This window comes from Parus major, chromosome 6 (genome assembly GCF_001522545.3).
Source record: "Parus major isolate Abel chromosome 6, Parus_major1.1, whole genome shotgun sequence".
Lineage (NCBI taxonomy): Eukaryota > Metazoa > Chordata > Aves > Passeriformes > Paridae > Parus > Parus major.
Genome location: NC_031775.1, coordinates 29,390,643 through 29,462,731, shown reverse-complemented (window position 1 = coordinate 29,462,731; position 72,089 = coordinate 29,390,643). Strand labels below are relative to the sequence as shown.

Here is a 72,089-nt window from a genome sequence, read left to right as displayed (position 1 = left end):
TTTTTAGTTTGGCTTAAATTTCATTGAAGTCTTTGGTATAGACACCAGATTTGGCTCTCAAATGCTAAACCTTTAAGTGAAATACTTTCAAAATAAGTTTTTGGGACAGAAAAAGATGACCAATACTCAGATAGTACAAAACCAAATAGAATTGCTTTCATAGGTAGAATCCTCTCTCTTTCCCCAGAGTGGTTTTAATTTGCTTTCTCTGTAGCACTAGTGCCTGGTCACTCAAATAACATCATCATTGAAAGCCAGATAATTAATAAGCCCAATCTCACTGGTTTTTCAAGGCCCTTTAACTTCCTGAATGATACATTTCCCACTAAGTCCTCTGCAGAAGGATGTTGCACTTCTGTTTCTTTGGAATTAGAGCAACAGTTCACATTTTCCCCAATTCCCATCTTCAGGAGAATACTGGCAGCATCTGCAGCCTCTCACCCTCCCACAAGCTCTGGCCTCCTCAGCAAATTCTTGCTGCTGTCTTGTCTTCAGGGAAAGCCTTGGATGTGCAGGCTTATCTCAGTGATTTAAACACAGCTACCTAAGGATGTGATGGATTTCCTTTGCTTGCAGCCTCCCAGCCAGGAGCTGATGGATATCTCAGGGACATGTTACAGCTCAAACAGAGAGGTGCCTGATGCAGGAATTACAGGGTCAGATCCCAGACCTGTGTTCTGTGGGAGGTCAGGCAAGGTGAGCTGGCACTTCAAACCACAGCATCTGCACTGTAAATCTCAGAGATGCCTGCAGAAGTATGACAGGCACAAGGAATTTAATGGGAAGGATTTAATTTTTCTTTTTGTCTGAGCTGTAACCCAAGGCTTTGCCTTTCCACCACATCATTTTGAAAGGAAATTAATTTCCCTGCTCACTAGTTTTACTGAAATTATTTAAAGCAATTTTTCAGCTACCACTTAGTTGAGCATAAAAACTTCCTTAATGCCAAAACTCTCTCATTTCAACACTTCCCTCCAAAAGGATTTCCACCTGAAACAAAATTAATTTTCTCCTTATTCAGCTTTAATTGTAACTCCAGGGAAGAGGATTACCCTCTCATTTTTCTTCATATTTCTTGTGCCATGCTTCTTATCTCCCAATATCTTCTGAGCACCAGGCAAGGACAGCCCTTGCCACGTTTAACTTCTGAATAAGATTCTGGGGAGGAACAGTAGGCACAGAGGAGGCTGGACCTCACTGTGGGGTCATTTCTGGGCTTGGGGAAGCTCAGAAAGAGAAGGAAACAACTCTAGAAAAACAAGCCTCCAGCTTTGTAACAAAACAAGCCAAGGAAGTGCCAGGCTATCATGACATGGAAACAGCTGAAAAACAGTCCCAGAACTGACACTTGCAGTATGGGGAAAAGAGGGCGTTCCAAACACAGTCCTGGGGGGAAACTGAGTCCTGTAACTCCAAACAGGAGTGGGACCAGGCTGGTTACCTGCAAAAACTCAGCCTGGAGAGCTGAGAGCTGAGCCAGCCTCGGTGGGGTGGCAGCAGCTGCCCAGGTTTCTGAGCACTGGGCCTTTATGAGCTGAGCACTTTAATGAGAATGTTTTCTTTAGTGTTTATTTTCACAGAGTCAGACTGATCTCACGTTCCAAGAATGAAACCCTGGCACAGAGTGGCATATCTGCCAGTTAATGTCAACAGTTGATGTGCAGAGAGCAAACAGGATCTCATGTTGTGGTAAAAGTTGAGTTACTATTTGCTTTAATTCTGTTTTCTTTGTGTCAGACATACTAAGAGTAAACAGTAAAAGAATTTCATTTTTGCTTGAAAGAAAAAAAAAAGAAAAAAAATACCCTAATAACTCTAATTCTACTAGTGGAAGAAAAATGTTATAACTACCTACTAATGAATAGCTTGAGATGTCCTCTGCAAAAGGCATTGTAATAAAAGACCCCAGTGATTTGCACAGTGCTGAACTGTTAAGGAGGGGAAGAACACACTTAACTGTGAATGAACAGAATGAAAATCCTCCCTGATTTAAACACAGGCAAGGGCAGATTAAGTTATCACAGCAAGCAGGTTCAGTGAGTGAATGTCACCAACAATAGAAAGCCTGCCCTGTGTGAGCAGCCCAGCTCATCCCGTGCTGATCACACGGATGATCACAGGAATTCACATTTCAAATTGTGATGTCCCAGCTTTGGGAAGAGCTGGGCAGTCTGTGCTGTGAGGAGGAGATGCTCAGAACCAGCAGGGTTCGTTCTGAGGCTCAAAATGCAGCGAGGAATGTCACCCAGCACTGGCACAGAAACACCTGTGGCACGTCCCAGCCTGGCAGGGAAATGGAACTGCTGACCTGACAGCCCTTTCCACCCCCAGCTTCGGGGGTTTTAGGAATTGTCACACCTAGGGGTGATATGGCTGTAAAACCCCAGCCATGCAGGAAAGCTGGCAGGGCAGATCTGTGGTTTTAGGCTTAGCTGGGTCTGAAAGACTGCAAGGAGGTAGAAGACTTCAGGATTGGTGTTGACAGTTGCTTTCAAATATACTCAAAGACAAAATCTAGTTACACAGACAGCAAACTCACCTGGAGTATGGGGGGTGTAGGACAGATGCAACTGAAAAACAAACAAACAATAAAGAAAAAAGGAAAATAAACCAAATTCCCTATAAACACCATGTGTATGGAGGACAGACTGACACAAAGGTGTTCAAAAGGTTGGCAAAGCCTTCTCTGTGTTGCAGGGGATCCCCAAAACAAGGCAAGGGAGCTCAGGCAGGCTCTGCACCCACTGCTGGCTCTCAATTCAGTGGAAATAATTGAACATGAGTTATCCACAGCACCTACCTGGCCACTGTGACCCTGACACTGGGGCAGAGCTCCCTCTTTAGTGCCTGTTTCTGCATGAGAAACCTTCTTTGATTCAAGCACAATAAGTCTAATAAAGTAATAAAAATATGTATAAAACAGAGAGACAGAACTGGTTTAATCTTCCCCTCCAAAATCCTGTAATAGGAGAAGGAAATGCTGGAAAGCAGGTTTTGAATTATACACCAAGTTTATGCACTATTATTACAGCCTGAACCTGTGACTGCCCTTCATCTCACTGCAGAATCATCAAGCAGGTTTGTTGTGCTGTATTTATTTATGGCATCTGTATTTGTTTTAGATGATGCTACAGACAAGGGCCAGTCAAATTGCAGCTCTGGAAAGCAGAGCTGCTTTAACTGGGATTTCAGAGCAGGTCCCTCTCCACCACGTTCTCCTGTTGGGAAAGGGTGTTCAGAGCTGACATGGCTTTCCCAGGTGTTTCCTACAGGGACAGAGTGTGGAGTGAGCAGTTAATCATGAGAGCACTCCAGTGTCCTGAGGTCCCTGGGTGAAAGCTGCTACAGACATTGAAAAAGTGTTTAATAACCAGAGCCCCACGTCCTGAGTGCAGTCTGGGGTCACAGGAGTTCACACACCTCTCAAGAGCTTCAGGCCAAAATGTAAGGAGAAGCTGCAGCTCCAGGGGCTGCACCTTGTGGAAAGCCCATGAAAAGTGTGTCCAGTCTGCCCTTTGAGTGACCCAGGCAAGGCTCTTGAGGTGCAAACACATCTCAGAAGGTGCCCAGGGAAACACCCTGCAGATCCCCACCTGCACCTCTATCAGATCCAGATTTTCATTCTGCACATACAAAGTTAGAGTTGCTCACAGTTCACAAAAATATGAGTTTTTATCACAATAAACTCACTCATAAATAATTATTCCTGAGAATACATGTAACAACCACCCTCATGAGAAATCAGACTAGAGGTTTCCAGCTCTCTGCAAATGCACTGGCAAATCAAAATGCCTTTTTCTGCCTCATTTGCATTGTGATCTCAGAATAAGAAACTGGACATATGAAAGCATTTTTCCACTGGAGGAGGAGTGAGGATGAAAAGCTTGTTTCTCTCTCTCCCTCTCAGTCTGAGGGGGGAACAGATTCAGCAGGTCCCTCTCAAATACAGGTTGGGTTTGGGATGGAAGGGACCTGAAAGCCCATCCAGTGCCAGCCCTGCTGTGTTCAGGGACACCTTCCACTATCCCAGGCTGCTCCAAACCCTGTCCAGCCTGGTCTTGGGCACTGCCAGAGACCCAGGGACAGCCTCAGCTTCTCTGGACACCCCATGCAGGACCTCAGGACCCTCACAGGGAGAAATTTCCTGTTAATATCTAATCTAAACTTCCTCTCTTTCAGCCTACACCTTCTTTCCAGTCCTGGTCTGCACCCACTGCTCTCTCCTGCAGGCTGGGGGCTCCCTGCTGCCCTAACCCCAACCCCAACTCTCCTCCTCCTCTTTTAAAGGCTGTTGAGTGTTACTTGCATGCATTTTTTGAAGTGCCCACCTGCTGCACACAGGTTTCACATCACTTTGGACAGAGCAGCAAACTCCTCCACACCACTCTGAGCCATGCCATGGCACTGGGCTTGCTGGGTTTTTTTCTATGTAAATCTATTAAGAGAAGTTAATCATTAGCTGGCTGGTTGTGAATTAAGACAGAACCCTTTCTTTGTCTCTCAGTGTTATTAAATGCCTTCTGCTTTGAAATGCCACATAAAAGTGATAGATGCCCTTTCTTTAAAAGCCAGGCTCCCAGTCAAGCTATGCTCGATATTAGCTCAGCCACAAAGAGCCCTCCTTGTTTAAATAAAGAAGCCTGAGGCAGATAAGGTTCAGTCAGGCTGGCTGCTGTGCCAGGACTGCCCTGATAAGGAGCTGCAGGGGCAGGGGAGAGTTCCCCGAGCACGATCCTGACAGGTGAGTTACGGCTGGACACCGGCACAGAAAATGATTGGGCTGAGGCCAGAGATGGAAATGGTCGAGTGAGTTTGTGATAAGGTGGTGGAAGGCTCCTGGCAGTTTGAAAGATGGTTTAGAGTGGAAGCTGCTGCTTAAAACAGCTTCAGAAAGAGCAAACTCCACCTGTGTACTCTGAGAAAGGGGGTGTGTGTGGAGCTTATCCTTCCAGCTGGGTTTATTCTTCCAGCTGGGTTTATCCTTCCAGTTGAGTTTAACCTTCTATTCAACATCTGTGTTCAGAGAACCCCAGGACTGTTTTCAGAAGCACTGCCATCTCCTCAAAACACACACACACACCGCCCTAAGCAAGAAATGAGTGAACAGGGAGGCAGAAAATCAGGGCAGAGCAAAAGAGAGAGCAAATCCCCTTCCCAAATCACTAGGAAAAAAAAAAAAGTTCCTCCCCAGAGGAATGATAAACTATATTTTTGCCTAACAGCTTTTACAAGGTGAAAGTGCTGCTCAGGAGAATAAATGCCTGCTTTGTGTGGCCCCCCTGGAACCAGGAGGCAGTCAAGTCTGGGCTCAGCTAATGTATAATCTATATTTACATGTCAAAATCCCCCTTTATTTAGGTTCTTGATTTACAGTCCCTAGTTTTCATAAAAGTCACTCATTCCCAGTGAAAGAATGCAGAGCAGATTTATAGGATCTGCATTATGCCTTAAATCTTAATAGCATTTTTAAAGCATTTTTATGACTCGTCATAAGTAATGTTTTCCCTCTCTTTTTTTTTCAAGGCATTACTGTGTAAAACCAAATACAAATCCTTACCTTAAAAGCAAGATCATTTTAACCAACCCTGCTGGTATCAACCCTGCTGCAATGCCAGACCTTCTCAGCAATGTCCTTATAAGCCTCTGTTTTCAGGCATTCATAGCTTGAATGCAAAATGTGCTTTTCCCTAAGGTTTGCCTGATAAGATCTCAACCTGCAAGCTCAGTGAATCTGTTTTCACCATCACAATCAAAATAAAATAAATCTCTGGAGGCTGCTGTGAGGTAGAGGAAGGTAAAGGGTCTGATTCTGTGCCTTCTGTCCCACACCAAGATGTTCTTTGCTTTGAATCAGATGTCAGCCCAGGTTCAGCCCAGCCTAGAGCAGAAATATCCCAAGTCCATTAATCACAGGCACAGACACAAAAATGCTGCCTGGGCTCATGTGTCTGCATCCATGGATGGGCCCAGCACTGCAGTGTTGGTTCTTAACCAGCTCTCTCAAGAACTCTCAACCTTTAGGTAGAAATTTAAATATTATCAAAGAAGTCAATAGCTCAGAGCTGTGTCCCAAAGTGGTTCTGTAGGGAATGAGTTTCTCAAGAGTTTATTTAGGAAACCAAGCACCAAGAGTTAATATGTTTTGGGGGAGACCTTGGAGTCCCTTTCAGTGCCCAAGGGGGCTCCAGGAGAGCTGGAGAGGGACTTTGGAGAAAGGATGGAGAGAGAGGACAAGGGGAGTTGGCTTTAAACTGAAACAGGAGAGGGATAGGTGGGACATTGGGCAGGAATTGTTCCCTGTGAGGGTGGGCAGGCCCTGGCAGAGGTGCCCAGAGCAGCTGTGGCTGTCCCTGGATCCCTGGCAGTGCCCAAGGCTGGGTTGGATGGGGCTGGATCACCAGGGACAGTTTGAGGTGTCCTGTCCTGGCAGGGATGGCACTGGATGGGCTTTGATGTCCCTCCCAACCCAAATCATTTTGGGATTCTGTGTCTTCACCTGACAGAACCAACAGTGATGGGGATCAAACAAGTGTCCCCAAAGCCTCATTGACCACAAGCCAAGGATTTCCTTAGAGAATATATTCTAACCTCTGGTTACTTAACATGAAAGTGTTCAAAGGAAATGGAAAATATCTGTTATACACTGGGTTATTGCAAGCTAGAATAAGTATACATCAAATACTAGCAATAGAGAAAGAAAAAGAAGTTTGGAACAGCAAATATTTCCAGTAAATTATAAATATACTTTAGGATATCTTGAGTTACATTTCAAAGAACTCAGAATATTCTCCCACTAAGTCAAGTATTTACTCTGGATCCAGTCTTGCAACCTCCAGTCATATGAGAGTCTCATCCACAGTAACTGCACAGACCATTCAGTTGGGTACACAGTTTTAAAGCCTGCTGTTATTCCCTTAAATGCCTTAAAATTAAAAATTTCCATTTACAATACCATTGGATATGAGAAACAGGTTTTAAAACAACAGTCTCCATTCCAAGCTGGTCAAAATTCACAGATAAAAATCAATCATAAATGCAGCTATTACCCTTGTAAATATTTAGATATTTCAACAGACTTTGAATGAAATTTTGTGCAAACAACAATTAAAATCAGTATGTAGCATGCATAGAAAAAACAATCAAATAAACCATCACATTGTGACAATTTATATTAAAAATACCTTCTCCTCAGGGAATTTATTAAATAGCCATGAAGTCTAACCTAATGACTGGTAGGTACTGAAAAGCTAATATTATTTTGGATACCTCCATACTACTTCCAAATCCCCCAAAGAGGTCAGCATCAAGAAGGAAATAAACCCCAAATTCCTACCTCCTACATTCCCACAGACAAATAAACATTGATATTTGTATACAATCAGTTAAGCATATTCTTAGAGAAGCATAAATAAAGAAAGAAAAAAAGAAAAAAACCCCTGAGGACTCATCAACAGAGCTGAAACTGCTTCCAGACATCCAGCATTAATAATACACACCTGCTTTAGCAGGTATCAACTTGAGATGTGATTATACAATATTCAGAGTTCTTGGCTTTGGTCAGCCATGCTGAAACTGCAGTGTGTGAAGAGTGGTGTTGGAACATCCTGTGTGCCAAACACTTGAGCTCTTTAGGCTGCTCTTCCAGACAATCATTTTGCTGCTTTTCAGCAATTTTCAGTGATTAAAGATGAAATCTGAGTGCAGTTTCTGTCCTTGGCTGCATCTTTGCAATGAAAAGGAAATAGGAAATATAGCAAATAGGAAACCTGTCCTGTGTTTCCCCATGCAGGGCAGGCAGTGGGGGCCACACCAGCCACAATTCCTGTCTGCTGTCTTTCTAAAAGTGCCAAGCCAAGATCTTTCCTAGAGATATGGAGCAGCTCCATCAGCACAGGATGGATAAATGGTCTCCCAAAGCAGAGCGGGCAAGTGACAAATTCTGTCCCCAAACCCCAAAGCTGTACATCCCTGCCTCTTCACAGAAAGAGAATTGTCTCAAAGTCCACCACTGGTCACATTTTCTCCTGATTTCCAGTGTCTAGAGTCAAGGACCTGATAGAAATCTCTCCCTGGTAAGGTCAGGCTGCCCAAGGGGCTGCGAGCCTCCATCCTTTGAGTTTTCCAAGACCAAACCACAGGAAGCCCTGCACATCCCAGTGGGGTCCCAGAGCTGACCCTCTCAGAGCAGAAGGCTGGACCAGAGCTCTCCTGGGGTCCCTTCCAACCTGCCCTGCCCTGGAGTGATGAGAAATCCTTCTCCCTCTGTCCCCTGTACTCCTTCTGCCCCCAAAATCATGCCTTCCCTAGGAATATTTTCATTTGTGCCTTAATATTTTCTTCAGGAAGTCTGCTGACACTGAATTAAAGTTCAGTTTGAGAGGGAATTATGTCTTTATGAACAGTCAGCTGTCTCACACTTTTACTGTTATTTTATTATTGTCACAATCCTTTTTCCCCCAAAGCAAGAGCTGCCAGCTCCATCTTCCAAATGACCATTATAATGAAACACTTGATTTTCAAATGTTCATTGAAGCAGGAAATATTTTACACCCCCTGAACTTTCCAGAAGATCAGGAGCACACTTTTTTTCTCTTAACAAAAGTTTCTAATGGCTCAGCTGTGTGATCTGTGTGGAGGAGCTCATGGCTGAGCAGGTTGGGATACCTGGATCCCGATTGAAAGGCAGCATCTCTTTAGATAAACTAGAGAAAGTCATTTATACAGGCAGTGAAAATGTAGTTTTCAGACATAAAACTAGAGTGTAAGAGACCATGAGATGCCAGTCACTCAACCTTCTGCCCTTGGACAATCAATCTGTGCTGCTCCCAGTAAAAGTGTACCCTGGTTTCTTTAAAAACAAAACTTCTCTGGTATAGATTACAAAATCTCCCTTAGAAATTTTTAATTCAAGAGGCAAGGACAATATAACAAGCTCTGGTGGCTTTGGCTGTTGTCATTATTTGAAATGTGTCTTATTTCTGTTCTATTTTCTGTTTTCTGCTTGTACAGTATGCAGTGGGAGCTTGGACACCAAGTGACCTTGTGCTAGGAGAGGTGATCACAGCGCTGCCTCTCTGCCTGTACACCTGGGGAAACAATTCCCTGCCAGCCTGGCAGCTGTTCCCTCCAGAGCTGAACCTCTTGACCACTCAGAGCTGAACACTCATTTGGCAGGAGACAATCAGCAGGGACAAGCAGGGGCAGGCAATGGGCCCCAGACACAGAGCGGCACAGAACCTGTCAGAGCACGAGTTCCTGCTGCTCCAGGACTGCGTTAGCTCACACATTCCTCTCTTGAAAGCTTCTTTTTATTAAGTGTACACCGTGGATTCCTCCGAGCTAGCACTCCCTTCTGGCTGCATCCCATCTGGAGTGGGAATAAACCACTTCAGAGAAGCTTTTCTGGGCATGATGAGAGAGGTATTGGCTAATGCCTCGTGCTCCCAACCTTCACCTGCTGGCCCAGGGCTGGCCCAGGGTCAGGGGACCCGGTGCCCCATTGCAGGAGCACAGCCTGGCTCTGCAAAGGTCTCCTGTGAGCTTCTGAGTCAGCAGAGGCACAGCAGGGCTGCGACCTGGCTCTCCAAGCCAGCTACAGAGAGTCAGGAGGGAGGGATTCCAGAGGGAACCATCACTGAGACAATGGGAATTCATCCTGCAAGAGCCTGGGGAAAAAAAAGGTGGTGGATGCAATGGCAAAGCAAATTTTGTTCAGAGATTTAACAGCTTGGTGGTCAGTATCCACTGGGGCCAGGGGCTCACAGGGACCTCCAGGCTGCTGAATTGCCTCTGACATCCTCATCCACCATCAGAGACACAACTCTTTTAGCTGCAAGGTCTCTTTTTGGAATCGGATGCTAAAGGAAACCTACAGGAAAGATGGAGGGGGATTTTTTACAGGAGTGTGTAGTGGCAGAACAAGGGGAAATGGCTTCAAACTGAAAGGCAGTAGGTTTAGATTAGATATTAAGAAAAAAATTCTTCCCTGTGAGGGTGGGCAGGCCCTGGCACAGGTGCCCAGAGGAGCTGTGGCTGCCCCATCCCTGGAAGTGCCCAAGGCCAGGTTGGATCAGGCTTGGAACAACCTAGATTTTAAATTTAGCTCAAAACACTGCCAGAGGAAAGTTATCAGAGCAACAATCCCCAATAAACTTGCTTCTATAAAGATCATCCAATTGTAGTATGTTCTACTCCACATTTCTTTTTGGTATGAATTCAATTCCACAAAGAGAGAAAAATGGAACTTTATAGAGGAATCCAGGTCCAGTTTAGAACAAGGTGTTTTACTAAATGCAGCCTTTGCATTTAATCAATATTAAAAGTCACTAACCTGTTGTGCATTTGTGCATGCCTGAATTAGTGAGGATGAACAGAATTTAACTGTCTGCATTTAAACAGAATTCTCAAAGGTTTGAGAGGGATTTTTAATCCCTGAACAGCCAATCTGACCCTGATTCAAAACCATATGCACCAAAAAACTCCTCAGGCCCCACTGACCCACACACCTGAAAGATTTTACCGGAAAATAATTTTGCTGCTTACGTTTTGGTGAATTTTGTGTGTTTTTTTAGCCAAAGTTGAGCCAGACAGCACTGGAAGGATCAGGACCAGCACAGTGGGCAGTGATTAAAGGTGTAAACTGAGGGAATGGCAGGGAAAGGAGCAGGGCTACATCCACTGTGCTCACACCACGTGGGAGCAGAAATTTGGGATCTGGGTGCTCCTGGCAGTGGAAGATGCTGTTGGGATCACCCTGCTCAGGGGCCAGAGCTGAACACAGAAAAATCCTCAGCTCCACCTCAGGATGGCCAATTCCTGGAGAGGAATATTGGGAATATTGGAGAGGCAGCACATGGGCTTTTAGCAGAAGTTGTAATTTTAAATGAGACTCTAAATCTGGGGAGGGTTTGTAAGAGCTGACCTGAAACAGAGGAGCAGACGTGGGATCGTGTGGCACCTTGGGAGACAGGCTGGCTTTTCCACCTCAGGAATTCATGTATATTAAATATGGACTTCATTTTTATCCTCTCCTACTGTCCAGAGATGTCAGAAATCGGTATAATTGCACAGACTGTCCAGACTCCCTGGGAATTATGTGTACTTTCGCTCTTTCTTTCTCATACAGAATCCATCTTTCCTCTGAATAATTACTGCCAGAGCTGAATCAGAGCCTGCCAGTGTTGCAGAAAAGAATCCAACCCTTTTCTACAAACTCTCAAAACAAATATGACTTCATTTTGCTGTTTTGTTTTTTTCCCTTAATTTTTTTACAGCCACTGTCATTTGATTCTCTTTGAATAACTTGAATGAGTTTAGGGAAGGCGTGGTACATGAGGAATCTTTGGGCAGACCCTCAGCTGGGGCACAATTGGCTTCAGAAAAGCACAGCTCAGTTACATCCTGAAGGTGCCTCACAGTGAATTTGAAAAGCTCTCTTGGAGATTATTCACCTCATGTGAATGCCACTGTTCCCACCAGCTATGTCGTTTTAAGGATTTCAGCTGTTAAGTCAGAGGGCAGACAATAGGATGGGACAGAGCCCAAGCAATTAACTCCACTCGGTTTTCTTACTGAATCCTCAACTGGACCCCCACAGGGAACCTGTAACATTTTAGTCAAAGGAAAAAGGGCAAAACTTTAAATAATTAAAAGTTTGGAAAATGAAATTAAACAGCAGCCTGTGATTTGCACACAGAAACTTTAAGAAAAACCCAATGAAACAAAAAAACAACCCAAAAGGGCATTAATTGAAACCTTTAATCCCAACAAAGTATTCATTCTGAGATAATTACCACCATAAAACCCTCTGACACTGACAAGAGAACTGTCTTCAAAAGTTACATACGTAAGCAGCTTGGAACTTGAGAGAGGAGCTGGCAAATCCTACAGAGATGTGAAAAGGAGGGAAGATTTTGGAGGGAACTGAGCCTTTCAGTGTTGTCATTCCTCTGTGAAAACATGTTTTCATCTATAAGAGACTGAAAGAGGAAGAGGCTGGAGAAGATTTGCCAGCAGAAAACCAGTTCCTCCTATAAATATGAAACCAGTGGGTAAAAAAAATAAAATAAAATTAGTAGCAACAAACTGGACTTTGAAAGGCATCTGGGACCAAATGTCAGCAGTACAAGGTGGTTAAAACTGAAATCACACAATTCCTTACTCATGAAGTGCTGCAATCTAAAAACCTCCTGCTGTGGTTCCCCTGCTCTTCCCAATTACAAACATTTCTGAGATGCACAAAATTAAGGTTGTCACTGTCCTCTGCTCCAGTCCTGCTCATTTTGGCACCTCCCCAAAGATGACAGCAGCTCTTGGAGCACAGCAGTGCTCAGTCCCTGCTCCATAAATTGGGTTTGGTTTGTATTCCTGGGAAATGACACCTGCTTTAAATAGAGACAAGGTTGGCTGATGCCTTCAATCACCTTCTCACCCTCTGAACTGGCTAAGAAGCTTTAGACTGACAGATAAATATTGTGGCAAAGATTCCAAAGTCTCTATTCCTCTCCAGGAATATTGTTAAAGTCCCCCCAAAGTGGTGTCCATCGGTGCTGCCTGTTGTGCCAAGAGCTGTCCTGGGAAAATGTTCCAGTCCATGCTCATGGGCCTTTCCTACTGATTAGTTATTCCTATATAAGTGCAGATAAAAATTGCTTTGACATGTTTTTCCTGTTTATCCTTATGGCAAAGGGATAAATTTATCAGCACCCACTTTGTTGATGTGCTTTTAAATGCTTTTAACAGTTGTATAGTTAAACATCTCTGTAACAAATGATTATTTGAAACAAAATAATTTGGGTATTTTTCCCTTTCTTCTCATCAAATGTGATTTTGTACTTTAGAAGTCACATCAATACTTGATATACAGAGGGGTAGTGCTCTAAAAGTTGCACTTAGTTTCTTTGAAACATATTCTTACTTTACTAAGGCAAAAAATCAGGCTTCTTGTTCCCATGGGCCTTCTGGCCCTTCCAGCAGTCATGGCATTTTTACTTACCTGGGAATAAATCTGCCAAAAGTCACCTCTAGAAGTTCTCACCCAGGGAGCAAGAAGCTATTAGAAATAGGTATTTTAAAAAGAAAAGGCAATGGAGTCTTTTAGAGCAGATATTCCTGATTGACGTGAGGTTAAATGACAAAACCCCAGACAGAGCCAGACCTGTGGTCACAGACCAGGGGCTCTGCAGCAGCCTGGCCAGCAATGGCCCAGCTTTGATACTGGGAGAGGGAAATTCATTTCCTTTATGAGAGGAGAGCTAAGCAAAAACTGCATTACTGAGCCCAGAATTGGTCTGGGAGGGAGCTCCCCTGGCATTGCATCCTCACATTTATGTGAGCAATGGATCCTCTGCTGGGGCACAGGTGCTGTGGGTCTGAGCTGGCTCTGGGCTAAATCTGCAAGTGAGGGAGTCAAGAACAGTCAGAACTCAGAACATCTCACCCCAAACTCCTGGGAGAACAAGCACAAGAGCTGAGCCAAAGCAGCTCCCAAGCCCATGGGATGTGGGGGTGCTTTTTGGGCAACCTGTGCCAGGGCCTCAGCCCCTGGAGGAGCTGTCAGGGTGAAGGGGAGGGTCCTGTCAGTGTCAGATCCAATGTTCTCCTTGTTTTCCTGCCATTTCTGACCATAAAGAACTGGGTGCAGCAAGGGAGAGGCTTTGGTGGCAGCACAGCAGGAAAGCTCCCCGTGCCTGGGACACACACACAGGGCTTGAACAAAACCATGTCCTTTGCAGAGCTGGGCCTCAACAGCTGCCACCACCCCGGACTCTTGTCACTAGTTACAGACATCTGATGCTCCTGCCAAAAAATGAAACCCACTGCTGTGTTTGTTTTCCAGCTGCAAATGCAGAGGTTGCTTCCTGCTGAGCTAAAACAGCCCCGGGCTCAGAATTATCTCAAGCAGAAATTTAAGCACCATGGCAGGTGCACATTGAAAGAGAAGTCACTCAGATTGGTATCCCCTCAGAGGGGATGCTGTGGAGATGGAGTTTTGTTCCTCATGCAAGAGTTCAAAGTCTTAATGACAATAATAAAAGATTATTCCAGAACATCTGTTGGCCACTACACCAGTGCCTCTGCCCGGTTGTGTTGCCAATACTTTTTAGTTTACTTAAATATACTAAAATCATAAAATTCACAGACAACAACTTGCTGCTGCCCACAAACACCCACACCAGCAGGTGCTGAGGGTTATACCTTTGAAACCCACCAGAAAGAACTTTCCCTGCCATAACTTTTCACTGATCCTTTCCTCTTCCTACACACAGACACAAAGGATGAGGTGCTGTGCTCTCTGCTGGCACCCAGGAATGCTGCCAGCAATTCACTGGGGATTGTTGGCACCAGCAGCCTCTGATCCCCAGGTTAATGCAGAAAGAGTTTTCCTTCTGCTGCTCCAGCTCAGGACACTCTTTAATTCCTGTGTGTGCATTAGATCTGCTCCCAGCACTTTCCAGGAGTGAATCTCCCCTCGGCTCTCAATAATTAGCACAAAAAGAAACTCAACCAGACTTGACCACAACCAAGTTCTGAAGCAAACCCCACCTTTCCAGCATTAGATGCAAAATAAAGCTTTTAATCACGGTTATTAATGCATTTTCAAGCATTTCCTTTTTGCCAAATCAGAACAGATTTCAAGTGAGGTGTGAGCTCGTGTTTAATGACAACTTGAGCTCCTACTTTTATAAGAAACCTGGAATCTCTCAATGCCCTGCTTTCCTTTCCTGTAGCTATTTACAGCTGATGCTGAAATCCATATCTGAGATGGCTCCTACTGCCTGGGAGCTGCCAGTCCTTCAGGACTGAAAATAAAAGGGAAAAATTTAAAAAACTCAGCCCCTTTGACTGGGGTGGTTTGGCTGCTCCCAACCCTCTCCATTCGCTGATCTCTGCTGCCCTCTCCTGCAGCAGCTGGAAACTCTCAGGATTTCAGTGAAATAACTCGATATTAAAGCTGCTGTAGGGGGGTATTAAAGCTCTGAGGGGATGGAGCAGGAGTTTTAGGAGTAGGGAAAATTTAAGCTGAAGAGGGAAAGCGCTCGTGGCAGCGTATTGAGCACAGCAAGGGGCAAAATAATGATAATTAACAATGATGCTAAAATTATAATAATGCTAATAGTGATAACAGTAATTATAATAATAATAGGAACCGTGGTAATAAATTAAATAATAATATTAGAAAATACATACAAGATTAATAAATCCAGCTTTTGACTTAATACCACCATGCCCACTAATCCAGATTGTCCCCAGGTGCCACATCCATTTGTTTTCTGAGCACTTTCTGGGATGGTGACTCCACCACTTCACTGAGGAGCCTGTTCCAGTGCTTAACCACTCTTTCAGTGAGGAAATCTTTCCTAATATCCAATCTAAACCTCCCCAGTCTCAGCCTGAGGCCGTTCCCTCTCCTCCTGTCCCTGTTCCCTGGCAGCAGATCCCAAATCCCCCCGGCTGTCCCCTCCTGCCAGGGACTTGTGCAGAGCCAGAAATTCCCCCTGAGCCTCCTTTGCTCCAGGCTGAGCCCCTTCCCATCTCCTTCATCCACTCTTGCTGGGACTTATGTCCCTGAATTAATTTAAGATGTTATCTCAAAGCACTGGAGTTTCACAGAAACACAAACATTTTGAAAGTTCATCAAACATGAAAATGTGGAGGAATGGGAAAAAGAAAAATGTGCTTTGCAAATAATCTCGTGGCTGAGGAATTTGCCTGCAAAGCAGTCAGAAAGGATAAACAGATGATTTCAGTTCAATTAGAAGAAAGTGCCTTGGCTTTTTGATGAGATGGTTGTGGCACAAAATAAGAATAAACTTGCTCCACACTGGTTTGGTCCTACTGGGAGAAAAGCAGCTACCAGAAAACATCACATCCAGGTGATGTCTGGTAAATTCCCTGCTCTCTTTCCATACTAGCCAGGCTGATTTTCCTTGCATTAATCTGCCTTTTAATCAAAGCCAGGCTGAACTCTGCAGTGGAAAAAGAGAGCAGATGCTGAGGTAAACCACAGAGTAGAACTGGAAGAAACAGTCAGAAAGAAAAGGCTCCTTGGCTTGATAAGGATTTAAGAACTATTTTTCTAAAGGGAAGGGAGAAAGAAAACGCTCCATTTTTTTTTCCAGCTTGGAAAAATGGCTATGCCTGCCTTTTTTTCCCAAATGTAGGAAGCATGGGCTGGTTTGCACAGTATTTTGCATGTGCCAGCTCCTATTTAGTTGTGCAACATAGAAAAAGCCAAAAATCAATGCTGACAATTTGAAAATCAATCTTCAGACCGTGGAAATGAAATTTTTGTGCTGTCAGCAATTAAGAAACAAGCCAACAAGTACCCCAAATCAATCAGCTGCTCTAGGGAGGGATTGTGTGCAAACAAGCAGAGACTGGGATCCAGTTTGACCATTACTGTAGGTACCAGTTAAAATTCCAGATGCAAGAAATTATTGAAACAGAGCACAATAGGAAATAAAAGTCACAGATATTTGAGGGGAGGGAGGGTTTGTGTTGGTTTCTTTGGTTGGTTGTTTTTTGTGTGTTTTGAGGTTTTTTTGGGGTTGTTTTTTGGGTTTTTGTTGTTTTTTGTTTGTGTGGGGGTTTGTGTTTGCTGGAATTTTTGTTGTTTTGGGCTTTGTTGTTGAGATCCCCAGCTGCCTTTCAAAGATTAAGGCCATTGCTTTAATAAATGTCCTCGTGTCCCCAGGGCAATTTTCTTCTGCAAAAAGAAAAGTGGTTGGTCACTAAACCACTGAGGAAGAAGTTCATTTAGGAATCAGGAAGATAAGACCAAAAGCTAGTCTTGAAAATATGGCATTTGCAGCAGCAATCTTGCTGGTTTTCCTGAGGACAAGCAAATACTGGAGCTGAAGCAACACAAAAAAATACACAGTAAATCCAGACAAGAGATACAGAGCTCTGGAGAAGCTCAAAACTTTCTGAAATATCAGGACATCACATAAAACACCAGATGAACTTTCCTCTTATATAAAGCATTACTAGAGACAGAAACCAAAAAGGTAAAAAGAGATGAGTGTATAAAAGTTCACAAACAATACTGGAAAAAAGTATTTCCAAAGGCTCACCAAATTACACCATTATTCACGAGCCTGTGGTTGGATTCCAAAAGCAGGAATAAAAAAAAAAAGGTTTACTCAGCAGGGCCATAAATATGAAACCAGTTTGAAAAAATGACCACACACAAAAAAAAAAAAGCAGAAAGATGACCTTTCTTTGCAACTGAAATTTGTTGCCTGTAGCTTTTTATTAGTTACAGCGAGTGAAATAAAAGCCAGACAAGTCTAATATAACTCTATTATCTCCTGCTACACCAGGGTGAAAAGCAATAACACTGCTTTTTTTAAAAACCACCTGTTGGCATCTGTTTTGCCCCATGTATAACAGTAACATTCAATAAAACTCTGGAAAGCAGCCACTGAAACAGAGTTTGCCAGGGGAACCTCCCCAACCTGCAGCCACCCTTTGCTAAATGAAGCAGCTGTGACAATGACATGGAAAACAAAAATTATCTTCAACCTGGGGATCTGATTTGCAGAAAGAAAACCTTTAAGTTGGGCCAAGAAAGTCACATTGGAGGAATATTGAACAGCCTTGCCTTCACCTCCTGCTGGATTTGGTCTGACAGGAACTTTGGCTTTCCCTGCAGCATCTGCTGATGTTCCCTCCCCACCATCCACAAATCCTCCTGCATTGGCAGGGAAGGACAGAACAGCAAAGTGGAGGGGGAAGTTTAAAGCTTTGAAAGGGGACCAACAGCTTCAATGAATAGCACAGAAACAAACTTAGTATCACCTAATTGTAACTGCTTCTCTATGATTTTCAAGACTGAAATAAACTTATCGCTTACCTTCTGTGACTGCATTTTAAATGTGCTGCTTCCCTCCTTTGGGGATCCACACTTTTCTTCCAAATTGTTACATCCAAGCCAGAAAGCCATTTTAAATCTCAAAACAAAAAGAAACAAAAACAAAAAAAAACCACAACACACTAATAGCAAGTTAAATACAAAGAAATTCTAGAATTTATATAAAAAAAAACTTTAACTAAAATCTAGATGTACTATTTCAGCTACATTTGCATGTTTCCTGGTTTTGTTCTGCCAGAGCAGATGGATTCAGATGGATGAGGTGCCAGCTGTAATCCCTCAAAGAGTGCCTATGACTTCCACCTGGATGTTAAATTTTACCCTTTCCACTATTTCCCCTTTCAGTTGGTCATCCCACACCCAATCATTACAACTTAATTTGTTCAGATGGGCTGAGAACAAGAGAGAACAGGGCAGAGTTCTCTGTTACAGGAGCTTGGGAGCCTTCTGATCATCAATTCTATAGAAAAAGCTGTGTTTATGCAACTCCAGCCTGTTTGTTACTGATAAAATTTGGAGGAAATCACTTAAATTGTCAGTTAAGTTGTGAGGATGCACTTTGGTAGGAGGGCTTAATTCATTACACATAATAAATATTAACAGAATAATTAAATACTAATCACACAATACTCATCAGAAACCAGGCATGTTTCAAGAGGTGGATTTTGTCTTTTGGTTAAAGGAGCAAAATATGAGAGGGAGGAAAGGAGATGGACAGCAAAATTTGACTGCATTTTCTGCCAAGCTCTGCCCATCCTTAGGGAAGGCACGATTCAGATCTGTAAAGAGTTTGTACTGTCCTTCCACAGAAAAGAAACTTCGAGTCAAAATCCACCAGACTGCTTCTAAAAAATTAATTTCAGGGTTTTAAGGTGTTTCTTTTCCCCTGGAATCAATTGGAGTGGACAAAATGCACCTTGCCTGTGAGGTAATCTACACAAAGCAATGACAACACACCACTAACTCGGCCAAGGGGGTGTGGAGCTGGAAAAGAATTTGAATCAGCTTGGGAAATGAACAGCTATTGACTTTGCAATTCAATCTTTCAGTAGTCCAGCCTTTGGAGAGGGGAGAACACAGCTCTGCTGAACCCCTCTGTGAATACCCTGCATTAAAGCTGGCACTTTTAAGCAAAATGCTTTTGCCTTGAGTATCTGCAAACACCTCAGCAACACCCACCTCCTGCTTTTGTTTTGCCATTCTCCCATTCCTACATCCTCCTTTAATATTCCTATTAAACACTTTTTCCTCATCCTCATTTTTCCTCATTTTTTATCTTTCCCCTTCCTAATCTTCAGTGTTTAGGTAGAAACTGAAGAATTTGCTATCAGAATTCCCAACTCAAAAATATCAGTGGCTCAGTATCGGTCTCATTAAATAATTTTTTGCCACTGCTTGGATCTACAAGTTTTTTTACCCTGAACTCATTAATGAATGGTTCAGATAAATATCAAGGTTGTGATTAATTATTCTGAGAAAGAAATAATTATAAAAAACTCCCAAGCCCTACTCTTTTGTAAGCTATTATTATTCTCCTTCTCCCCAACAATTTAATTTTTAGTTGAACTTTTAGAATACAATTTTGGGCAGGAAGTGATCATCCAAACCAAATCCATTCCCCATTGAAGAATCTGTGATTATCCTCATTTTCTGTTTCCAGACTCAGCTGCACCAAAAATGAACTCTCAGATTATTTGCTCAGACACCCAACATCAACACTCCAGGCCAGGTTTTTTGATGTTTAATAAATGCCTCTCTCTGGCTGTGGTGTCTCTAAGCTGGCAGACTGCATTTTAATGAAAGCAAATGATAAACAATTTGCAGTACAGTGCTAATCATTTTTACACTGCAATCAAGTATTTTGTGTTGTCATTTTCCCTAATTATTCCCCTGAATCAATTCTATGTATATGTGTGTATATGAACACATGCACACACCATTAAACTGAATTTTTGGAGAAGTACTTCAGAAAGTGACCCAAGTTAGACAATTTTAGACACTGTTGGTCCATATGTTTAATTTACAGGCTGCCTTTATTGTGAAGCACATTGTGATCAAATTAAAACTCTAATTAGGGCCTTTACTGAAGCTAAGCTGAAAGACCATTTTCTAGACTTTCCACTGACAATCCATTATCTTAAAACTGAAATAATTTGGACTTTTTTAAAGAATCACATCAGGAACTGAAAAGAAAATAAGGCCATTTTAAAAATCCAGCTCTGCCAAAAGAGTCCCATGACAATATTCAGTGTAAGCCTCCCTCAGGTTGTACAGCCACCAGTGGAATGTGGGCACAGAGATTTGGAGAGAAAGTGTCTGTGGGACTGACTGAGCTCCAGAAATGTACAAATTCCAGATGCTTCACTGAACTGAAGACAATTTATGCATCCCTGCACTCCATCTTACACTTTTGTTTATTGCTGTTGATCATGGAAGGCCAAAATTATTCATATCAAACAATGAGAGGAGTAACCAGCACTAGTTGTGCTGCAAGATTTGCTTCAACCAGAAGTTTCTCATCTAAACCTAAATGCCCAAAAAATTCCATATTTCCAAAGGTCCTGGCCTTATGCAAAAGAATCCTTAAATTGTTACTGAATACTCTGCTCTGCTAATTAAACATCCCAGTTAATTAATACAGGGCTGGTGTTCAAAGACAAATGCACAAAGAATCTCTGTATATTGAGGTGCAAACACAATTTTACCATTTCCTCGTTGCCAAGCAAGGTCAAACACAGGTTCCAGAGTTATGGCTTCACTGCTGACAGAGGCTTCAAAAGGCAAAACTGAGAAAATACAGATTATAAATTGTAGTATTCACAATGCTTTGAGGAGGGAATTCTCAAAGGGGTTTAAAGGAGTTTAAATCATATTTATTTAAAAAACTCATTCAGTTCACTTTCTAGGCTGTGAGAACAGAAAGGGAGAGGATTTTTTTTCATCACTTATTTCTGTGCTTTTCAAAACTCAGGATGTGCTGACCGTGTCCTGCTCTAATTTAACCCATACAAATTTTATGTTTGCTGCTAAAGCCTGGGAATTAATACTGCTCAAACACAATGTTTCATTAGAACTAATATGGAAAATGTGACTCAGATGTACAAAGGATAATCACTTCCTCTATTAAACCCAGCCCTGAGCATTGTTCCTGTCCAGAAGGCAAAATGACAACAGTTGCACAAGCAGCACTCAATTCCAGAGCAACAGATGATGGTTTTGTATTAAATCAAGACACACAGAGATTTTAAAAATATGTTTATTATTGTAATGAGACTGCAGTATTATCTAAATAAACTTTTCAATCACTGTTACACTCTATTTTCCTCATGAAGGTTCCAGTTGGGAATGCCACAAAGTACCCTGAAACCTGCACACTTAAAAGTTTATAGAAACATTCAGTATTAAAAGGCCTTTGCAATATGTTGTTTTTTTTAAAAAACAAACATCAGAGTTACAAATCCAAGTGTATTCTGAAGGAAATTTATTTCAGAGACCCACTGACAAACAGCTCCATGACCTGTCAAAGAAAAGTTTGGGTGTGTTCACAACTCTGTGGGAGCCTTGTCCACAAGGGCTGCTACAAAAGCAAGAGCAGGGACTGAGCAGGGACTGAGTAGAGCTGTAGTAGTCAGTGTGAGGCAGAATTTAGGCCACTGCTAATTACAGCTCATTTGGATTCATTCTGTTGCTCACGTAATACTTAAGGCAAATTTCCTTGTATACTCATTTTCTCAAGATAAAGCAACACCATAAGCATGGTTCACAATACACTGAACAAAGGGTATTTTGTGGTTATTTATGTAAGATGTGGCAAGAACAAAAACAACACCTTGCAGTTATATCTCCTACTTTTCTCCTTAGAATGATGCAACTCTCTTTTTCAGTTTGTACTCAGAATGACTTGAACAGTGTACTCTTTCCCATTTTATTACAAATGTTATTTAAGATTTGAACCAAAAGTTTTCTGGAGCTGGAGATGTCCCAAAGCTGATGGGAGTTCTCTATACATATTCACAAATCCTTGAACAAAAGGAGAATCCAATGCACTGTTACTGCAAGTAGACAACACAAAAATTACATTCAAATGAGAGACATTTTATAGGATTCTTTTCACGACAACAAACTCAACTTCAGCAGCTCCAACAAGCAGGGAAAAAGAAGAATTTAGGATTTTAGCCTAAATGCCACAGTCTTCAGTTTGCAAGGGCAATGTAGCATCAGCACTCACTCCTCAGCTGTAAAATTTCTGAAAAAGACATATCTGACATCAGAAACAATAACACAAACAAGTACTGAAATACTGGCAAAAAATATGAAAAGAGGTTTTTGGTGGCATCCTCGTGTCTGTGGACCAAAAGATACATTAGCAGGAGAAGTATCTCATGAAAAGCCATTGTTTTGACTTTGCACAATGCTTTTTTCACCTTTTGTTAATCAGACATTCAATAACAAAACAATGACAGGGGACAGCACCAGCAGTGTCCTGACCTTGCTGCTCTGGAGGTAAAACCTTCTCCCATCCTCTGACAGGCAGAATTCAGTCCCCAGGGTGTGCAGGGAGTGCACAATTGAAAATAAAATGGATTGTAACAATTCCTTAACTGAAAAAAGTGATGTTTCATGGATTTCTGGAATGTTAGGAGAGCAACATTTGTAAGTTAACCTGTTAAAGATTCCATCCCAGGCAGTTATGGAAATGACAATACAGTGAATTGATTTAAAATAACAGTAACTTTAAACAAGAAATTGGACTGAAAAAAACATGATTTTCCAGGAAATAACTGTGTGCTTTGTGATCTCTGTATTTTTAAATATATTTATATTTTTACAGTACAGACTCAGTAATTTTTACATATAAATACAACAGTATTGAAGTTCTACTAAGATTTGATTTTTAGAAGTAAATGGGCCAGACTTTTACACGTGTATGGAACCCTTTCAGCACATTTTTCAATTTTATCCCTACTACATTTGAAAAAGTGGAAATACTATTGTATAATTTTATCATAAGCTTTTCTCCCCTCTTGTGAAAGCGAAGACAAATTTAACAAAAAAGCAACACCACAGTTCTTAATCCTGACTTTAGACACATCTAACAGCATTTGCTCAAACAACACAGATCAGTTATTACAGTGATTCAAGAGAAAAATGTATTTTCACCCAGTGGAATCCCAGTCTGCCAGACAACCTCCCAACACGGAATCCTCACTCCTGTGTCACCTCCTCCTTTGGCTGTTTGAGTTCAGTCAGAAGCTCCTTCCCACTTTCTCCTGCTTTTGAGGCAAAGAGAGCAGCTCCCTCTTTAAAGCCCAGGAGCTTCAAGCTTCTGGCATAATCTGCATACACAGCATGGATCAATTTATGTAACTGAAGCATTAAGGAAAACACAAATTAATAGCAAAACAAAAACAACCTCAGAATCCCTTTTTTCCCCCCCCCTTCTTACTTCTTACCTCTCCCAAGGTGAAAATGCTGAATGTTGCTACATATTGTGCTAATCCATTATTTTTCAGCACAAATAATAAAAAAAATGTTGCTTCAAATCCTTCTTTTGAACTCATATTAGTATTTATAAAGCAGCATGCAGAGTGATGTAAACTAAACCAGACACACTTCAGATATCCTTAAGTGCCTACTGACACAATGGGATAAATTGCAACAGAAATTTTAATGTCACAAAGATTTTTTTCATTACTTAGACCTGAAGTTACTTACATGACTTATTAGTGTATTTTTTATTTACAGGCTGATGACTCCATAGAACAGGATCAGGTATTATTTACATATACATTATTATTTATAGTATACAATACAAAAGTTTGTGTAACTGCTTAGCTTTCCAGAACACATGTGAAGATTTAGTGAGCAAAGACAGGGTTTCAGAAAAAGGATATTTGTATCATCATTAACTTCAAATGCCCCGTACTTCAGACAAGCTTCTACAAATAAAGCTGCTCTATCAAAGTACCTCATACTGTTAAAGGGGAAAAAAAAAAAAAAAGAGAATCATTTGTTAAGATACAAACCAGAAAAGTATTCCAGGACATCACACCAAAACACTTGCAGAGAGGCTTTCTAAAACTTTTTTATATCACCCCTTCCTCTTTGCACTCAAGAACTGACACCTCCTATAAATTTTTCTGAAAGATCAGGGCTGAAGTTGCTCAGAACAAATCATAGATATTATAAATCATTGCTGCTTGGTCCATGGGTGCTAGCAGTCTTAAAGCCTGTGCTAAAATGAAATGCCAGTTGTAGCCCACAAGTTAAAATTAATTAAAGAAAAACCTGGTAAAATAGAAACAGATGTCAGAAGTGTGGACAAGAGAAAACACAGCTGCTGTTTCACCTTTACCTGTGCAACATCTCTGCAACTTTTGTGAAGCAGCCAAGAGACAAGAGGACAAGAATGGCCTTGGATTTCTGGTTGACCTGTGGGGAGCAGAGGTGATCCACCCAACGCCGCAGCACGTCCGCGCACTCCTCCGAGCTCAGCCGCACCTGCGGGACACAGCAGAGCCTGAGCGAGTTCCCAGCTCCCACACACACAGCTCTCTGCTGCTGCTGCTGCTGCTGCATTCTCCTCAGGGAACACTCTGGGCAGAAGCAAAAGCATCTGCAAACATCATTTTTTAATAAAAAGTATGCATATTCCTTGAATTAATGTGGCATTAAGGAAAATCAGAGATATCTGGGTATAAAAATACTTCACTTGGGTCACTTCATTTTTACATGTGATTAACATCATTTTTACCCCAAGTTTTTCTTAAGTTTTTTCAAATCAAGACGTTACTCTTCATCCTTTACTGAAGACTTAAGGACAAAAAAAAAAATCTTTATTTTTCTGAAAAGCAGCATTCACTTATTTAGAAAATCTAAGTACTTTTTCCATTCCTTCTTCAGGAAACATAACAGAAACTTTAAGAGACACTGAAAAATCCTTACTAACTCCTGCCCATTTTTAATGTGGAGAATAAATGCTGTGTCTGGGTAGTTTTGCTGTAATTATGGCTGCACACCAAATCAGAAGATGATGCAAATTTATGTGGGTGGTGGTAATAATAGCTCACACACTACATAGAGCTCAGCACAAAGTCACTGCCCAGTTATTTATCCACATCCAGGAGTGGGTTTTTGTAGTTTATTACCAACTTTATACTGCTGCAGCTATATGGACCTTCCCAAACTACTGAAAAATTAGGAAATTGAGTATTCCAAGCCTTTTTAAGCCTCAGTCCTATAACATAAATGAGGGCAGAGCTGTGTGGTCAGAAGGCTGAAGAATCTGCCAGCGCTGATTGAACAGACTGGCTTTGCATGGCTAAATGGTATTTCTAACTGATGTTTCAGTTATTTAGGGAACCTCAGCACCCTCCTCAGCCTTCCCAAGCACAGATGCTAAGCAGGTGGTTGGTGTTACCAGCCTGGAAGTGAGGAATTGCCCACCTTGGCCAGCCACGCCGCGCGGTTCCACTCGCCGTAGGTCTGCAGGTAACGACAGGCGTCTGCAGCCTTGTCAATCAGACACAGCAGCTGCACCCCCTCTGGAACACAGAAATTCACTCCACTCAGGAAATCCAGGGAAAAAGGAGTTGCTATCTCAGTGTGGAAAAGGATCTCCATACCCTCAGCACGTGAGGATGTTGAGACTGCCCTCAACATAACCCGTGTGCGTTATTGCGTCTTTGTTCTGGGCTACAGAGGCCAAGCAAAGCTCTCATTTATCTTTATTTGAACACAAACTTAGGGGTTCACAGGACTGCTCATCATAGAGACATAATGATCTTTGTAAATGAAATAAATAGATTTCATAGGTAGTTCTTTATTTTAATTTAATGTTGTCCACAGTGCAATTATTAACAGAGTGGAAAGTAGTTCTTCCAGGCAAGCACAGACATTTAACTTTCTCAGCATGTCTGAGTATTTCAGTTATATGGTTATAACTGAAATATTTCAATTATGTTGCAGCTCTTGCATTAAGCAAAATTAACCTGTACTTGTAAGGAAACACATATTATGAACAAAGTTCTGAACTGAAAAGAAGACTAAATCCATGTTTCATGTTTTGTAACAGGACACCAAATTTTAGTTATTCTTTAATTAGAAAAGTGGAAAATACATATTATGTGCTCAGCTTTTTTTTGTGCAAACAATTCTAAAAGATTTCCTCCAGAACTAAGTTTTCCAGTGAAAATAAATCATGACAAGCTGGATTTTATAACTCAGTAACTGATCATTTTTGTGTTAACTACTCTGTGTAATGTCTGCTACAGCACATGCAACATGTAAGATCTATCACAGCAGGATTCACTCCTGTTTCCACTGGCATCCTTCAAAATGATGAGAATTATGAGTATACAAGGAAGGAGAAGGAGCTATTTTACCTGCAAGCTTTCCATTGGCTATCATGTTGGTTGCCACCAGTTTGATGGTGCTTTGAGATGGCCCTGACGAGGTGACAGTTGTGACCAGGCAAGCTTTGAGTGAGTCACAGTAATAATGTGCATTCTCTGAACTGGTTTCTAGCAGCAGTTGCACTGCTCTGTCAGTCTAGCAAGAGAAAAAAATGCAACCTTGACCACAACATATTAATTTTGTTTAAAAGCCTTTCTATTTTTACCCCTTTTAAGACATGGAACAAACAACAATGGAAGTAATTCTAAAACAGGCTACAAAAATACCTCCCTGTCTAGTAATGACTAAGATTCTGTTTCAATAGGATATTTGCAATAAGGACAGCATTGAAAACCCATCATGAATTTAACATAAGAATGAAAAAACCTCTGCACTGGATTCATACAAGTATGAAATAGCAAATAAAGTTAGCAAAAGCCTTCCTTGAACAGGCTAAGTACATGAAACAGGGAAGAAGAAATTCAAATGTTACCCACAAACCTGGCCCAAGAGAAGAAGTTGATCAGCACATTTCCTGGTATGATCATATGTTGATCTCTTCACTTCCTGGAGATTTACCCTTTCCAGCTGGAATTTCTGGACAAAGAAGGAAAAATATTTTAAATGTAAGCCTACCATAAGAAATAAAACCAGGCATTTAAAAGATATTTACATCTCTTGCCAGTTTTTGGAACAGCCTCTATTTTTAAGTACTAGGAATGTTTTAATCCAGACTGGTATGTTACTAATAAAAGTGAAATATGTACAGGGAAGTGAGTGTTTATTGTGTTGATGACATTCCTATTAAATTTGGTTTCAAACTCTTTGACATACCTGGAAGTAAGAATTTTCACACAGTACATCATAGCATATATCCAGAGGATTAACCAGCTGCTCTTGAAGGACGGCTGTGTCTGGTCTTGCAGGCTTTTCCTGGCATAAGCTGTGCAAATAGTGGGCAGCAATAGTCCAGAAATGCAGCTCAGATTCGTCCCCATACAGTCTGAGAAGATACAAAGCAGGATGTGAAACAGGTTTGTATTTTTCCATAAATCACATAAAAATATGATGTATTTCATTTTCTCAAGGACTGTGCACAAGTATTTTGCATTATCAATGGGACAACATTATGGAATGACATTCAGCAAGGTAGGTCACAACAGCAATTAAACTCCAGGAATGTTCAGCATAGAAATATGTGGAAATTGGTATTTATTATTATTTTACACTTAGTCACTGATATCCACTGATATTTCAACCACAAGGTACTAAGTTTGGAAACCATCTCTGAATACAGACAGATTAAAATTAGCTCAGTTTAGGCAGAAGAACCACACAGAACAAATACACTTGAAATAAACCCCAGGCCCTCCCTGTTTGTACAGAACTGTTGTGAAGTTCTAAATGACATTTTGGAGCATGAACAAAATAATGTGGCTGCCAGAACTGCAGTTATAAAAGTGCCACCAAGACTGAGGGAAGCTCCTTGTACTCAGCATGTAAATAAAACTGTTTCAGTGAGGTAACATCTCCATTTTGTTCTTAAAACCACGCTCCTATATGGGTAACAAAGTAGTTTAGGGACAGTGCTAAGTTAAAGGACAACTGGGTGAGTTCCTCAAGTTCAGCTCATTCCTATGCATTAACAACAAGATTTTCCTAGGAAACATTTTCTATATTTATCTGAATCTCTACTACCTGGCAACCAGGAGACATCTCTGCAGCAGAGTAAAATCTGGATCAAGCAGAAGTTTCTTTATGTCACTGCATAAAGTGAAAAAAAAAAATAGAAAAAAAAATAGGAAAATAAATAAACAAAGAGAAAGTCTTAAAGAATCTGTAAAATGCTGTGCATGTTTTTTTGTTTGGTTGGTTTTGAACACAAATAGGATACATCATGTACAAACTGAAAAATTCAACCCCTAAAACACACAATTTCTTTTCTGAAATGAAAAAATGCATCTATGAAAACAATTACAAGAGGAATTATATATAATTTGAAATATAACTGATCTCCAGGAGCAAATGCACTGAGTCCATCAGGAACTCTTTCTCCTTGCAATACAGGGAATCACCACCAGGGTGTATGCAAAGCTGCCAGTTAGTCTGCAATAATTCTACTAATTACAATATTAATTACAAATAATCTTGCAGCTATGTAGTGTCATAGCAGAAGGGATGCACATGCACGAATTTAGGTTTTCCACAGGTGTTTCAGACTGGATAAAAACAGGCTGTTACCTATTCCACCCAACTAAATGAAAGGACAAGAGGAAAATGGACAAAATTGTCCATTTGCTAACTTTAACTAGAATTTTCAAGGTTTAAATTGAAAATGTCAAAATCTGTTTCCTGTGTAAATAAAGCAATGTGCATCAACATTATTCTGGAACTGCATCTTCAACAAAGGATTGCTAGAATCATCTTATTTTCCTCAGAGCTCAAATACCCTAACAAACCTTGGAATATTTAAGTAGCAGTGTCCAGTGCAGTCAGGATCAACATAAAGAACCCTTAAATGTTTAAAACATTCCAAATGCTCACAGGTCAGTTGCCAATCATGTACCGACCCTGTCAGTACCTTTAAAGCACCAAGATTAAAATTACATAAAAAATAACCCCTTTTAAATAAAAACTCATTACTCAAGTGTATTTTTAGAGAGGCAAAAATAATTCTTTCTTAATTAATTGTGGATTGCCACAAACTTCAGATTTTTTGCCTTCTCAGAATTCCACAGCTTACACAAATAATAATAGGAAAATTCTTACTTGGACAAAGAATTCAACTGCTCTTGAAGAAGGTTTTTAATATTTTCATTCTCTGGATAATCACTGTTTTAGAAAAAAAGGAAAAAATAGAGGTTTTCTACATTACCAAAAGGACAGAATTACCTGAAATGAAAGAGCACTACTTGTAGGAGAAAAATACAGGCACATACATAGAAACAATCTTTCACATTCTTTTGGTAAGCCACTCATGCAGGATTCTTTATCCAGTTACTAGTTCCAAAACAGCAGTGAAAGATTGAGTTTGCTTCCACTGAACCTCAGAGTCAGTGCCAAGCTTCCTTTTCCCATTTTTCTTTTATTCATTAACCTTAAAACTAATAAAAATGGCAATGCCTAGAGCATTATAATGTGACTGTGAGCCAATCCAGGACACAGAAATGTGCCCCTATGATGATGTGAATGTGGCTCTCCAAGAGTACAGCCAGATCTACCAGAATATCAGAGTATCACCTGCAGTTACACTTTAGGAACAACTCTGACTGCTGCATTAACTCCTAGAACAAAAAGAACACAACTTTTCTCAGAAGTAATATAATGCAATAAAAATATTACCCATACTTAAAGCAGACTGCAGTTTTTAATAGCCAAGTGCTACTGAAAGCCAGAAGAAATACCTGACCTTAGAGCCTTATCAATTTATTACTTTTAGTAATAAATAGTGAAATTATTTTTTTTACTGTCCCCAAGACTAAGGAAACTTATACATCTAACAGTTATTTCCACAGAAAGGCTAATAAAAGATGCAGGCTTTAAAAATAATAATATGTTATATATAGATCTATATTTCTTCTTACATGTCCATAATATCTAGAGAATATTTCTCATCCCATGGTTGATGCAGCAGGAATGCTTTTAAAGCTAATGAAGCCCTTGGAACAAGCAGGTAGGGACACCAGACAGGTTCTGAAACAAAAGGAAAAGATTCATTGTCCAGAGGGTCATGTGCAATAATGCTGTGTTCACTGATCAGAAAATGTACCTCCAGGAAATAAATAACAGAAAATGTACACCAGAAAATGTACCACAGAAAATGTACCACAGAAAATGTACCACAGAAAATGTACACCAGAAAATGTACCACTAGAAAATGTACCACATAAAATGTACCACATAAAATGTACCACAGAAAATGTACCACTAGAAAATGCACACCAGAAAATGTACCACAGAAAATGTACACCAGAAAATGTACCACAGAAAATGTACCACAGAAAATGTACCACAGAAAATGTACCACTAGAAAATGCACCAGCAGAACATGTCCCACCAGAAAATGTTCATCAGAAAATGTCTCAGCTGGTTTGCAAGCACCAGGAAAATCATAAATAAAAGTCTTCTCACACACCCAGCACAGGCTGCTAGTCATAAAAACTTTTCACTACACTCAAGCAAAAACATTTCATAGAAGGTACAGGGTTATCAACCATGCTCAAATAAGAATTTCAGGACATTCCATAGTGAATTTAGCCATAGACTCCTGGAATGCATTCTACTGGTTTCAGCAGAGCTGTGTGCACTGATTATTGCTACTACAAGGGCATGGTGCAAAGTTTAGTTTGGCTTTGTCCCTGTAATTCCTACAGTACAATGCAAGGATTAAACCCCATCCTGGAAAGGATGGTGGGAAGTTTAATAAGATAAAAATTGTACATGAAGTGCTGTCACACAAATGTGAAAGTCAGTAAGTCTGTACTCAGTACAAGGTGTGGCTGACAGGCAGCAAATGCTACCCAGTAAGGTAGTGAGGAGTAAAACAAGTACCAAAAACAGCTCCATGATTAAATATTCACAATTCCCTGTTCCTCTTGTGCACTGAGTGATGTAGGACTGTTGTAAATGTGATTTGGTAATTAAAACATTACCACAGAGCAGAGGCAGAAGGACAGCTCAATCACAGGCAGCTGGCACAGCCTCATTTCAGTGTGCTTGGCTTTACAACATTCATTTTTATAACTTAATATTGCAGAACATTTGATAACAAAACTGGCTGTGATAAATTACATGTTTCCTCACATAAATCTATATCACAGCTCCTCACATCACAGTTTATTACATATATCTTAGAATCTACTGGGTTTTAAGGAAATGACTTAAGGAATTATATGAGCAGGATTGACTCAAAAGGCAACAAGAAGAGTTACTTGGAACACCACTAATAAAAAATACAAAAGAAGTATAGTTTAGTTAACTAGTTAAACATTTAAATTCCCTTCTTAGACATATGGCTAAAAAGGCAAGTAACACTTATATTGCTATTTTAAAGGTCAGTTTGAAAAGCAATGTATCAGTCTACAAACACCTGAAAAAAAATCAGGAAATACATTTTCACACATCAACAATTGTTTCTAAATCATGTAATGAGTATCTAATGATGCAGGTAAATGATGTGCCAATGCTTTGTAAGTCAATTTTCTAAATATCTGTACAAAAAGCTCTTATTTTGCTAATTTATACTTCAATTAAGATATTAAAAAGTATTTATTATTTAGGAGATTAAACTTGTATTAAAAAAAACCATGCATATGCCCTAAGCATAAAAAAATTACCTGTATCTATGAAAATCAGTGAAAAGGCACCAAAATCTCCACATGTGACAATTCCCTGTTCTAACAGAAGTGCTGAGCTCCACTTTCCAAAGGGGAGTGCAGAAGTCTCAAGCAGTGGGTAGCAGAAAAGACATGAGCATACCTATTAAATCCTGTTCATCCATCCTGAAGCACGAGGGTTTCATGGACAAGTCCAGCACTCGGATGCATCCATCATCTGATGCCAGCACCACTTTGTCTGACGTGCACCAGTCCACATCCAAGATCCGGAAATTCACATTTCTCCCGCTTCTTAAACTGCTCACCATTTGTACCTGGAAAAGTTCAGTTATTTTTTATTTTTAGCAGCCTCTCCATCACCCTGTGTGAGGCTGTGTCACACACCCAGGAGGCACAGCACAAAATTCACGATGAAAGGTGAAGTTAGCCATAAATCATTTCAATAATGGTCTTTTCTGGAGAGTGGGAATTTAGAAACCATGGAGAGATCACATGGTTGCCCTGGAACAATACTATTTCCCAATTTAGAGCTGAGAAAAAATCCTTTTGAGCACAGTGTACAGCTGCCTTCTTGTTATCTTTTTTAACAGGACAGGATTAGATGTATAATAGAACTGAGACTATAAAATATTATTACAGATATTCCAAAAGACTTTGGACTGAAAATGTGAATTTAATTTTAAATGCTTTCATGTAAGAAACTCCTTTCTTTATCCTAGAAAAAGAAGAGGGAACAGCTACAGGAGGAGTATCCTGTGGCATCAAAACTATTCAAATGTGCTTCAAGGAGAGACTCATTGGGTAATATTCTACTCAGCTTATGTAATTCACAGTAGTTGTTCCTATCTGCTGCCCATTCTTATCATCAGTGGTGTTTCATATTGCACTAATTAAGTGTCTGAATTTGGAACTGGTGCTCTTCACAAAGTGAACAGGAAAAAAAATTAAAATTCCTGTTTCATACCCTGATACCCTGAACTTATTCCAGCAGTTAAAACAGTACAATTATATTTCCTTCCCCATAGTACTATAATCCCCTGAAAGACCTACAAAGCAAAACCCAAAAGGTTTGTGAACATAACTACAGAGTTTCTGAGTATGAAGAGAAGCTAGACAATATTAATGAACAACATTTTCTGGTTTATTTAATTAAATCTACTGACCATACACAAAGAAACCTGCAGTGAAAGCAATCTCTTGTCCATGGATTAAAGTCTCAGGTTGGGGACTCCCCCTTAGATTTTCAAGGTCTGCCTCAAAACCATTACAAAGAGGATCTCAGATAGTGTCAGCTTTAACAGTGGAAGACACTTCTCATTGATGGCAGCTCAAAAATGCTTTATAGGGAATAAAAGCCTTCTGAGAAAAGCCATATGACTTTATCATACAGCTGCCAGCAAGAAATCCTGATTCAGTAGAACTTAATCCCTGACTCATCCTGATTTTCAGAGGTGAGGTGTGGGCTTTGAAGAGAAGTGCCTATTAAACTCACAGTCCCTTACCTCTTTTGAATCCCAGATTTCTGCCCCATCGTTGTACATTGCAAGAAGTTTCTGATTTCCTTTCCCTGGGGCAAACCGTATTTTTTTTACCCAGCTCCGGTGTGTAGGAATCCCCCTAAGAAAAGACAAAATTAGGATCCATCATTCTATACCCAATATTGCAGGAAATTGAATCCTATCCAGCAACTTTGCAGATCCTGGTACTGCACAGACTGAGGAGAACAATCTCTCTATATGCACACACAAATGGCTGTCCAGATTGTCAATTTATTAAACTAAAATTATTAAATGCTTGAAATAAATACTACAATATTTAATGTTTTACCAGAACCCATTGCAGATTTAATGTGAGAAAATGATATCTAGTTGGTTTTAAAACTGTGATTAAATGTTAATTCTTCTGAAAACACAATAGATTAAATGTAGGGAACTGTGACACAGTAGACATTTTCTAAATTTTTATTCTAAAAAATGTGTATCTTTCCCTACAGTGAAGAACAAAAATGAGGAAGGATGAAAACATTCCACATTCTAATACTCATCATCTCATGTTTGACAGAGTTAATTTGCATTCATACCTGGATACTCTAGCTTTCAAATCCCAGAAGTTTAAGTTTCCATCAACATCTCCAAGAACCAGAATATCCCCTTTCCAGGCAATACAAGTAATGCTACCCATACTTCCCTGAAAGTATTTAAGAAGCAGAAAAATATCTTGGGATTAATAGACTCAAACATATGAATAAATATTTCAACATTGGTATTCATTTAAAAAAAATATTATACAACTTGATAGACCAACAAATTCTACGCAGTTAAAACAGGAGAAGTTACATATAAGACTGTGAAAACAGAATTGCTATCAGTTTTTAAGTAGGAATTCAGATTTCAGATTTCAAAGTACTACATTACTGACCATTTGCTGCTACAAAGCTTATCCCCAATTTTCTTCTGGCAATCAAAGCTGAGCAAAAACAATAAAGCATCAATGATAAAGAAAAATTGAAACTCACATCTGGAGGAATTCTTGCACTGTCTTTTACTGAGTTTCCCTCTACTGTGAGATGATAAACCTGCCCATCAGCACCTGTAAACACAAAGTGCTCTCTGGCAGAGATGTTCTGGCTCAGCTCTGATTTACTTTCGGCTTCCTGTAACAAGCTTTAAAAAGAACATAATGAGACACAATTATTTGTTACTTGAAATCAGAATTGCAAGACAAATTCTACCTAATAATGCACAGAAACAGGGAAAAAAAGAAAAAAAAAGCATATATCCTTCTAACCATTTTATTGAACAGTTAACTATTTATTACTTCTACTCTTCTGGAAATGTCCAAGGGCAAGTAACAGCTTCACTAAAAGAACCAGGTAAGCAATGGACTGCCACAGACATCCCTGAGAGAAATAGATGTATCAAAGTTCCACATATAAACACTAAAGGGAGGCCCATAAAGTTGTTTTGCTTGCTATGTGCTCAAGAATCTGTTCTAAAATATTATTCTCATTAGAAAAGTGGCACATGGTGGAAAAACAACACTTGCTGTAGCACAGGATTCCACCAGGAGCAGGGATACCTGATCACAGAGGATTCCACACTGCTGACTTCAGTGTCTGATGCCACTGTCTGCCGGGCCATGGCCTCCCTGGCTGCCAACTGCTTCTTCCTCAGGCTTTTTAGGTTATGGGAAGGTGACCACTCCTGTGGAAAATGGCCCAGGAAAAATGGAAAAGACAAAGGTTTATTCCCTGAATTTACTGGGGCTTTATAATGATTCCCAAAGAGATTGCTTTCTGTAGTACCTCCCTCCATCACCCAAGGCACAGAGCAGATTTCTGCACCATAACCTCCTTTTTTCCTGCCTCCATTTGGTGACAGATGAAATGTTAAAGCACTTATCTGTATATGCTACAGCTACAGTAACACTTGCTGCAAAATTGCTCAGAGATTTTATACTATTTCAATGTATTATATTTATTAAAAGGTAACAGAATTTACTCCTTACCAAAGCAGTGGCTGTAGGGAAGTTTTTAGACATTTCCCTGAGCAGAGTGCAAGTTCTGACATCCCAGATCTCCAGTGGTTTATCTTTAAATACCACAGCTAGATACTGCCTGAAACAAATGAGAATTTACTTCAGCAAGAGTCCTTTGAGCATTTTACTTCACACATGTTGTTCACACCAGCACTCTGGAGGTCCTCAAGAGTTAGCAGAGCAAATTAAATCCCCTCTGAAGCTTGTGATTCCCTTGAGTTACTGAGGAGCAAAAGAATGTCTGAAAAAGAGTTCTTTTCAAAGCTAGCAGAATGAGAAATTTCTGACAGGTGGTTCTGCACAATTACTGTGGAGGAGACAAGGGGAATAATTCAGAGAGAGCAGCAGCAACTCTGATCTCACCAAGTTCAGCCTGAGTTGATGGCACAAAATACCAGAAAAACACACAAGACTGCAGGCTGGACAGAGTTTTTTCCCTCCTGCAGATGCATGCCACTTCCTAACCCAGGGATAAATGAGCATAAAATCATCTCACACTAAACCACTTGTCATTCATGTCTTCAGATGGCTCATCTGTGGAGCTGGGTGAGTGTAAACACCTTTAATCTTCCACTTTTCACATTTAACTTGAAAATAGAGAGGCCATGCAGCAGTTTGTCTTCTAAAGCATTCATCTCTCTGCAAGTGAGCCTCCTTTCTTGTCTCACTCAACACTCTCCAGCCTCTTCATCTAAGCCCATGGCTGTTCTTAATTTTTAATGCATTATTAAGAATATTATATTGCTGAACTCTTCCAAATTCTCTGGAACTCCTACATGCAAAAATATTCCTGTGCAAGCTAGAGGACATTAATTTTTTCCTCCACTGTAAAGAAGAAGCTTTAAAGATTTAGAGAAAATACCCAATCAAATTCAAGACTACTTTAATTTCATTTGTAAAAGAAAGTGGTTTCCCAGAGTACTACAATTATTTTTGATGCAATGAAGATCAGAGCCTCCTGTCACAGGCTTCAGCTCAAAAGAATGAGAACTGGAAACAACTTGGTCATTTATCAGCTGACCTTTCAAACAACTGTATCTCACATCTGGTTTTCCAGCAGAAAATTATTATAAAGGTGTGAAATACTTACAGAAGCTAAATAAATATGAATAATCATCCAATCTGTAATGCCAAACTTCCTAGTTTTAAGTAAGGCCTAAGTTATGGAAAAGACAATTAACTCATAACAGAATCAAAGTTGAAAAAAAAAGTCCAGCACTTTTTTTCTCCTTAATATTATCAAAAAGTCTGTTCAGTAAACACAAGTCCTGCAAGAAATAAAATATTAATTATTGATTTTGCAATGTGATTGGATCCTGAAGTGACAAAGTCAACCACAGAAACATTCACAGCTTTCACACTTGGAATTAATATTTGGAAGCATTTTCCTCTTGATGCTGCTGAATATTTTTCTATATACTCTGAGGTGCTTTTTTTTCTTGGAATGTCTATGATGTTATGAGGATTTTCATGCAGCACAGTGAAATTTATAAAGTTCCCAAGGCTGATGCACTTACTTCAAATGAGACACCTTTATCATTTCGATGGCTGGCTCGTCATTGCCTCGCTCCCCACGGAATGCAATGCTCCTGCCTGGAGCACAAAACAGGGGGAGAACAGAAACAGTCAATAAACTAAAGAGAAATAGAGAAATAGCTTATAAACAGAAACAGTTAACAAACCAAACCAGCAGATCTCCAAATCACCAGTCATCTCTAATGTTACTCTTGTCATTGTCAAAGTTTTACTGCATTTCATTTTACTGCATTTCAGAGTTTATCATTATCATTTCAAAGTTTACATTAAATATATTATAAACTCTACTGTCAAATCTAACTCCTGACTCATTCCAGAGCACAACTCAAATGGATGCATCAGGATTACATAAATATAGACAGAGAGTTCCAAGTGTTATTACTTTCCACTCAAAACCAATGAGAGATTCTCTCCATTCCCCAAAGAGGAAATTAATTGATTTCAATTTTGATAAGAGAAATTAACTCTGCCATGAATTAAGTGTGATAGTGTTTCATAGTGTAATTCTACATTTATCTTTTACCATTATCTCTTCCTTTCCAGCTAAAACAGTAAATCTTAAGAGTTTATAATCTCATCCCCAACAAAATTTTCATCCAGCTGTAGGACGTGTTGCAGAATTACAGGTGTTGAATAAATCCAGTTATCAAGAATATGAGTTAGAATTCCAGCAGCCTCTGACAGGAGAGCTCTTTCTTTTCTATTTACAACATCTTAGCAAATTTCTTTCGTATTTTTGTTCAGAAACATACATCTGAATTTTGTCAAAGTAAATCTGAATCAGCAGAGTTTGCCTATGCCTAAAATAGAAAGCTGGGCTCCAAACTTCCCTCCAAAGAGGGAAGAAGCAAAAATCAGTTAAATTGCTACAGCTTTCTTGAAAGCTTTCAAAGAGGAAATGTACCATTTTTAAGGAAACCAAATGCTAAGGTCTCACGTATTCATATTTACTCGAAACTTGGTTGCCTGCAGAAATTCTCAATATTTTATGACTTCTGTCTATAAATGTTCTACACTGATTCAAAAGCTGAGTGAATAGTCAGATTCCCATTTTACATGAGATTAATTTCTCAATCTTTTCTGTTTTGGTTTTAAACAGATGAACAAAAAACATTATATGAAAAAACTTTACAATAATATTATGCTACAAGAATAGCTTCTTTGTGCAGCACCTTGGAAATACAACAACTGAGATTTTTCCATAAGCTTAAAAAAACTGGGAAAAAAAAAAATCACTTTATATAAAGAACTAGCCATGTGCTGCAAGATTTAGGCTCTTCAATGAGAACTTAAGTGGCTGCAGCTTTTCATATTTAAAAATAATTTAAAATTATCAAAGTGCTTCCTGTTCTGTGCTGTCTAATCTCCTCAGTTCTACCTCCTTGTATTGTGCAAATACTGAGTTCATCACAAATATATTTATAATCCATTTTGAGGCCAAAATAGTTGAAAAAGCACATGTAACCTGTTAACTTTGCTATCAATAGTATCTTTTAACAGTTATTTACTTTTTAACCTTTCCAATTCTTTATAAAAGTATCAGATTTTATTGTTTAAAATCCCTTTTGCACTCATTCACACTCAAATCCTGACCATGTGCCTGACCTGTTGCTGAAACAAGCCACAACAAATGGTTCAACACCATTTCAGGGGCACACGAAACAGTGGGTGCAGACTATGACAAAACACATTTGGAAATCTGGAAGTATGTGCAGTTTGTGAACAAAATCCACCACTAATACCCTGTGTGGCTACCTCCAGACCCTCTGCTATATTTATTATTCTTTTAATAAGGCCAAGATGTTTTTGCAAAGGTTGGTTCAAGTCTGTCTGCAGAGCACCAGACAAAACACATCTTTGTGGCTTCACAAAGAAGAGCAGAAACAGTTAAAGCTCCTCTATTATTTTATTTTGTCATGACAACAGAAGGAATAAAAAGAAAATAAATCAGAACTTGTCACTCCCCAGCAAATCTGTCAGCTCCTGGAGCAGACTTCTCAGGAAACACAAACCTGTTGGAAGGTCCACCAGCTGCAGCTCATTCCTGACCAGCCCCAGGTTGTTGGGTGTTGATGTGGCAAAGGAAATGAACCCACTCAAGCTTATCCACTCAATTCCCCTGTGATCAAAAGGAAATACATGGAGCATATCAGCCAAAATACTTGAATTGCTAGAAGTTTGAAGTATTTTTTTTAATGTATATTCTTAAAAACCCAGCACAGATGTAACTTTCTGCACTTTATGAGAACATAATATTTAAGCATAACAAGAAGCTATACATTAACAACTACGGTGTGAATATAAAGTTACTGAATTAAATTTAAGAGCAGCTTTCTTTTCAGACTGCATTAGCTCTACTTTGGTTAAAATAAAAAATTCAGGTAGAAACACTGCTAACTTTTGCAGAAAGCCCTCACAGATACTCAGCACTAGCATGAACTAAAAGCCCTGCTCTGATCAAATCAGTGGTTACCATCAAACTCCGATTTCCCAGCACACAGGAAATACTCATGTGGGAGGCAGAGTGGGTAGACTTAATTCTTTCAGTCCAGAGAGAGGAGAAATAAAGATGATATAAAAAGAGAGACCCTGAAGAGATTTCACAAAAGAACCAAAAACCTTGTCTTTTTTTTGTTTGTTTTTGATCTTTCAGATCACACCAAAGCAGCTCCCAAGCAAATTACGCTGCAGTGCTGCAAGGATGTAAAGTTCCAGTGCTCAGAACATATTGGCAGCACAGATGGATTCTCAGCCAATTCCTGAAATACACCACAGGGCAAAAGGGACAGAAAGTGCCACTGGGTGGGCCTGATCCTAAACAAGACCCTTCTCCAGCCCCATTTCCCACACACGCTTGGTGCCTGCAAAAATTGCTTTATCTGCAAAATAAATCAAGGAGCTCTTCTAATGAAAACTGAGCTCTAATACACATGTGCTCAACTTCATTTTAACACAGATAAAAGGATTTAAGGTTTCTTCAAAGCCTTCAAACACAGATTACTTAAGAACTGTTCCCAGGACAATTATTCTGTTACATCAACTATGTGCTTTGCAAGAATATATGTGCAGTATGAGAAAGACAAATAACAGTATTTATGATTTACTGTCAGTAAATCCAACTCAGACTGCATTAAGCAGAAGTTTCCTAAATACAATGTACATGGGTGAAACCAAAAAGCACTCCCATAATATTTTGCACGTACAATTTACAGCTATATTTATATTATTTTAGTTCAAGCTTTAAAAACATGGGGAGCTTTATTCCTAAGTCCACAAAAAAATTAAAAATTTATGGTCCAGTCTTTTTCCCAGCAGGACCTATGGAAGTTCAACCATTAATTTCAACCAAAGTGAGAAGTATTAAATTATTAATTGAAACATTTCAGGCATGATTGAGTAGAAATCTACGACTGCAGTAATGGGTGACATTGCAAGTCTCCAAAGGGTCATAAACCCAGGGAGCTTTCTGAAATGGAAGAAATATGAATTCTGACACCTTTCCATTTCTGTTACTCAGCTATGGTTTTTGGAAAATGTCCACTCCTAATGCATTGTTATTCCTGGTAGTTATTCACCATTCTCCTGTAAAGACCTGAAGCATTTTCCACATTTCTACACTTCCTTCATCAGCTCAGATTTACCAGGGCACTTCTCTGCTGCTGCCTGGCCATTTGTCAATACCAATAAAAATCTACACAAACCCAAGACACTCAAAATCAAAAGGAAACCTTAGCTCAGCTAACTGCTTGCACCTGAAACAACATCATTTTTGTCACTGTCATACACAGAAATTGAGAATTTGAAGACAGTGGTTCAAATTCCCTAATTCAAGTTCCCTACTGAAATAGCAAAAATTTCCTTACAAAAATCATCTTTGCCTAGCAGAATTAAGAGTTACATTCAGCTGCCAACCACTTCTCAGACTGAATCCACTCTTTTAAAATGTAACATTTAGAGATTCTATACATTCAACTTGTCTCAGGTACTTCAGGAGTGACACTCAGTTGTTCTGATTAATGTTTCCAATGCAAACAAATCACGAAGTGCACTGAAGTGGATAAAAACACAAATTACATTTCTGCTTGAGAATAGATTGTTGTGACTTTATGACATGGCAGCTGCTACTTAAATTTAAGGATTGTAAAAAAAAGAGAAAGGCAAAATGGGAAATTAAACCATATGTGCTCCCAAAGTGGTGGTAGATATTTTTCACTCTAATTTCTCTATTCAAGGAAAGTTTTTTTAAAGAGGTGATGAATGTTTGCAAGGCAGTTTCCCAAAGTGCAGTCAGCTGAAATTCAAATGCTAAAACAGCTTCAATTCAACTGCTAAAATTTGGATGTAATGTAGTAATTTTCAGGTTGTGCCTGCAGGCCATAGACATTCTTTTTACAGTCAGTGAGATTTTAATTTTCAAAATAAAAGCTGTTGCAGCCTTGAACTTGCTGAGCTTCAGTGAAAAAGAATGAGCAGCACTGCTCCAGTCACAGCTATTTCCCTACCAGAATAAGCAAAAGCTGCACTGAGAACTGCAAATGTGTCTCTGAACTGAAAGCTGCACTGCAGGCATTTTTTATTTGCACGTATCAAATATATTTTTTTCTGCACTGAAGATGTTTTGTTATCTCCTGTACTGCCTACTGTCCACAGCTATCAGACTTGGTTATTTCATGGTTCTTCCAGTTTCTGTTAGTAATAAGAATGATTTGTATTTCTCTCTGTCCTGAAGGAATCCTGACCTCCTGCTCCCAGCTTCTACCAAGCCAAAATCCCCTTGAATTTCCCCCTCCCTTACACTCCTGACTGTCCCTCTTTGTGTGCTTTAAGCATTTCTGCTGCTTCTTGCCTCAATCTCCTTATAAAAATGAAATTAAACTCAACAGCAAAGTATTTACTTCCATAATTCTAAACATATAGTAAAAGCTAAATAATAGTCATAAATAAAATGAATATTCAATATTACCCACAAGTACGGATTATTTTAAAAGGAAGGACAGAAAAGAAAATCTTCCTCCTTCTAGTCCAAATGGAATTTCAAAGTTTAAATAAAAAACTAACCAAACAAAAAAAATCAGCACATGACTACATATGTAGAACATTTTGATTTCAATAAAAACAAAAATCATAATTGCTAACAACTATAATAACACCCAAACAACTCAGTGCCCATTAATTTAGAACATTTAATTTGTAAAGGAAAATTGCCTTATTTTTATTACATTCTCTTCCTAAATACAGAGCACTGAGAACTCTGCTGGCCTTGAGTTACAATTTCAGGGTACTCTCAATTACTACTAAAATAATAATGGTCCCTGAAGGTGTTCTTCAAGACAAAATGGAAACAGAGGCATTGTTCAATCTGTCCAATATTTTAAAGGTAAAGTAAAAATTCCCAGTGGAAGAAAAACTTTTGCACTCCATGAAAATCAATTAAAAAAAGAAAAGAATCTCCATGTATTAATCTAAATTGCTTGAAGCATTCCCTTGAACTTGTAAAAATTATGTAGAAAGTCACTCAGACAATTGAGGAAACTATAACAAATATTTAAAAGACTTACCCTGATAACAGCTTATGGCTAAATAGAATTCACAAACATTTTATATGAATTCTAAAAAGACTTGTTGAGGACATTTGCTAAAAAGACAACATATTCTTAAAGTTTCTCAAAAGCTGCAAACCCTTTACAAAACTGAAAAACTCAAACTAACAATACTTCTAGTAATGCACAAAGCTTTTTTTCAAAACTGTGTTTATTTCTTCCTCCCTCTCCATCTTATTTTTTTTTTTCACATGTGAAATGTGAACAGGGGTTTTCAGTTTGAGTTCTGTAATTGCTGTAATAAAAAAGGACTCTCCTCTTGTGCTGCATAAGGGAAAGTCAAATGAAAATAATTTCATGTGTAATCAGTGGTATGAAATCAAGAGACTTAAATGGTTTAGAAGAGAAAGGGGAGTTCTACTCTTACAGTTCCCAGTAATCACACCACAAACTCAAAGAAAGTTATTTCATTTTGTTGGTAGATTCCAAGCAGGTTTCCATGATGAACTCTCAGAGCTGCCTATTCTCAGTAACCTGTACATGAATTTTTGCAAAATGCACAGTAAAATGCAGACCTTAACCAGATGAAGGCTTTATGACACAATTCTGATGCAAATATTTACTAATATTAGTACTAGAAATAAGTATTTTATCTTCATGCTTAAATCTGCCTGGCAATATGTAACCAGCAAGCACCACCTTGAATATCTGTGCCATCAGTTATTCAGAAAGTTCTGCCATTGTGTACACACAAACACACATCACCAAACCTTTAAAACTTACTCTGCTCCTTCTTAGGATGGATAAATACCTATTCCTATATTCAGTCTTTAAAAAATTATCTTTACTTCTCTTAGAACTAGAACTCTCAACAGCAATTTCAGCCCCAAGGGGATAAAGTAAATAAACCCTGAAATACCAACCAGCATTATTTCAAAGGACTCAATCCCAATAGATATAAAATGAATAAAGTTCCTTGTCCCAAAAAGACTTCTTTGTCCTGCAGTGCCCTGAAGAGACTAGAAGTAGTTGATATGCATCCCAGATCAGCAGGCACAGATGCAATTCCAGTATTTCCTTCAATGTAATTTTCATTACAGTTTTGTCAGGGTGTTACAGCTCTTCCACAGCAAAGGCAGTGTCAGGGTAAAGCACTCAACAGGCAATTTTCCTGATTCCATTAACAGCAAGGCAAGACACCCACACTGCTGGGTAACACAACTCAGGTGTCTCAACATTTGTTTCCTAGAAGGATTATAGCAGGAATTTAAATGAAAATCTTACTTGACTTCACAGGAATGGATGCTTAACTCTTTGTGGAGGAGTCCACTTGTAAGGTGAAACACCAGGACAGAGCCATTGCTTGTACCTATAAAAAATGATTAAAAAAATATAGGCACACATTTTTATTCTTCCATGCTTTAGTGAAAATGCAGGATTTATAGGTATTTCTCTCTCTCTCATCTTTAGATACCTGTAACTATTATATTTTACAATTTTACAAAAACTATGTTAATTTCTAGAACTTAAATCCCAAATATTAAACCCTCTGCAGCCACTGATACCCACTTGGATCAAGACATCTTCCTAAACCTTTTTGAAGAGGCTGTAGAAAATCTGATTATTCTTCTTACATTTCCACAACACACCCACCCAGCTAAAGAAGAAAAGAATGTTTCTTTTTGCTTTGATTACTGGAGATGAGTAAATGCCTCAAGGAAATGTTTTAACTGTTATCCCAAATAATGCCAGGGGAGAATCTTGGGTAGGTTTTATGGAATCATTAAAGCAATTCTGCTTTCTCATCCTGAAATAATGAGTTCTTTCAAATTAGAAGTCAGTAACTTAGTAGCTTTGAGCTTCAATTACATCAAAAACCTTCTGAAACACTGAAACCTACAATTTTCCATTAGACACTTCTTTATATTCATATCAAGCCTATGAAATACAACAGGGGATACCTAAAGAGCCATTCAGGTATGTTAAATTTAAAAAGATCTTGCTGTAAATGCACTTTACATTTATTTATTTCTAATCTTAATATTTCACCTTTTTTAACAGTTGCAGCTCATGGAAAACTACAAGTTACATTTTAGCAGCACCACATCATGTTGTGATGGACTGCCTGTGGTTTAGAGCACAATTGTGAGAGAGGATGCCAGAAAAATCAGCTTTAAATAGGGAAAATTCCAAGTTAATACATCAGGTGCTGGCAACTATTCTAATAGCTAGATGAGTTTAACTACATTTGTGGTAAGACAGAATAGATTCATCCAGAAAAAGTAACATGCTGCAAGTGTAATTTTAGGAATTCATATCAGAGCAAAAATGAAGTCTCTGTAAAGTCCATTTACTTGTTCTAGGAATGCAGGGCTGCAGAAGTCCCTATTTCCCAGAATTCAGAATTAAGTGAGAGCAACATGTAAAATGCTGAGTGTATCAGCAGACCAATATCACAGAAAATAACAGGATAAATAAAAACTTGCTATGATATTGCATTTTTCAGGCAGCATTGCTTAAACCCAAGTCAGGCAAAAAGAACCCAAAGACTCACAGAACCAAACCAATACAAGGGTCACTAGAAATTACACTGGCTCAACAGACAGATTTATTTTTTCTCTGTACTATTAACTATATTTGTATTTAATACAGGATCTGCTCTTTCCAGAGCAATGAATAAGCTGCTCAAGGCACTCACCAACAGCAAGGATGGGCTCATACTGTTTGATGTTTTTGGTTGTGAGGGGCGGGCACATGCGGATGGCGAACGGGGGCAGAGGCAGCCCTGACAAAAGTCCTGTCAACAGGAATTTGAGGTGCACTTCCTGCAGAAATGAATTCCTTAACTCTTCTCCAGAGCTTGCACCTTGCCCTGCTTAAAAATTAAAGTTCTTGTTAGTATGAAACTTTAATTGGAGATGTTATAGAAGGTTTTCAGACAGAAATTTCTATAATGAAGAATTACAAACAATGCATAAGACACATTTCTTCCTCTTGAGCTTTGCATGATTAAACTTTCCTGAAGACTGGTTGCTGGTTTCACTAAGAGAAATGTGAAATTATGTGTCAGATAAATTGGCTTCTAAGATTAGTAACAAAAAATCAAAAAGTGTTTTGTCCAAATTCCATTTTAAAATACTTTTTTTCCTCAAACAAAATGAATTTGGAACATTGGTGGTCAAGATAAAATCCTCAAGAGGATTAATTTGATAATTTCTTTAGCAAACAGGAAATCTTCTATTTCAGAGTTACTATTAGAAATAATTCTAACAAATATTTTAAGTTCTCAAGTCAGGTAATATGTACAATGATTCAAAGCCACAAGAAATTAATAGCTGTGGTATCAATGAAAGAAATTCTTACCAATCATGTTGTCTAATGAGAGGTCTGGAAGTTTATTTTGGAATGTTCCTACAGGGATTCCACAGAAGGAGACTGGGGAATACAGAGGTGATGCACTGGAGCTGCTGCAGAAGAAAGGAAAACAAGTTCCCCATGCAGGGACAATCTCCATCCCCAAGGGACTCAAACTGCCCCTGCAGCCATGTCCTGCTGGGCTGGGGCAGCTCTGTGTCATCAGCAAAGAGCACAGACCCACCTGGCTCTTATAATATTACATTTTTCCTGACAAACATCAGTGCTTTAGAAATAATTTTTAAGAACAGAAGAAGTAAAAAACAAGAACATTTGGATTCTAAACAACTTTCCTGGATATGCAGCACAAGGAATCCATCCAGCACTCTAAGAATAAAAACACTAAATTTCTGACGAGCAACAAGAGGATCTATGCTGAAAATCTGGTACTACTGACATGTGAAAGAATTCTATTTCTTTTATGGCAGTAAGTTATTTATTTTATTCCATAGTGCTTTAAAGGGTTATTGCAGCAGAACAGCCTTTGTACATTGACTGTTCAAAGCACTGTATCACTTCACACAGTATTTGGAGAGACTGCTCCAAATCTAAAATTCTAAAAGCTATGTGTATAAAAACATTGTTTATACCACCATATTCCAGTCACCTGCTGTGCAGCTGGAATAGTGCCAAATACACACAAATCCAGAAGAAAGCCATTCCCCTACTAAAAGTGTAGTTCTTTACAGACTCATTTTGGCCCTTACACCAAAAGGCTGTGACTGTAATTGAGGGATCCATTCCTAAGGAAAATTAGATGATGTGAAGAAAGCCAAAGAGAGGAAAATACTCCCCCAAAATAAAGAGAATAGTCACTCCATCTTTTGTTTTCTTAGTCAAGACAGTCAGGATGGAACTGCCTTTAAAAAAAAAATAAGAGTAAATACAGTTCCTGCACTTCCCAAAGAAAGGGAACTGATCTATCTAGATGGCACAGTTTGTTCCTCCTCCTTCACTCACACACACGAAACACTTCCAGGCACAGAAGGATCACTGCTGCCTTTAAAATACAATGAAATACTGAATACCACTTGGAAAAAAAAAAAAGAAACTTTGGTAAGAGAAGTAAATCCCATTACCTGTTCCGCACATTTCTGCCTGAAATGCTGGATTTTAATTCCCAGATCATCACCCTGCCATCACTGACTATGAGAGCTGCAGCATTCTCATTCACTGGGCAGCACACCATGCTGAAGGGTCGAACTGTTTTGGTCACCCTGATGGCATCACACTGACTTCTTAAATCATAAACCAGCTCCTGAACTGGCTCTGGATCTGTACAGAGAACAAACAGAGTGAAACACATGGGATGTGAGCAACAGAGGGAAATGTGAAGCATGACTGAGCACTTTGATTGAAATCCATGTGCTTCCTGTGCAACAATTAGGAAAAGCAATCAAAAACAACACTCTCTTGATCTTGCTGTACACAAGATCAGGAAAGTTCTCCAAAATGTAACTTTGTCTTTGTAATATATTATTCCATGTGAATCTTGCAAAACCTAAAACAGTAACTGTTTCATAGCTGGGAAGAACCTGCATCTGCTCTCCACAATCCAAAACTCCAGGTTTATTGGTAAACTTGGAAGCCAGTAATGTAGCTCACTAGAAATTAGCCAACTGCCCAAACCAAAATGAACAAACAAAACTCGCAGTCCCTTTTTTCCAGTCTCCACCATTAGATTTAAAAGACCATTCTTAACAATATTTCAAGAGACAAAAGTTTAATAATTTGAATTTGAAACTAAATTTAAGCCCATATCTTAGGTCTAAAATAAATTTTTCCAATTGACCAAATTACTTCCAAAATCTTGTGTTTGCCTAAAAAACGTTTTTTCTTCTTAAAGATAAAAAGAACACACTAATATTTTATTTAAAACATTATCGTATATGTAACTTTTACGCCACTTACTAATTTAAGTATTATTTAGCAATAAAAGGATATTCAGGGTATTAATATAACCTAATTCACACTTACTATTAGGGAATTCAAAAACTTTTCAGTTTTGGATTTGTTTTGGGAATTTGTTTTGGGAATTTGTTTTGGGAAAACACAGCATAAATTTAAATTTAAATTCAAGATATAAGGGACAAACACTAGAAGGGCACTAGATTCACCATCCTTTATGAGGCATGATGGTCATTACTGGTGTTAAACTATTAATTAAAATGCATCAAAGTTAATTTCTAGACATTTCTGATGTAAAACTCACCTGGCTCCTCATTTGGAGTTGCAGTGATGCTGCAGTTGGATCTGCGAACCCTTAATGTGATACAACCATTTTCGTGTAGGCAAAATAACCCATCCCTCTGAAAACAAGGGATTACCTGGGCAAAGAGATGGCTGTTAGATTGCACATTCAAAACCTTACCCTTTGAAAAGGACACTTGCAAGGAAGCCTACAATCCCTAATGTTTAAGCAAATCATTAAAAATGTTACCATTAAGGCAACACTTCCATGGATTTCTTCAGCTACAGGATTTGTGACTAAGGAAGTCAATTAATTGGAAAAAATAATTGAAATGTTTTGATTGTTTGCTGTTACAATGATCAAACACAATCAAATCTTCCTCACCTGTATGAAAGGCACTCCTGTCCTTTCAATGGCAATCACACCCACTGTCTGATTCACTTCCAAGTCAAGAATCAGAATTTCCCTGGGATACAGTAAGAGCATGTAGTTTCTCTTGGAAGGCAAATATGACAACTGAAGACAGTCATTGAGTGTTACAGATTCAGCACTGTAAAATCAGACATGAATTTTGTCAGGTGGTGTCAATGAAGAGATCAAGTTCAAAATAAAATTAACAGTTTCATTTTTCCTGCAACTGCATTTTTTCAAGTAACCTCTATTTTGATCACAAGGCAACTGCAGATTTCCATTTACCTGTCAGAGCAGTGCAAAGCATCACTGACTTCCAAAAACACATTCTGTTGACTTTTGTCTAAATAAGATTATAGAGCAATTTTAAAAATTGTACTTCATTCAAATGGAACAAGTGTAACTCTTGCACATCTCAAATCCAAAGCAATTCACTTAGGAACAGTGCTGACTGCCCTGACATTTACTGGCATTCATGGGAAATTACCCTCAGACACACTGCTTACTTCAATTCTTATACTATTGTGTGTATTACCTTACAGGCTTTAACTTAAGTACATTGATAAAATCAGGTATAAAAAGCATTATCTGAGAAGAAAGATTTGTAACTTACCTTGGTTTTTCATTACTGATTAGGATTTTTACTTTATCAAGGGCCTTTTTGGCCCCTGTAGCAGCAGCCAGTTTGTTGTGAGAAGGACTGGAATGGGGACTGGAGATGTAAACTTTCTTCCCTGAGCTGGCAGGAGCTTTGGAAGGGGAGAAGTCAGAGATGAACACTATTCCTTCACTGGTGAGCACTGGACCAAGAAAGAAAAATAGCACAGTTCAGTCTGCAATTTGATTGTGGCATTCCATTTTAATGACATTTTGGTGAGGAGAAATGTTAATAACTTTGGTAATACTGTATCAGATAGAAAACTCATAATTCTAGACTGCCAGCACTTTCTAACTGAAAGAGCAGCAGATGGTCCATTAAAATCAATTAATATCCAAAAAACTCAACTTTTCAAAATTAAGTTTATATTAAAAGCTACTGTATTACAGACAGAAGCTGAGTTATTCTCTCTCACCAACTGTTTTTCTTTAAGAGTCACAATGCAAATCCAAGACAATACACACTGACTGTATCACCATTTTTTGTTCTCATGCAGAGCATTGCCCAAATAATCATTAATTCACATTATTTATGTTGCAGCACAAAGCTCAGCTGTACAGCTGCAGTGTTTATAGAAGGCTGAATGATATGGCAGATAAAAAAAATGCCCAAACTACAAAGACTGGCAACTGTACTTTCTCATTACAGATCAGGAGTGATGAAGCTAAATTCAAGAATAAAATGGTGACTCTCCTATTTCTCAGTTTCTTTCTGCTAAAATTAATAAATCTGCACTACATCCCCCTTGACATCTGAATCACTTCTGGTACTGATCTCACACTGAGTCCTCTGAAATTTTTTCTGTTGAAAATAACTTTTATTCTTGGTCTACTTATCTCAATGGCTTCTCCCTCAGCACTCATCCCTTTATGGCCTTTTATATTTCACAGGGCTCTCTATCCTTGGCTTTCTCCAGCTCCCTCTACACACTTCCTCTTGTAAAGTCTCAGATATTTCTTTCCAGATCTTTAAATCTCTAACTTCTCCACTCATGCCTGCTTTCCCCTCCCCACACAACAGCAACTTGTGAAACAAGATTCCGCACTGGCCAAAGGCTCCCTGTCTTTGCTTTCTGACTTTTTATTGGCATTTCTGACATTATTCTCTCCAATCCTTTACTTTTAATTTCAACATTTACATTCCAGTTTAACAATGTTCCTGGTCACACATATCAGGCCCCTCTGGATTTTAGTTTACATATCAACTTACAAGCTAGATGTGAGGGATCAAAGGGGTCAAATGAAAAAGACAGGATATTTTCAGCATAACTTTTCTTCCAAAGTTTGGTGCCTGTGTCTGCATTCCACAGTACAATGTAATTTGGTGGGTGAACTGCAAGCAGTAAATCTCTGGAAGCATCTTGATTCCACAGCCACTGCATGTCTGTCAAAAGAAATAGGGAACAAAATTAGTATTTGGGATGGTATCAGTTTGGGCTTGGACACAAATGTCTTCTCCACTCTAATCTTCACTCTTCTCCACTAAATCTTTTAATCAGTTTTAAGATGAAGGGTAAAATGAGACTGACTATAATAATCAGCCCTTTCAGAGCTGGTAAGAGCTTTTCCTGGTTTCAGAGAAAATAAAAGATCTTCAAATGGTATGGTAAGGACTTCTCAAACCTTCAGTGAATTGGTGTCAGGAGTAAATAAAACCCAATTTATAATGCACACACAAACAAAAAGTAGTAAAACTAAAACCAACTGTAGTCAATTAAACAAATTTTCAGTGGCCCAGTATCATTTAAAATGTTGCATTTTCTTTAATGGGATTTATAAAACAGAGTAATAACAAAAACAAAACAATTTCATATTTCTAATTTCATAAGAGGACTTTTATGTAATAGATTTTAAAAGCCCACCAGGTATAACATAAGCATAGTCACAAGTTTTTAAAATCACTGAAATGCCCCAAAAAAACCCAACTCCAGCTGAGGAGCAGGAAGATGTTCTTGACATAGTAAACGTTATGATGTCAATCAATAACATTCATAAAAATAGATTCTACCTTTCTGTCACAAGATCTTGGAAAACATCACCATAATGAATTAAATCTCACAGCATTCCTCTGGGGGACAGTAAATCTTACATTTACTCATAAAACAAACAAGCAAACATACAGAGGGCTGGTAATCCCAGCAGGAAAATTCCCCGTCAGAACTGAGCACAGTTTATAAAAGGCAGGTGATGGATTTGTACACAAAGCTCCATAAAATAACTCCCATATAAACACCATATAAACACCAGGCACTGTCATTACCTTGGATGGGCTTTGAATGCTCCTGTATTTCACAGCGAGCTGTTCCCGTTGCCACATCCCACACAATGATTTTCCCTGTGGCATCAGCAGAAGCCAAACGTAAGGAATATGGGGAGCCAATATTGTGGTGGTAATTTTCCTTAGCCCATTTAACCTGAAAATACACGTGGGAATCAGTTAAAGGAGACAAATATATGGCACAGACACCATAGCTCATATTTTTCAGATAATGAACTCAGTAAAAAAGCATGGTAATAGTTAATGCCAAGAGCACCTGTAACATACCTTTAAGCCACCATCACTTGTGTAAATTTAAGGTAGGTCAGCACTGTGCTGCATGACTGCATGGCTGATATTCTCAAATTACATAAATCAACCACCCTTGCTCCTGAAGGTAACTACAATATACACTATGTATATAGAGAATTTACTCAAATATTTAGAGGAAACCAAATGGCAATGGTTAAGGTTCTGTGGGCACCCACAAACCTAAACTTACTGACTTCCAATCAAATGAAAGCTGAATTATCATTCCATTTTTATACACATACTAAAACATGTAATTTTCCTAATCTGACAAATATATTGTGGTATAGGTGAGGAAGTGAGATTAGTCTGTAATTTATGTGTTGTCTCATAACAAAAAAGAAACAAGTTACTGTTGACATTTGCTACCTTTCTGGTTATTTTCAGCACATTACCACCTCTGATTTCCAGATACCACTTTGCAGTTTGGGATTTCAAGCTGCACAGGCTTGTAAATTGGCAATACTTGTGAGAAATCTGTGTCTTGAGATCTGAAAACACTCTGTCTACAACTCCTCCCAGATTACAAGGGGATGGATAACACTGACTTCTTCTTATCTATCCCACATGGAGCTGGTTTTTGCTATCTGCTTTTAGGTGAACTTCTGCCCCAGGAGAGACTGCAGACACTGGCAGAATGAAGAAACATTATTGCTAAGATAATGGGAAGTCACCTGCTACAAAAATTCCATCCTGTGTGCTGTCAGTGCCTGTCACAGAAAGGGTGAGGCAAACACAGGACTTTCTGCAGGTACTGAAAATGTGACATTTGAAAAGTGAGACAGGACTATCATTAATCACCACTATCTTTTCACCATGATCCAGATTTACAGCAGCATTCGGAGCCCCGCTGGCACCTCTGTGCTGCCCCTCTCAGAGGTGTGAGCAGGATGTGCTTCACAAACCAGCTGAATAAATTAAACAAATGTGACACAGGCACAGCACAAAATCTCTAGCTCTAGCTATAAACTCAAAGCATGTTTCTATCAGAATCACAAAGAATTCTTGAGAGACTCTACCTAAAATTTCATTTTTGCAATTCCTGCTTCCCTGCTGTTCCAAGAAAGAACTGCCCCTGAGGATATCTGCAGGTCGCTGTGTAACTGTAACTGCAAAAACCTACAAAGCTATTTATTTATCAGTTAAATGTATAATACCCCAAAGCAAACTCCAAGTCTGGAAAACATCCTTTCTCAAGGGAGGAGTTGTCACCAAGTTCAGAACAACAAAAAAAGGAGATCTTTACATGATCAGCCCTACCCAGAGCCCATGTGGTGCTCCCACACCATGAGCCTCTTTCCTCTCTGCAGTCACACTGATCCAACAAGTCCCCACACAGGACCTGACCTCCTGCTAAGAGAAATTATTTTCTAGCAGTATTACTCACTGTCAACTTGACTTCAAAATACAGCAGCATCAGTCAGAAACAGGAACCAGAGGTGACTTTTTTAATCTTCACAATCCATACTACCTCATTTATAAAGCCTCATTTTCACTGTTTATTAATGCATCAAAAAGAATACAAATGTCATGTCAATCCTCTCATTCTTGTGATAGATCAAAAAGCTTCTCTTGTAATTAGATTTTCTTCTGAAAAAGCACGATTTCAATAATCTTTGTAAAGGTAAAATCAGATATAATCCACTCCACACAAAGTCATCGGTCCCCCACAAAGACCTTTTGGACAGATGGACAACTAACATGGATCCATTTTTAGGGAAGCTTTTACCTATTCCAGACACAGTTACAACTCCAGCCAAAGGAGAGGACGTTTTTAAAGGAAAATAGCAAAATGGACTGCAAAAGGATTATGAAACAATTGCTTTCTTCTTTGCTTTTTTCATAATAGATGTGGTGTATTTTGGAATTTTTCTGAACTGTAGCACACATTTTCTGGGGAGAAGATCCCCAGTGGACTGAGTTTGCTGGTGTGAGCCTCTACTCCAAGGAGTTTAAGTCAGACTTACACAGCCACTCCAGCTTATTTATGCTCTTAGCATTTACAAAGTGTTTATAAAAACAGATCTAGGAATTGAAGAAAATTTCTTAGAGATGTAAAGGTATCTGCAATGACCACAGCCTCAGAATAATTTCTCATATAATGCCTATTTCTTAATGTACACGAGATTTTTTTTTTATTCTTCCACCTCATAAATTAGCCATTTTCTTCCAGTCTGCTTTTGTGCACAAAGCTTCAGGTAGTGGCTTTGAAAAAGTTACCTTATAAATAATTGGGCTTTAGCACTTGGTTTCCTGTTGAAATTATGTAACTTCTCAAAGCTAGTGAATGTATCCAAAACACATTAAAACGCTATCACTTCATGGATCAAAATGGCTACAATTTTTACCTAAGCTAAGTAAAAATGTTAAAGCAGAAGGCACATAGAACCTTCTTCTTCTACAAAACACCAAAACCTCACTACCCAAGACCCTATTATTCTTCATAAATTATTGATTGCCTTCTACTAAATACAGCACTTGTGCCAAGGGCCATGAAACACATCTGCCAGCAAAACAATCCTCTGAACCCTAAGTGAATCTGTCATTACCCACAATCAAATAAATGATAAATCAAAGAAATACATCCTGTTCTACCATCTACCCAAAGCCAAACTCTGCAATTTCAAATCAAGGATTTCCAAAGGAAAGTACAGGTGTCCTATACTTAAACTAAAATTTTAGCCATAAATGCTCCATTTTGTCTGCAATTTCTCCTTTTCTAAGTAAGAAAAGAAGAAAAAGGTTAAAAGTAACTTTCAAGACAAATGGTGCACTTCCACAACAGGGAGATCAGAAAAGGCAGCAGCAAAGAGATCCATTTGGTATTATGTAATGTCCATCTGAAATCATCTTCTCTTAACAGCCTTCCTAGAAACATATCTATGTTCTGTAACGCTAACAAATGTTTCCAGATATTCTTTTATATTCTATGTTTTTAGAAAGATATACCATCAACCCTAACACAAACTTCAGCATGCATGATGTGACTTAACTGCAAAATATCACATAAAATACATGTCATTTACATCAGATTTCATGTGAAAATCACATGATACATCACGCCAAGCTGTTTACAGTGATTTAGATGATATTTCAGGTATCATGTCCGATATTTACAGTGATTTAGAAGGATAACATAAACCCCAGAACCAAGTAATATACAATAAACCAGGTACATCTCACCTTGACAACACTGGCTTTGTGTCTTTCCAAAACCTGCAAGGTCTGAGCAGAGTTGGCATCCACTACAAGCACAAGGGAATGGCATCCATAGGCAATCAAACCTTGCCAGCCCCTGGAAGAGCACAGAGCATCATCAAGAAGTACATCAGAACAAAAGCTCTTCACATCAGGAATGAGGGGGGTTTTGGTAAGTTGAATGCATGCTACTAGACACTGTATTTGATGTTTATCAGATGGTAAATACTATTTAGTAACCTAAAACCATTATAAAATAATATTGCACTGTCTGCTGGAACCCTAAGCCACCACAAAGCATCTCTTTGTGTCCCTCTCAGAATCTTCTTCTGCAAGTTTAAAACATCAGACAGGAATTCATTAAGAGTGTTCCCAATTTTCAGATATAAGAACACAGGTAAGAAATATATTTGCAATGATACAACTAATTGCTTATCTTTGTGTTTATTTATTTACTTATTTATAGACAAAAAAGGAGCATGTAAACAATTATTACAGTAATAGTGAAGATCTGCTGAGGACTGTCTGACTTCAGGAGAAGTTAAATACAGAATCATAGAATAGTTTAGGATGGAAGGGACCTTAAGGATTATCCCGTTCCATCCTCTGCCTTGGGCAAGGACATCTTCCATTATCCCAAGCAGCTCCAAGCCCCGTCCAACCTGGCCTTAGGCACTTCCAGAGATCCAGGGGCAGCCACAGCTGCTCTGTGAACTTGTGCCAGGGCCTCGCCACCCCCACAGGGAACGATTGCTTCCTGATATCTAATCTCAACCTACTCTGCTTCAGTGGCACCCACATGTCACTGCCGGGAGGGGCCGGGCCTCGCTCGTTCCTGGGCACGGCTTTGTCCCCGGGCTCCCCGCCCGCGCTGCGCCGGCCTCTCCAGGGGACGGATCCATCGCTATCCCAGCCCCGACCCCCGGCGCTGCTCGGGGGCTCTACTGACACCCGCTCGCAAGGGGAGGCAGGGCCGGGGCAGAGCCAAGCCCGAGCCGTGGCCGCGGCCAAGGAGCCACGGGGGGGACCTGGGACCCCCGCCCGCCCGCGGCCCGGCCCTCACCCCGGCCCTCACCAATCCGCCGCGCCCCGGTTGGGCGCGCTCAGGGCGCCCGTCAGGGTCCGCGCCGGCAGCTTGATGTTGACGGTGAAGCGCTGCATGGCGAGGCCGGGGGGAGCCCGGAGCGGAGCCCAGCGGGGCCGCCCCAGCCCCGGCCGCCGGTGCCGAGCCCGCGGCCCTGCCGGCACCGCCCCGCAGGAAGCGCCGCCTCGGCGCCGCCGCCGCTCCCCGCTCCGCCGGGGCCCCGCGGCCCGGGAACGGCGGTTCCGCCGCCCTGCTCTGCCCTGGCCCGGCCCGGCTGTGCAGGCTCAGGGGCACACGCGGATCTCAGAAGGGTTCGGCTTGGCAGGAACCTCTGGGAATCATCCGCGGCAGGTGGCGCAGGATCGCGTCCAGGTGGGGTTGGGATGTCTCCAGAAACACTCCTCGCCCGCCCTGTTCAGCTGTTCCAGCGCTCTTCCACTTTCAGTCTTCACTTTCAAGTTCTTCCTCATGCTGAGATGGAACTTCTTGTATCTCAGTTTGTGGCCGTTGCTCCTTATCCTGTCGCTACCACTGAAGAGTTTGGGGCCATCTTCTGACACCCCTTAGAGATATTAGAGATATTTATATGCTTTGATGGGATTCGCTCTCAGTCTCTCCTCATCAGAGAGATGCTCCAGACCCCTCGTATCTCTGTGGCCCTGCCGGACTGTCCCAGCAGCACTGTGGCTTGCAGCGAGGAACCCAGGGTTTGACAGAGGAGGGACCCCCAGAGCTGCCCCCATGGCCAGGGACACGGTGCTGCTCTTGGCTGCTCATCCCTGGCTGGGACGGGGAAGGAGCCGCGGGATGCCAGAGACTCCAGCTCCAGGGATGCTCGTGCTGCTTGTCAGGCTGTAACCTGGGACACCTCTCTGGGAAAACGGCTCCCTGTCCCATCTCTAGGATGCTGCAGGACATTTTTCACCGTAGTGTCACCTCTTCAGTGACAAAACACAGTGGCAGCCCTCAATAGCAGCAGCAGCACACGTTGCACCAACCCATCCTCCAACTGTCCCCAAGTTGTCACTCACACCAGGCAAAGCCACCTGGGATGACACATCCCTGTGCAGGAACACTGAGATTGCTCAATAATGTCAAAGGTCTTTTCCAGCCTGACTGTGTGATTCTGTGAAGCTTCTAAACCAATTTTCTGTGCCCCGACATTAATAAGATAACAAGAATTATGTACTTGCAAGCTCATTATTTAACGTACATGAGCTGTTGTTAGGGTGTTTGTTTTTCTTTGAAATAATAATTGTTTGTTTGTTTTATTTAGTGGAGAAAAGGATGCCACTAGATGGCCAGAGATGGCAAGAATGTAATGCCAGTGACTCGCTCTTACACTGCTGCAGTGTCACTTTGTCACAGAAGATGCATTAATGTCGATCCTCCTTTTCCCTCTTTTCATTCTAATCACAAATACATTTGTGCAAGTGGGAACTCAAGAAACAACCTGCAGCTGATGCCTTTTCCCACTCTCTTCTAAAGAAGTCTGCTCTTGAAGCACAGTACATCACTCACAGCCACTTCCAAGTCACCGTAACATTGGAACTTATTTCTTGAAACTGTCTTGTCCCAAAAGATATCTCTCTACTCTTAAAACTGAAAAATACCTGTTTGGAGAAGTAAAGAGCTTTTTTGTTCCCTTCTCTTTGTCATTATTTGAGGACTATGTTATCTGCACCTCTGGAGATCAATTTTGTAAGAGCCTGAGCAGCTCCTAGCTTCATTAATTTTAGTTATTTTTGCTAATGATGTGTTTTCACTCTGTATCCTTGGGCAACATGCTGCTGCATATGTTTTTTGAGGAATTTGGTTATTTTCTTGCTTTGTTGAATTTGGGCTCTGTGAGAAGGGTCTTTTGGAGCTTTTATTGCACAATAAAAACAGAACCTCTTCTTGACAGTTTTCCATCCATTCTCTTGACATCAGAAAACCAAGCAATAAATGAAATGCCTAAAGGAAATAGATACTTTAAGGCAGCTGAAGATAAGGATAGATTCATAAAAAGAGGAAATGAGAGCTGTGTCACCAAATTGGTTGAAAAAAACCCAAAACTGAGTGGTTTTCAGAGTCAGATAGGGTGAAAATCAGGGTGCACAAGCCAGGTGAATACATAATGAAAATTCATCAGAGGGATAGGGAGGAGATGAGGAAAGGTTTTGAACAATGATAAGGATCACTGGAAGAGCTGAAAGGAATAGAAATGTGATCTGCCAGAGAGAAAACAGAAAGTACACTGGATGAACTTCTATTCCACTTCTGATCCACAACTACTCACCAACACACAGTGCTCAGGATGATGCACAGCAAATGGATGTGAACTAAAGATGTTCAGAGATGTTAACTTCTTTTTTAGGGGTGATTAACTGGATGTCCTCTTTCACATCTTACTGTTCATTTAAACCACTGCTGAGCAAGAATGCAAAGTACATCAAGGCACTTTATCCTCTTACTCTTCTGTAAATATAGTAATACACTATAAATATATGATACTGCTATAGAGAAAGCGAATAGCAAGCTTTCAGCTGTTTAACTGCATAGTCAGTAATGCCATTAAAGCCACCAAAACCTCTCAAGTATCCAAGATACCCAGAGGGAGAGACTTCATTCCAGACAGCTCCAATAGTTCTCACTGAGGACATATGGAAAATAAAGTTCTGAGTGATCATAAAAACAATTTGAATAAATTAATGATAAAATAAATAATGAGAAGTATGATTCTACATAGCTTTTGGCTCATGACTGTAAATTATTTTTCTGTGAATTTGAACAAGAGAAACTCGGAATGAAGTAGAGACATGCAGTCTCCCTTTTAGGTTTCTTCTTTACATAGTAATTATTGCAGGAATATTCCTATGAAAGCTTCTGGGACCTCTTTGATTTCCATGGCCTTAAGTTAGAGCTGCAGGAGCTCCTGGGATCCAGTGGTGAACTTTGGATGCACTTTGCATTCCTTCATGCAAACCCCAGTTTGAGATGGGGGTTGTAAGCAGCCCACACATGCTATGGGGCAGGGTTCCATTTGCATTACAAATTACACTGTTCTTGCCTTGGTGGTGTCATTTCTGCTCTATGCATTTAAAGCTCCTTGAGTTTTCTGCTGGTTAAGTGTCCCTGGCTCAAAGGGGGCTGTCTAAACACTGATACCATCCTCTCCTATCAGAGGTTTTGCACAGAGCAAGAGACTTGCACAGTTCAGTTTTGCCTCACACTTTGGGTTTTTTCCTTTTTCTTTTTTTTTTTTGCAAAGGGAATATATCTAAAGTCAAGATTCGTTTAATCACAGTCTAACTTCATAATCCCAGTAGGGATCTTTTTTATTTCATCTTGTATTTTCAAAAAAAGATTAAATAAAACATATTGATGAAGGAGATTCTATTTCTGGAGCATCAGAGTTCTGCTAAATTTAACACAAAAATAAAACCAATATATGAATTTCAGAGTGTGGAATATTTAGCTTCTAGAACTCTATCAGCTTGATGCAAAACCAGATGGCTTTAATCAAAGACTCAAACGCTTGGCTCCCTTTCCAAATGCTTTCAGCTGAAAAGTTTAAAATTATCCAGAAACTTCCCTCCAAGTGAGAATGGTCTAATCCAGTTTCACTGAACCTGCTGGACATGTAAAAGTAAATCTCAAAGTGGGAACTCAAGGGGTGAACTGTGGAGACACTCTAATGACTGCTTGCAGCCTTGTTTTGTTTTCACCAAGTTTCACCAAAGGAAAAATTTCTCAAATGCTGTTGTGGTTTTTTGTGAAAATATTTTCCTTCCCCTTATATATCTCTCTTTTCCTAAGGGTCAAAAATGATGATGAAGTGTAGAATTATTTAATTCACATATTAAACTATGTGAATTAAAGAATGGTGCCAGTTTTGTGCCATTTCTTTCTAATTCCATCCTAGGAACAAATATCCATGCCTGCTGTAACACAATCACTGAGGAGCTCTGGCCCTCACATTTCTTTCTCGTCCTTTCTTTGAGTATTCCTATATGTAAATTTATATTTATTTGAAATATCCAGATGAACATTTACCCACCTCCCTGAAATACATTCACTGAGTGAAACATCTCTGGAGAAGTATTGCAGAAAACAAAGACAGAGGTCTGAAAGGTGTGTGTGATCCCTCAGGGACACAAAGAGGGAATGAAAATGCCAATCCCAGATATCAGCATCCAGGACCAATTTGGATGATTTGGACCTCAAAACCTGGGGGTTTTCCTGAGAGGAGAAATCAGAATTTCCAGCAGCAGACCTCTGAGGTTTTTTAGAGGTGAGTATTCCTGGAGTTCAGACACTGGCTCTTCCTTTAGGAAAGCGTGGAGAGTGTGATCCAACAAATGGGTTAAAGGGGAGAAGCTTGAAGTGTTTCAGAGCTTTGCAAGCATCCTGGCAACCTGAGAGCGCATTTGTTTATTATTTTATTAGGTATCAATAAAGGACTTTTTTTTTAGCTAAAAAATAATTATCAGTGCATTAAATATCAGTGCATTATTCTGTAAGGTACAGGATGAGAGCATCGTGTGAAGTTGGGATTTGAAATCTGTGTAAAACAATGCAGGATACTCGACACTGATGAATCAATCAGTGTTCCTGACAACATGAGGTTCCATGACATAAATTTTTAAAGAGGAAGAAGTCTCTAAGAAGACAGGCTTCCTGAAAAAGTAATGGAAAATGAAGCAAAAACTGATTTTAAGAGGCATCTGCAACTCCATGACTACAACTAATGAAAATGCGAACACAGTAATTTACTGAGTTTGATAAAGTGCATATTGAGAATTAGAAGTGTCCTCATGTATATTGCATATTAAATAGATGGAAAAAGTTTTAATCCATGTTATTAATGTTTTGTGTTGTGCTGCAGGTTTTTATAAACTAAATTAAAAAATTCAAATGGCCAGAAACCATGGTAACCATGTACATCCAATAAAGTGTTATTAATTTCTGCACATTAGATAACCTACACATTAATATTTAAGGTTGGATGCAGCCCAGAAATAATTCTTATGAGAGCATAAACCTTAATTATTTCATGATGTATAATATTTTCATTAAATGGTTTTCACATTCTTTGGGAAACTCCATATTAGGACTTGTGTGTATCCAATGTCCAATGGAGCTTGGGAGTCAAAGTGTGGCCCTGCTTCAAGGCTCTGGATTGAAGACACACATGGAAAATAAATGTGTAGAATTTGATATGTAGCAGTAAAATCTGCATGCAGCAAGTAAAAAATCCAGCCTGGCACATCAGCCACAACAACAATTCCCTCACCAGTGCCTCTCCTCCACGAAAAGGGGTGGGAATTCTGCATTCTCGTGGTTTATGATGCAGTGAAACTTTGAGTCTCTTATAAGCTCAAGGGACACTGAAGACACTTAAATCCTGGCTTGATAAAACAATATAAAGTATCAAATAAAATGCTGGGATGACCTGTGAAAGACAAAATCCCTCTGTAAATAGGAGGAGCGTTAGCAGGCTGACAGTGACATTGAAGTGAGGTTTTGCTCACCACGTTTGCTGTTCCTGCAGCTGGCAGTGGTTCCTGTGGCTGCCCAGGTGATGGATGTATTCCCACAGCCCCTCTGAGAGGCAGCAGCTGCTTCTGAGAAAGCATCACATATTCAGTCTTTAAAGAAGCTTTGTAATCTCTCTTTTTCCCTAATAAAATATATTTTAAGAGTGTTTATGCAGTGTTTTTGCTGTAGGATTTGAGTTCTTTGGTGGATTTTACTGCTCTTTTTTGTAAAGCATCCTGAAAAATTCTCTGCTCTCTTTGATATACTTACATATATTAGGTGGAGGGCCTGAGTCTAGCAGGTAAACAGGAGCTAAAAAGTGGAAGTTCCAAAAAAATTCCATATTCTGGTGCACAAAGCTTGCTTTCCATCTCAGCACAGTGATGATCTGTGACTTCCCTCTGGCTGTGCATGATTTCTTTTTCCTCTGGAGTAATTATAAATTGATCAGGCAGGAAGAAAAGATGCAGTTTTTGGAGCACAAGGTTTAAGTGCACCACAGTACCCAGACAACTTGATTTGGGATTTACCACTTTTCCAGCTTAAATAAAAGGAAGAGTGATCATCAAGGAACCAGTCTTTAAGAAGCCTGGCAGTACAAAATTATCATCTATTATAATCTGTATGGTGGCAGCAGAAAAAAATACACAGAAAAATTCCACACAGCTGCTGGAATCAGGATATTAAATAAAGATATTTTTAAAATCAGCTTCTGGAGCTGTTTCACTGATGCTGTTTTAAAGGTTGTGGCTCTTATTGACAGCAATTAAAATCTGGGAGCCACAGGAAAGAGAAAAATCCATGGTCGCTGCACTGGAGGTAGAACACAGGAGCTGCTTCTTCAAGGCTGCCTTTCACACTTTAAACTGTTTCTCAGGGGCCATTGAGTTACAGAAAAGAATCAGATGAGTCTTAATACTATTTCAGATTTCAGGTTTTAAAGAGCTTATGTAAATATTTCCCATAAGTACAATAAATATTTGATCTGACTTTGAAATAGTGCTGAAAAAGCAAGTTTTATGACCAGTGATAAAGGCAATGTAGAGGTAAAAATCCTCATAAGGCCCATCACTTTTGACATAATAAGTGTGCTGTCCTTAAAAGTGTCTGCAGGGTAGGAAATGACTTGGCTGAAATACTGAATCTATTAAGAGACAAATACAATGTATCCATAGATATGAAAATCATCCTCAGAAGAGTCCATTAAAAAAAAAAAATAGATCTTCTAGTAAAGATCAGAACTCTGCCTCACCAACCATGAATAAAATGTATTTCTTTACAGCACTTTTTGAGCTGTAAATGTTGGTTTATGTTCTGTGGCATTAGCAGTATCCATCTGTTTTTTCCCTTCAATGAAAGTAGTGAAGAGAGATGTTATGGCTTTGCTTTACTGGTGATTTTCTGCAGTGTTCACATCCTCTTCTTTAAAGATGGGTCCTTAAAATGTGAAATTGCTCTTCCAGCATGCAATGAATGCCAGAAAAATCATAATATCTGATGGTTTAGTTCATTCTCATATATGCAAGAGAGATTTTGACTGGCTTCTGTCACAATAAATTGACTTTAAGGCCCCCAACACTGTTGCAATGTTCCCATACTCAATTTTATATATCTTTATTTACCTTTCCAGTTCTGACTTTTCTCTCTTCAGCACAAGAAAAGCAAAGGTAACTAAAACCAAAAATCACCAAAACCCACTCACAGACACATGTACAAATCCCAGCAAAACCCAACCAGGCCTTCAGGAGTTGGCACAAAAGTCTTTTTAGGAATTTGATCAGTGGAAGACATCTCATGCTTGAGAGGTGTGAGTTCAAGTGGGAATTATGATGAGATGCAGGAAACTGCATGCCTGAAATCCAGGACTTCTACAGTGTTCTTGCAAAGCTCATGAAGCTTGCCTGAAATGAGTCAATCAGTGTTGAAAAAATTCAGAAACAATAAATAATTTATCTTTTTATAACTTCACTCATTGTGGGGTCATAATACAGAGCTGTAAGAAATGCATCTGTGAACTTAAAGTTACAACAGGGCAGTTTATACAGGAAAGAACAAATATGTCTTGATTTTTTTCACACAAATGATATTTGGAAGCATCTGACAACAGCTTTGTCATGACAAACTTACATGGAAATAACCTTTAAAAGCACCACTGTATGAGGTAATTTAAGAAATCAGATTTTTCCAGAGTGCACTTTGGCTGGGGAATTGAAAATCTATGTTAGATTTTCTTACATAAGGAAATGTACCTCTCTTTCTTTCAAAACATTTTCAGGTTGTTGCCATGAAGCTCAGCCCTAAAGGAGTGTCTGTATTCCTGTGCTGCAAATACTGGTGGTGGTTTCAGTATTTCATTCTTTCTGCTCTCCAGAGCAGGACTCCTGGGAGATCAGGAAGGGTGAAATATATTCAGATGGAAGCCAGTTCACTCAGGATGTATTTAAAATAATATAGTCATGACTGGCATTCTTGATGGGACATAAATCATGAGAATACTTCCAAATATTGTCATATCTAACCATGCCCCATTTTTTTCCTATAAAACAAATTTCATTTGAAGCCAGATCTTCAATCCTGACAAAAATTCTTATTTCCATCAAACAGCTGCTGAACTTTTGCCTCTGGATTGATGATTTCTGTACCTCCATCCCAGAGGAAGTGCTCTTTGTGCTGCACACTTGGGCTGAGCTCCCTACCTCTGAATCCTGCCCATCCAAACTTCCAGGCTCTTTTCCTAAATTATCACCAGGCTGACAGGTTGAATAAAAACCAGACCTGTTTATCTTCCTCTGTTCTTCAGAGGAACATTTCTATTCTCCATCATGCTAAAATCCCCCAGATCTCTGATAATAGGATTTCTACAATTATCTCCTCTAATGGGGAGCAAGAATATTCTCTTACTGGGGATATGACATAAATTCATCTTCCCTTGAGAATGAATTAATTGAAAAAAAATTCTATTCTAAAATTGTCATGATTTAAGGACTAATTATTCCTTAATTCTTAATGGATATAATTCAATAAATGTCTATATTGATGACCATGTGGTTTCAGTATACTTTAGACTTTCAGAATTGGAGAAAACACTTTTCTAAGACTGTCAGTGCTTTTGATGGATGCTGGGAGAAGAATATTTCTTGGACTCTCTTTGGGGGAAGAAAGAGTGGTTTTCAAGGTTTACATATCAGTATTAGTAGCACAGGATCTGCTGTCACCAAAGTTCCCATCTTCAGAACTTCAGCAGGTGAAAGCAGGTGGCAGCAAGGGAGAGAAATTGGAGAGATGAAGGAGGAGAAGACAACAATGAAACTCCTGATGAGCCTGATGAGCACAGCTCAGAGCTCAGCTCCTGCCAGCCAGGGCAAATAATCTGTGCTAAACACAATTCTCACAGGCTAAGTGTTCAGCTATTCTTTAAAGGATTACTTCCTTTTATTTCCTGTTCCCCTGCAAACTGTTTCTTCCAGCAATTCTGGAAGTTTTGCTGTGAGAAGGAGCTGATATTCAGTTTTAATACAAATTAAACAGCCACTTTTTGACTGACAAGGGCAACAGAACTAAAATGTTTAGCCCAAAGCACCTTTCCCCTGCTTATCAATTCTGTTCCATCTTTATCCTTAAATTTTCATGTTTCTTCTCTTTGTCTCTCTGCTGCATTTTGCTCATAGTGGGGAATAGAGATGTTTTTCATATGGTGGATTATTGTAGATGAGTTTTCCATAATAAAACAGTTCTCAAGCTTGCTATCCTCCACAGAATTTTAAATAAAATATCCCAGATTTGGAGACAGAATGATCAATCTGAATCAGTTCCCAGACATGAAAGCTTCAGAGCAGAAAACATAAAAAAATTAAATATTTAGCATGAGTTATACAATATTAAAACCAAAGGAGACTTAGAGGAGTGATATTTACAAAGCATTCTTGATTTTGGCACAAGAAAATTGTTTAACCTATTAACAAAAATATTCCTTAAATAAACCCACAAGTTCCTAGACCCTAACTTCCCAACTTTTTGCCAACGTAGCTTTAAAATATTAATACATACTACCTTAAATTTCTGACTTGCCTTTTTAATAATAAAACTTTCTTTAGACCAAGTAAAACATGTGACAGTCCTTGCAGGGCTGTTTTCAGCCTAGTGGGAGCCCCAGTCCTCCTGGCCCCAGAAATTTCCTTCCCTCTGCAGGAAGGGAGGAGAAATCTTCCAGAAATTGAGAATGCAGGACCTCAGCTCATCCTCCTCTTACTTGGCCTCAGTATCAGAACTTCTGCACACCCTACAAATGTAAAATTGTTGAGCACACAAAGTGAGTTGTAGAAGTTAGACATAAATCCATCAGGTTTTTCTATCTGGCAAAATTGTTTTCCAGAGGATTTTAAGTCCCTTAAATTTCCAGGGATTAGAAATGCTGATTGGCCTGTAAAAATCAATAAATTGGATGGATGCTAACTGGCTACCAGTCATTATTTCTTGCATATTTTTAAGGGAATAAAGACAGTTTTGGAATGTAATCTTGTAGTTAATAATATTCTGTAGTCTTTTGTGAAGTAATTTAAACACAAGTAATCTAAGGGCTTGTTTTTTGCAGGATATTGACAAACATGACTAATCCATTGTGCCACAATTTACTGAGGGATAAGTGCTCCTTTAGAGGTTAAAAAAAACAACAAAAAACCCCAAAATAACAACACCAAAACACACAAAAAATTTTAGTATTCTTTCCCCTTTAAAAGATATCACCTTACTTCAGTTTTTGTTTTATTTTCCATGTTTTAAAACTTTTGAAGGACTAGTTATGTGGCTTTCAGGAAAGTATTTTTGCAACAGGTAAGACTATTTGACACAGTGAATATCTGCACTGTTCTGGCCTTCTTTGTATTCTTATTTATGCACTGACTGTTGGGCAGTAATTTAAAAATTATTCTAGCAAGATTAGAAATTACACAAGGAAAGTGGCAGAGAGGGATAAGAAGAGAATCAAATAGAAACCTGATTACTTCAGGTATTACCATTGGGATCATATAATTAAGTGCATTCCCCATTTCATTACAAAATTCAATGAGAAGTATAACTGCATTATTTTTTCAGTCAGCAACCCTTTTTTTTTTTTAATTCCAATTTCCATCTTGATCTCCCCAGTCCTCAGAAGGGCTTTGGGGCAAAATGAGCTCTTGCATTTTTGATTAGGCTGAGAACAATCTGATTTGTGATTTTTCTGTATCTCTTCAGTTCAGTGAGTCACTGTGTGAGACATCTTTGTGCACAAGATTCAGCAGTGGGCAGCACTGCCAGGGTGCAGACAGATCACAAAATCCTGGTAAATTTGCAGGGGTGGGAAATGATGGGTTTGTTCATAATTAGTCCTGAAGTAGGAATAGATAAATGTGCTACTCAAACATTTTGCTTTTCTCTTACATAAAGAAAGCCCTGACTGGTCCAAACTCGGTAGTACCCTAAATACCAACAAGTTTTTTCTCTGATTAATGGAGATTCCTCACAAGATATGACTGCAGTGGTAATTAATTCTATTAAGTGTTTGCTGCTGATACCCATCAGCGTTAATGGCCTGGCAAAAGCATTCCCAGCAAGGCATCAACCACGGACAGCTGCTTTGAAAAGGAAAAGTTTATCTTCTTATAACTGAAATAACAATGCCTACCTGTTGCAGGGCACTGAACATTCCTCACCATGCAACTTCTCAAAGGAAAAAAATACCACATTACAGCTTATTTTGCTGTAGGAAAAACTGTGCTGCAGGAAGATGAAAAAGCTCATCCAGGTCACCCAAGAAACTGGTGGCACAGCCAGGAAAAATGTGAGTTTGTTATGTCCCAGTCTGATGCCCTGTGATCCTCAAATAAAAGGATTCACAAATAGCAGCAGGCTTCATAGCAAAACCTCCTCATTAAATGATCCATCCTGGATCTCACATCCACCCCTCCTTTGAAAATCAGTGTTTGGCTGTGAATAACCAGTGTTTCCCATAAAAGTGCTTGTAACACTGAAGCCACTTACAGCTGCTGGGATACAAAGCACATCTGTCAAAAGAAAATCCTCATTAATAAAGGATGAGAACTCTGGCTTTTCTACAAAGCCTTAATGTGGCACCAAGCCCTTCTTGCTGCTTATGATAATTTTGCCTTTGAGAGGAATGAAGATTTCTAACATGGGCTGACATCAGTGCAGTTACTGCAAGGAGGAATTTGGTCCCACCTTTTCTGTCTTACCAGCAGTGGAGAAAACAGGTGCAGTGAGAAGAAATAGTGGCAAAAGACCCATGAGATCAGACCAGCTGTTCAGGTCTGCTGGTGTTTGCACATCTGGTGGAAGAGGCTCTGATGCTCTGGCCCATCCCTCTCTCAGTGAAAAGGATGGTTCCTGGCAGCAGTATTTATTTGCTCCTGGCTCACCAAAACACAGCCTACATGTTAATATTTATAATGTTAATTAACATCAGATTGATACTCTGCTACAAAAGTAAAACAGCAGCAGATCAATTATTTCAATGAAAAATTATTGCCTTTTCAAACAAAGCTTCCAGATTTTCACAACAGCCACTGGTGTAAAACTTGAGGCATTTGCATTTTTAATTTCCCTTTGCCATGACTGGTTTTAATTAACAAAAATTATGGTGGCAATGATTGGCACGGATAATGCTGAAACTAATTACTAAGATGGCATGAGTTAAGATTTAAAATGTAGATTTAATTCTGGAAAAGAGCAAGATAAATAAAAATCAGCTCTAGAGCCCTTACAAAGATTACAGATGGCACCAGTGAGCTGACCTGTCTCTTACAGGGAAAGGGATTTTGTCAACATATTTGCATGCAGTGCTCTGCCATATTTACTGAAGCCTTTCCTAAAAGTGGTTTCTCATTCATTTTTTATTCCTCTCCATCTCTTTGATTAAACAATTGAGCCCCCCCTGTAGCTTTTCTATTTTTACATATTTTGATCCATTTGGTCACTGTAGGAATATGTTTTCAAAGCTTGCAAAGACTTTGGATTGTACCTCCTGCAGCCCTCAAAGGCAATGACATCTCATAATTAACAAACAGCTCTGAGTATATTAAAAATGTATTCCCACAATTTCATGGTTGAGGGAAAAAAAAAGATGTAAAAATTAGCTTGACTTGGGTTTTGTTATGTTTTATTCCTCTTGGGTTTTTATATGGTAGGTCTTGTAAAAGTCAAAAATAATGAAAGAAATATCAGAAATTGGGAGCAAAGCAGAAATGGGAAAGAAAAAGAGAGAAAGGACTAGATCAGCCCCACCTAGTAGTGACAAAGGTTTCTAAAAACCTATGGTAAATATGTCTGTTGTTTTTCCCTGATCTATTTCACACTTCAATTCAGAAAGTGGTTGGCCAATTTTCTGTGTAATTGGTGGAAATTATTTGGATCAAAAAATCCTGTTTTGTGGACTACAAAATGTGTAGTCCACATATGTGGACTACAGTTACACAATTTCTACAATTCTACAATTTCTACAACTATTTCTTAATATCTTTGAGCTGAAACTTTTGGTTACCAGAAGTCTCTTCCTTTTGTTGAATTTCAGTCCATGTTCTGCTTCTATATTTCACAACACACGGTTCACACATTAATTTTATATTAATGAGTTTTAATTTATTTTCTCTGTTCTGTAAGTTACTCTTTTGGCAAAGTTTCTTTTAACTTAGGCTTTAAAATAGCTGCTTTTTTAAAATGCAAGCAGCAATTTCACCGAATTGCTCTGGTTTTTCCCACAGGTTTGAAGTCCAGGAGCGATGGTGGGATCTGCTCTGTCTCCTCAAGTCACAGGGACTCATCTCACTCAGGCTGGAGATCAAACAGGCACAAGTTAGAAAAATGGAGACCCAGATTTCATTTTGAATCCAAACTAAACATCTCTCAGCAAATCTGAAGAGTTTTCTCTTGAAATGATGGCAAAATAGCCAGCATGGGCTTCAGGGCATGAATTATTTCAGGCAGTCTCATTCTAATATTGTCCAAAGCACCTAATTCTACAGACCCTAAAGTGTGCAAGAAATAAAATTTTAGAGAGAAAAGCATGTCCTCTCACCAAAATGATGAGGCAGAGAAAAACCCAGCAGCTCACTGTAAGATCTTTATTAATACTACTCTTGTAATAATAATGCACATTATGGCTGTTTTCAGCTGGAGGGGGTTTGATGAGCCGATGTTTACAGAGTGTAAAATGATGCTCCTCTGCTGAAATGAATGCAGCTCTGCTGAGTCATGTGAGGTATAAATTATCTGATTGTTGTGAAAGTGGAGAAGAGAAACCATGGAGGCATTTCAGCAGACAGAATTTGCTCAGATTTTAGGGATGCCTTTAGGGTCTAAGATTCCAACATGGGCAAAAAGTGGAACCCAGATTTGCTGGCCACAGCCCCTTGTGGACTTGACTGATGTCTCCCACACTTGGTAAACCCCATTAAAGCCTTCCTTGAGCAGGAAGCAGAGAGAAAGGTGCTGCCCCAGACTCCAATTCTCTTTAGAGTGTATTTCCCCAGCACATTTTCATTTCAGGGAGGGAGCTGCAAATGCCTCACTTTGCCAGGCAAACAGCACTTTTGGGATGGAGACAGCCTTTAAGTAGGGGTGATTTTAGCCTTCTCAGTTAGGAGCCTTCTCAGTTACTCTAGTTAGGCACATCTGGAGAACTGCAAGAAATGCTGAGCTTCCTAAGCTTGTCTATCTTTAAAAACAAATCTTTTTACCTGGAAAGCAAGCCCCTTTCAAGGATATTTGCTCAATGAGATATTTTGTCCCCTGCATCCTCTCCTCTGCAGGCAGAGCTCAAGGTGCTGCTGAGGATTACAGCCAATCCTCCAACCTCCTTTAAATAAAAACCTGAATTTCTCAGTGTTGTGAGACACAGCAGAGGCTTGTACCATTCACCCCTTGACTGGACCAGAATAAAAAATCTCCTTTTGTTTTCCAGGTGTTCCCAAACATCCTTATTTCCCTAGAAGAATCCCCTGAGCACTCATGTTCATCTTGTCATGTCTTAAGAACCCACAATGAGGATAGACATCATTTTTATAGACATTTTTAGATGAGCTACACTTAAACCCTGATGTTTTCTCTAAATTAAAGATTTATTTAGTGAATTTTCCTTCCTTGCTGCCTTTCTTAGGCACACAGTGTTCTCACCAGTGCAAACACTGCCCTTATCTTCACTCGTGTTGTGTAAAATGTTTTAAATTTCACCACAGAGCTGGAAATCATGTCTGTCTGGCAAATTTAGTTGAAACATCCCAGTTTTCTTCCAAGAACCTGGTTCTTTCCTCTGAAACTGGATTACACTGAGGAATAAATTATAGAAGGTGCTAAGAACTGCCAACAGCCAGCACTTAAACTTTACAAGACTCTTCTCTTACAGATGAAGGTCTGAAACTCCTCCAAAACAATAAATAAAACCAAGATTCTTATTGCAGATTTTTAAGCATCTTGGAAAACTGACTCAATTTCAAGATTCCTAGAGAAGTTTTGCACTGCATTTACATTTATTAGTGTACCTGAAGAGTAGCTGCTCCCAAGTTGCCCTCAATAGAAATCCACTCAGACACATTGTAGGTAGAATACAAAATTTTGGTTAAGGAGATAAATTGACCTTAATTTCAGTACATGGCTGTATAGCTCACTGAGGTTGTTTTAATATGCTAGTAGAAATTCAGCTGGTGCACAATGATGTTGTTGTGATTTTCAAACAAATTCAGGCATGAAGTTTACAACAGCATATTAATTTCTAACCTATGTAATTTCCTAAGCTTCAAAAGGGGAGGATGGAACTGTTCAGAACTTCTGCTTTTCATTCCAGCACAACTTGTCCAGCTCAGGGCTGTCAGCCCAGGCAGGGATTTCAGCCCAAGCAAACCTTGCAGGTGAGCTTGACCACGATCCCACTGATGGCTCTGCTGGCACAGGGTGCACCCAGGTGAGTTTGTTCCTCTGTTATCTTTCCTCCACCCTTTACTACCAATTCAGAGCAGCTTTCTAAGTGCTGGAATCCACACCTGATTTCCCAGTCCAAATGAACTTGAACAAATTAGAAGATGCTGATTTGCTTAATGCCTTTGGGAAGCAGACTGTCCTGTCTAAATACACACACTGGGTATTTATAGGCCTTCAACACAGAAGCCTGAAAAATATTGGCTTCCTTCCTTGGCTGAAAACTGGATTAATGAGGAGAAACATCTGCCAGTCTAGAGATTCAGTGGTCCTGGCCACATGGCAAGCATCTCAACAAAGTAATAAAATCCAACAACTTAAACTAGGAATAAAAGTTATTTACTTGTAACAAGACTATCAGAAAACATCCTCTCTTTTTATTTCTCAGATGAGCTGCTAAAAGTCTCAGGATATGATTTGTCTCCTGCACTGAGGGCAGGAGACACTGCAAAGGCAATGGAACAGTGACTGCACACAATCCCTTACCCAAGGCCTGTGCAAACAGGGAACAGAAGAGGGAGAGACAGTGCTGATGAATTATTCATGAATAATAATTCACACTTTATACAGGGTGGGTATAGCCCACCCTCATCTCCATTTCCTCTGCAAACAGCTCAAGGAACAGCTCTCAACTGATAACTCCAAAACCCCAGTGTTTTGTTCTATATGGGATGAGCAACGATGACCAAATAGATTTGTGAGTTCTCAAAAAACGCTTCATAACCTCCACAACAAGAACAGTTGTACACCCCCAAGCAGCACAGTTCTTTATTAAATTGCTTGGTTGAAGTTTTGCAGTCTATTCCTTCTGAAAGATGCAGCACTGACAATCTGGAAGTGACCTTGAGAGCTGCTCTGCTCTGT

At 39.5% G+C, this 72,089-nt stretch overlaps 1 protein-coding gene across 5 annotated transcripts; it reads right to left on the bottom strand.

Moving 5' to 3' along the window:
* Nucleotides 1-21,113: 21,113 nt before the first annotated feature.
* WDR11 (WD repeat domain 11) lies at nt 21,114-55,900 on the bottom strand. Of its 5 annotated transcripts, none has more exons than XM_015633692.2 (29): nt 55,731-55,900; nt 54,641-54,752; nt 51,152-51,305; nt 50,102-50,275; nt 48,848-49,034; nt 48,208-48,373; nt 47,845-47,959; nt 46,712-46,907; nt 45,582-45,685; nt 44,917-45,093; nt 43,503-43,587; nt 38,691-38,797; nt 36,660-36,735; nt 35,113-35,221; nt 34,684-34,808; nt 34,121-34,268; nt 33,686-33,792; nt 33,108-33,222; nt 31,748-31,919; nt 29,854-29,962; nt 29,039-29,101; nt 27,968-28,033; nt 27,104-27,272; nt 26,771-26,866; nt 26,260-26,425; nt 25,322-25,419; nt 24,231-24,376; nt 23,770-23,849; nt 21,114-23,238 (listed from the first exon to the last, which is right to left on the bottom strand). In XM_015633692.2, the coding sequence occupies exons 1-29, from the start codon at nt 55,814-55,816 to the stop codon at nt 23,081-23,083; spliced, it is 3,666 nt and encodes a 1,221-aa protein (XP_015489178.1). In that variant the 5' UTR covers nt 55,817-55,900; the 3' UTR covers nt 21,114-23,080. The 5 variants fall into 5 exon arrangements, with proteins under 5 accessions (XP_015489178.1, XP_015489179.1, XP_015489180.1 ...); XM_015633693.2 differs by having other exon boundaries at nt 44,917-45,090; XM_015633694.2 differs by having other exon boundaries at nt 45,582-45,682.
* Between the last annotated feature and the right edge of the window lie 16,189 nt (nt 55,901-72,089).

Bases quoted from the DNA above. Each gene is read 5' to 3' on its own strand.
- WDR11 (XM_015633692.2), bottom strand. From the start codon at position 55,816: ATGCAGCGCTTCACCGTCAACATCAAGCTGCCGGCGCGGACCCTGACG. The intron at 54,753-55,730 runs GTGAGGGCCGGG...GTGCTCTTCCAG, and splicing joins AACCGGGGCGCGGCGGATTG to GGGCTGGCAAGGTTTGATTG. The intron at 24,377-25,321 runs GTGGGCAATTCC...TGTGTCCCGCAG, and splicing joins GCGCGGCGTGGCTGGCCAAG to GTGCGGCTGAGCTCGGAGGA.